At 33.7% G+C, this 72,089-nt stretch overlaps 1 long non-coding RNA gene across 2 annotated transcripts; it reads left to right on the plus strand.

The window, feature by feature from the left end:
* Positions 1–70,003: 70,003 nt before the first annotated feature.
* Positions 70,004–71,618, plus strand: LOC141724257 (uncharacterized). 2 transcript variants are annotated; one of them, XR_012576566.1, is made up of 3 exons: positions 70,004–70,128; positions 70,242–70,290; positions 71,183–71,618. It is a non-coding gene; the product is annotated as an uncharacterized LOC141724257 (long non-coding RNA). The 2 variants fall into 2 exon arrangements; XR_012576567.1 differs by having other exon boundaries at positions 71,264–71,618.
* The last annotated feature ends 471 nt before the right edge of the window (positions 71,619–72,089 follow it).

Genomic DNA, 72,089 nt, shown 5'->3' on the forward strand with positions numbered 1-72,089 from the left:
GCATTTACTTCAACAGAACTTGCAGAATCTTCTGTATCAGCATCTTGTGATAAAATAACTGTATGTGAAGCAATAGAAGATTTGTAACAACCCAAATCCGGGGTCAAGATTTGGTGTCACTAAACAATCATTACATAAAATAAAGAAGTAAATAAATAACCCCTTGAATCCGGATCGAAAAAGTCAAAACACGGAAAATGTCCGGAATTACCAGATTAGGTTAGGAAGGAGTTTTCGGAAGAGTTTCGGGTTGTAAAAACGTAAAAACGATTGAAGTCGGACGATTCCCGGCTTTATAAAATAATTTTTATAATTAATCAGAAAATAAATAATAATTCATAAATCATTATAAAATCATCTAACATTTCAAAAATTACCAGAAAAATACCTTAATTATCTATATTTTATTCTGGACATATTAAAATTAACATACTCACATTTTATTACATACAAACATCCAAATATTATTATCAAATACCAGATAATTCACCAAAAATTCATATAATATTCACATAATAATCATATATTGATATAAATAATTATACGATATTTCCCGGATGTTACAAGATTCATCTGCATGAACATCAGTATCTAGCAGTGGAGTTGCTGGTGGAGTTTGCTGAGGAATGGTTGGAGCTTCCAAGTACAGAACCTCAGGCACATTCAAGTTGTGAATACCTATTTCTGCACTTGTACCTAGATTATCAGCATGTACTTGATCAATGATAGGAGACACATGAGGTGTAGGCATGTGTTCTTGAGTATTCTCTGGCTCTTGAATATGAGATTTGTGAGCTTCAGTAAAGTCTGGTTCAGTAGTGGGAAGAGATTCAATCACAATTGGGTCTTTTGAGATCAGAGATTCCTGACCTCCTTCCTCAGCTGCTGTTTCCATTCCTTCTTCAGAGATTGATGATTCTACAGCCCTCCTTGCTCTTTGCTTTTTAAGTCTCTTAGCTGATGGAGAGACTCTGGGAGATTGATCATCAGAGTTTAGCTTTCTAAGCCTTTTTAGGGGCCTAGAACTCCAAGTTTCTTGAGCTTTCTGAGAAATGACCTTCTCAGCTACTTCAGCAACAGGTTCTGATGGTTGAACTTGTACCTCATCAGACTCATCTCTTAAAATCATCTTCCTTCTTTTCTGTTGTGACTGGTGTACCGTCTTAGTCCTCTTTGCTCTAGAAGGAGAAGGCTTCACTTGATTATGTGCTGATGGCTGGTTGGCATGTTCTGATGTGAGTGTTTGTGGAGTGACAGTAGTAGGTGCTGATGGCTGTTGTGTGTTGGTGGGTTGGACATCAGGATATATCAATGAATAGGTATCAGAATCAGCATTTACCAGAGCTTGCTTTACTGATAAAGGAATTCTAAGGGGTCTCAAAACTTCCTTCTTGTTGTCAGCAGTTAAGAGATCAGTAAAAGCCCTCTTAGCTAACCTAAAAGGTTCTAATCGTTCACTTGCTGGTTGTGGTTCATCTGATGTACAGTAACTATAAATTAACTGACAGAACCTTGCAAAGTAAACTACATTCCTGTCCTCTTTCATTCTATCTCCTATAAAACATAACACAGCTTTGCATAATCAAAATGAGACTGTTTTAGGAGTGCATAACCCAATTTGTTGTGTCAGAATAGGAATGGCATCAAAATTTGAGCACTTGTTGGCAAACATCTTCGTGATGCAATCGAAGAAGAAGCTCCATTCCCTTCGAATATATGGGCGTTTAAGTTGACCCATCTTAGCCAAACTCTTTTCATACCCTAGATTAGCCATCATTTGCTGTAGCAGGGGCTCCTCCACAGCAGAACTGAATTGACAGTTTTTAGGTAGGTGTAGAGCTTTTCAAACTATTGCCGGAGTAACAACATACTCAACATCCTTTGCTGTAAACACGATGCTCGGAGTCCCATGCTTACCACCATCATCATAAAGTCATGTACGCCAGAACGTCAGAACTTGAGTTCCAGATAAACTGGATGGCTGTGTCCAAGCGAACCCAATTTCACTATGAGATAAGAAATCCTGAATAAAATGAAGTTCCGAAGGAGCTTCACTCTTAGTGAGAATGGCAGCATAGTTGTTTGGGATGAACTTTTCTCCATTAAAGATTATATCCTTGGGTGCCATTGAAAATGAGTGAGAATTTAGAGTGCCTGAAAGGTGTTTGCTAAAATGTCTGTATAGAAAACCGTCAGAGAATATGAGAAAATAAGAAAAAGAGAGAGAGTATAGAAAGAAATATAAGTAAAAGATTTTAAAATCTTTTATCTCTTTTACTTATACGCTTCACTTGACAGTAGTTATTGAGAAGTGGATCAGACTTTACACCTGTCAGCCATGCAGTAGTTAAGACAGTAGTTAATGGGCACCGGAAATAAGTAATGATTACTATGCACTTGTAGTTTTTCAAAAAAAACTGTTCCCACTAAACAAGTAATTATGACTGTCTTTATCTCACTTAAACCAATATTCTGATAAAATATAACCGTTCAAGTATTGACCAAAAAAATAAATCAAGGAAATAAATACTGCCACGTAAGCATCAGAACTTGACTATTATCAGAATTTAAAGGTCATCAGAATATGGCTTTTGTACTCAAAAAGTGAATATTTATTTCTGTAATTCTTCACACAAATACTGATATGGTTTCTGCAGAACTTCCATCAGAACTTGTCAGAATTTATGCAACTGACACTTAAACTGTTCATCTAAAACAACATTGATCACCACAGTAATTTTCATCATTCATATGGAGTGTAAGTGTGTGCTTTAAGCTAAATATCAGACAAAGAGTAAAGTCTGATTCACTTCAGTACATCTTAGAAATAAGGCATAACTAAGAACTTTGCTCAAAATCTGTCATTAGTCTGAAGTCTACTATAGAATGAGTTCATGCATGAGTCCACCTCAACTGTATTGTGCTCATTTTATGCATCTTTTGATATTCTTTTTCGCAGGAGCTCCTCAGTGTAAGTGAGTCACAACTGCTTATCAGAATTTATGCTATTATCAGAGTATTTCTCCAGTAATCAGAGAATGTGAAAAGTCACCAAGAAAATTTAATTTGCTTTTCTAATGCATATTACTTAATACCAGCAATGCACTTGGGTCTTCCCTTCCACATACATTTTTTTCTAGATCTCAAAGGAGTTCCCGATATTTATTTATTTTCTTTACTTTTTCTTTTAATAAGTGAGGCTTATCACCACTTAGTACATCCATAAGATTTACCAACATCAGAACTTAACAGATAAGAAGCACTATTCTAGTTTTTGACTTAGTAATAATATACACAAAGTAAACCTAACCAAACTCAATATCATAATTTGCTTGTGCTAAAAGATTTCCACATAAACAATTACTTCAAACATGGGATCTTTAGTATATTAGAGACTACTACTTCAGCATCTAGCACAGTTATCCTCATAGGATTGTATAGTCACAGAAAATTCATATCACTATCAGAGTTTAGAAATTCACATCAGACAACAATCAGCACTTAGGTAAATTTCAATTTAAGCACAGATTACATAAAGATAGTAATATCTGTTAATACTGACCATAAAGTCTGATGTATCAGAACATAAACTAAACAGATTTAGAGAAAGAACCTGAAACCATTCCAAGTTCATTTACCAATCTTGTAAAAGTAGCTTCACACAGTGGTTTTGTGAAGATATCTGCTAGTTGTTGATCTGTTGGAACAAAATGCAATTCCACTGTACCTTCCATCACATATTCCCTTATGAAGTGGTACCTAATGCTGATGTGCTTTGTCATTGAGTGCTGAACTGGATTACCTGTCATAGCAATAACACTTTGATTATCACAGTAAATAGGGATTTTAGAAAATTCTAACCCATAATCTAGTAACTGATTCTTCATCTAAAAAATTTGTGCACAACAGCTTCATGCAACAATGTACTCTGCCTCTGCAGTTGATGTGGAAATTGACTTTTGTGTCTTGCTAAACCAAGAAACTAATCTGCCTCCAAGAAATTGGCAGCTTCCACTTGTGCTTTTCCTGTCAATTTTGTACCCTGCAAAATCTGCATCTGAGTAACCTATTAGCTTAAAGTCTGATTCCCTAGGATATCACAATCCTAGATCAGTTGTACCCTTGAGGTACTTGAAAATTCTTTTCACAACTGTTAAGTGAGGTTCTCTTGGATCTGCTTGAAATCTTGCACAAAGACAGGTAGCATACATAATATCAGGTCTACTTGCAGTTAGATAGAGTAGTGAGCCAATCATACCTCTGTAATCAGTAATATCTACTGATGTACCAGTATCCTTATCTAATTTTGTTGCAGTGGCCATAGGAGTGGATGCACTTGAACAGTCTTGCATTCCAAATTTCTTCAACAAATTTCTGGTGTATTTAGATTGACAAATAAATGTTCCTTCTTCATTCTGCTTGACTTGAAGGCCCAGAAAATAGCTAAGTTCTCCCATCATACTCATTTGATATCTTGACTGCATTAGCTTGGCAAAACTTTTACAAAGTCTGTCATTTGTAGAACCAAAAATGATATCATCAACATATATCTCCACCAAAAGTAAGTCCTTTCCATGGTTGAGATAGAATAAGGTTTTGTCAATAGTCCCTCTGTTAAATCCACTTTCCAGAAGAAACTGAGCTAATGTCTCATACCATGCTCTTGGAGCTTGCTTAAGGCCATAAAGTGCTTTATCAAGTCTGTAGACATGATTAGGAAATTTTGAATCTATAAAGCCTGGAGGTTGTTCAACATATACTTCTTCATCCATTCTCCATTAAGAAAAGCACTTTTTACATCCATTTTATAGACTATAAACTTTTTGTGAGCATCATAAGCTAGAAATATCCTTATGGCTTCCAATCTAGCAACTGGTGCAAATGTTTCATCATAATCAATTCCCTCCTGTTGAGAATATCCTTTTGCAACCAGCCTTGCTTAATTTTTTGTAATTATGCCATCACTATCAGTTTTATTTCTGAACACCCACTTTGTACCAACAACAGATCTATTCTTTGGTCTTGGCACTAGGGTCCAGACATTATTTCTTTCAAATTCATTTAACTCTTCCTACATTGCTTGCACCCAATCAACATCTTGAAGAGCTTCTTCCACTTTCTTTGGTTCAGCCTGAGAAAGAAAAGAATGATAGAGACATTCATTTAATGTTGCTGTTCTAGTTCTAATACCTGCTTCAGGATCTCCAATAATCAAATCAGGTGTATGTGCTTTAGTCCACTTCCTTGCAGATGGAAAGTGATCTCTAGAACTGGATGCTCCCCCATGATCCATGCTGTCTCCATCAATATTTTCTGATACTCCCCCTGAAATTATGCTCTTTGAGTTGGATCCTTCAGAATTTGAGTTTCCAGAATTATCAGAACTTGGCGCATTAGAACTTGATGAATTAGAATTTGAGTTTCCAGAATTATCAAAACTTGGCCCATCAGAACTTGATGAATCAGAACTTGAGGAGCCTGTTATAGGTTCTGATGCTTCTTGAGATGTGGTTGGATCTTCAATATGCTACCCCTGCACAGGTGCATTTTCCTTTAGCGTAGTCACCACAGTTTCAATAACATCAGAGTTTAACCCATCAGAGTTTGTAGCATCTGGATTTAGACTATCAGAATTTACAGAATCAGAATTTAACACTTCATTCTCAAACTCAGCTGATCATGATCATTGAAATCTTCAAGTCCAGTGATCTTTTTATCATCAAAAGAGACATTGATAGATTCCATGACAACCCTTGTTCTTAAATTGTAGACTCTAAAGGCTTTTGTGGAAAGTGGATATCCAACAAAAATTCCTTTATCAGCTTTTAGATCAAATTTGGATAGCTATTCAGGATGAGTCTTAAAAACAAAACACTTGCATCCAAATACATGAAAGTCCTTCATATTTGACTTCTTTTTCTTCACCATCTCATATGGTGTCTTTCCATGCTTGTTGATAAGTGTTGCATTCTGAGTAAAACAAGCAGTCTGCAAAGCTTCAGCCCAAAAGTAGGTTGGTAACTTTGCTTCATCAAGCATAGTTCTTGCAGCTTCAATAAGAGTTCTATTCTTTCTTTCAACAACTCCATTTTGTTGTGGAGTTCCAGGAGCAGAGAAAACCTGCTTTATTCCCTGGTCTTTGCAGAACTCTTCCATAATCATATTCTTGAACTCAGTGCCATTATCACTTCTTATGATTTTCACAGAGTCTTTGACCAATTTATCCAGTTGTTTGACATGGTCAATCAAGATAGATGCAGTTTCACTTTTTGTGTGCAAGAAATACACACATGTGTATCTGGTAAACTCATCTACTATGACCATAGCATATTTCTTCTTTGCAATAGACCTGACATTCACTGGACCAAATAGATCAACATGTAGTAGGTGATAAGGCTCAAGAATTGAAGATTCAGTCTTGCTCTTGAATGAAGATTTTCTTTGTTTTGCCTTTTGACATGAATCACAAAGCCCATCAGGAGCAAATACTGATTTTGGCAGTCCTCTCACAAGATCTTTCTTGACTAGTTCATTTATATTGTTAAAATTTAAATGAGAGAGTTTCTTGTGCCAATTCCAGCTTTCTTCAATTGATGCTCTGCTAAACAGACAGATTGCAGAACCATCAGAACTTGTTGAAAGCCTGGCTTCATAAATATTACCATGCCTGTATACCTTTAGAACAACTTTGCATGTAGATTTGCTTACAACTTCACAGTGTTCTTCAAAGAAATCCACATGATAACCTCTGTCACAGATTTGACTAACACTCAGCAGATTGTGTTTAAGTCCTAAGACTAGAGCTACTTTTTCAATGATGACATTCCCAAGATTGATATTGCCATATCCCAGAGTTTTTCCCATGTTGTCATCTCTATAAGACACTCCTGGGCCAGCCTTCTCCACAAAGTCTGATAGCAGGGCTTTATTTCCAGTCATATGTCCTGAACATCCACTGTCCAAAACTAGGATGTTTTTCCTGTTGCCCTGCAATCACAAAGACCACTAATGATTAATTTTAAGGACCCAGACTTGCTTGGATCCTTTGGCCTTATTAAGTTCGTTAGCTTTTGCAGCAGATTTAACTTCAGAGTTTATGCTAACATTTTTCATATCAGATTTTACAGTATCAAACTTTGCATCAGAACTTACACTGGAAGGAATTCTAACTTTCTTTAAAGAAGGTTTTATTTGATAATAATCATAGTACAGACTATGATATTCCTTAAAAGTTTTAATTGAATGCCATAAACTACCACAATGAAAACAAGGATTTTGTGGTTTAAACCTAACAGACTGACTCTTAACTCCTGATTTAGGAGGTAAAGAGTTTATATTCTTATTCTTCCTGCAAAAAGAAGCAAGATGGTTAGAGTTTCCATAGTTATACCATTTCTTTCTAGGAGCATTAGGAACAGGCTTATAATTATTGCTTTTATTCACACCTTCCTTTCCATTCCTATTTTTCCAAGGTGGCTTGACCTTGTTTACATTTTTAATCTCTTTCAGCTTATACTTAAGCTGCTTCTTTGTCATTAAGCCTATGTTAACTTCAGCTGGTTTATCCTGTTTTAACTTATCAGAAGTTGGCTCTGCCTTAACTTCTGTCTCAATATCTTTCATCTTTTCAAAATCAGACTTTACAGTTTTAGCTACAAACTTAACATGATTTACCTTTGGCTTATTAGTCTGTTTAACAATAATTGGCTTAATTTGTTCAGTTCCTGTTTCACTTTTATCATCTCCATAACCTAAGCCCTCTTTCCAGTTTCCACTACTTAGTAAATTCTAAGTTGTTCTTCCAGAGTTAGTCCAAGTCCTGATAATCTCTCTTTCCTTTTCTAACTCAGTTTTTAGAGATCGATTCAATTTTAACACTTCATCTCTAACATAAAAAGCATCATCTCTTTCTTTCTGAGTTTGATGGAACATAACTAACTCCTTTTCTAAATAGTCATTCCTTTTCTTAAAAGCCAGATTTTCAGAAGTTAACCTATTACATGTTAAAGTTTGATCTTTATAGCTAATGAATATGGTTTTAAGATAAGATCTCAACTCAGTAATATTATCAGTATGAAAAGCATAAGTTGTTTGAGGTACCTTTAACTCAGCAGCATCACAACTGCTATCAGCATTTGCCATCAAGGCATAGTTCACCTCATCTTCAGAATCTGAAGTGTCTGTCCAGTTTTTCTTCTTTGTGACAAGTGCCTTGCCTTTGTCACCTTTTCCTTTCTTGTAATCAGGATATATGTGGCCATTCTCACCACAATTGTAGCATTTAACATTTGAGTAATCTCCTCTGTCAGACTTTCCTGCTTTGCCTTCAGATTTTCTGAATCCCTTCTTATCAGAACTTCCACCTTTCCTGGAAAACTTCTTTCCCCTTATGAATTTCCTGTAGGCCATCTTTGTGATACCCTTCACCATAAGAGCACACAATTTCATCATCTCTTCATCAGCATCCATCTCAGATAGACTTTCAGTTTCTGGATCCTCATCATTATCAGAACTTGATGACTCAGTATCAGACTTTATGATGAGAGCCTTTCCTTTGCCTTTCTTTGAGACAACCACTTTGGGGGATTCCTCCTCAGCCTTAAGAGCAACTGTTTTTGACTTTCTCCCATGCCTCTTGCTTCTTTGTTCCATCTCAAGTTCATGAGTTTTAAGCATACCATAAATTTCATCAAGAGTAGTTTCATCAAGAACATGGTTGTCTCTTATAGAAGTTGTTTTCAAATCCCAACTTTCAGGAAGAGCTAAAAGGAATTTAAGATTAGAATCTTCAAGATCATATTCCTTATCCACCAATGACAGATTATTCAAGAGTTTGACAAATCTGTCATATAAACAAGTTAATGACTCATCAGGTTTTGAGTCAAAGTGTTCATACTCTTGAGTGAGTATAGTCCTCCTGTTCTTATTAATTGCATCAGTTCCCTGGCATCTTGTCTCCAAGACATCCCATATCTCCTTTGCAGTCTTGCAGTTAATTACCTTGTTTGACATGACATTATCAATGGCACTATGCAGCAAATGCCTTACCTTTGAATCCTTGGCAATAGATGAGATATCGTTAGCTCTATTCTCACTTTTCTCCTTTGGTACAGTCTTTGCTGTCTGATCTGCAACTACAACAGAGAGCTTGGTTGGCTTATGTGGCCCTTCATTAATTTTGTCAAGGTATTCTGGATCCGTAGCTTCCAGAAACATAGCCATCCTTACTTTCCATATGGGATACTCAGAAGGTCTCAGTATGGGAACCCTAATAGTCTCATATCGACTATGGATTTGAGTCGTTGGAGTTTCTTCAGTTTTGGTGGGCTTGGTTGGAGTTTGTTCTTCTTCAGACATGATTGTTTTGGATCTTTACTGTATATGTGTTAATAGATTGGCTCTGATACCACTTGTTAGGTCACACACACTGTAGAAGTGGGTTGAATACAGTGTATACTACAATCAAATCGGATTAAGAACACATGTATGAAACACAGAATAATCTTATTAATAAAATAGTATTGCAATGGAACCGTTCTCTCTCAGTGATGAACAAATATCACGAGAGCTGCTAGGGTTATAATGAATAATATTCTCGATAATGATAACACATTTAGTGTAAACCCTAGCTGTGTTTATATACCACACAGTTACAAGATAATCTTCTAATTGATATCAAATATAAGTCTGTATCCTAAAATATATCAATTAGTTATCTTTTCCTCCAAGTCTTCTATTCTTTATAGAATTCTTCTCCATGCATATCTCTTCTTGTTTTAGTCTTGATCTTCTTTACTTTCAATCAGCCGCCTTCCTTATCTGAAAGTCTTCTTAAGTCCTGATATTATCTCCTGATGAATATCTTCTGATATCTTAAGTTCTGATAACTTAAGTTTTGATATCTTAAGTTCTGACTTCAGTATAAGTACTGATTTCCAGTTAAGTCCTGATTTGTCCTGTTAGTCAAGATCTGAAAACTAAACACAAATCATTATTAGACATGACATCACAAATATATCTAACATGAGCATTTGGACTTAACTACCTTCTCCCACTTTTTGGCATCATCAGGTAGTAGGAGAGAGAAAAGAAGTTCTACTGAAGATTGAATCTCATCCAATTGAGCTTTTTGAGAAGCTTGATTCTGCAGGACCTCAGTAATTTGGGCTTGTTGCTTCTCCTGAACCTTCTCAATTGCTTCAACTTTCTCTGAAATAGGTCTGATAAACCTCTTTTTATCAAGCTTGGTCTCCATATCTAGCTTTTCAGCTTTTTCAAGAAGTTTGTCAACCTTTTCATGAGTTGTAGAGTGTTGACCTTGAAGAGACTTGACACTTAGAGCTGTGACTTTGAGTTGTGTCTTGAAATTAGAATGAAATCAGATTCATTCCACTTCTTGGTCCACTCCACTCCTCTGTGAGTATCTTCCCAAGGAATAGGAGCATCCTGTTCAACAAAATTTTGGATTAATGCCTCCTTTCCAAGAATTGGAGCATTTACTGGAGCTGACTCCCCAGAACTTGCAGAAAATCCATCATCTTCTGACAACACAAGAGTGTGTGTAGCAGAAGGAGAGTCTGTACCAGCTTTATCTAAATTCTGAGCATCAGAATTTATCTCTAGAATATGAGTTGTTGGTATCTCAGCATGTAAGATAGGAGAATGGACAGTAGATGGCTGAGCTGCTGTTGGAGCTTCCAGATACAGAACAGTAGGAATATTCAGATTGTGAATATCTATTTCAGAAATTATGTCTTGTTCTTCAACATTATCTGTAGCTCTGATTGGAGAGACATGAGGTGAGATCACTGTATCTGTAACAGTTTCTTTTGGTTCTGGAAGCGCTTCAATGATAATTGGTTCTTTTTATATCAGAGATTCCTGATCCCCTTCCTCAGCTTCTTCAGTATCCTCTGATAGAGGTTGAGCCATGTGCCTTCCTGCCCTCTATTTTTTAGATCTCCTAGATGGTGTAGGAGTTGCCTGAATAGCATCAGAACTTACAGTTCTTTTCCTCTTCAAATTATCAGAACCCTTAGCTTCAGTATTTATCTGATGGGTTGACCCTTCAGCTTCTTTTTCTTTCTAAAAAACCACATTTTTAGCTTCCACAGGCACAGGTTCTGATGCATGACCCTGTGCTTCTTCATCATCTGATTCATCCCTTAGAATCATCCTTCTTCTCCTTGGTGGAGATTTAGGAACATATTTTGCTCTTTTAGGCCTTGAGGATGAAGGTCTGATGGTAGATGCCGATGGTTGTTGTTGTGAGGATTGTGCTAGTTGGAAGTATGTTCTGATTCTAGGTTGAATTGGTTAAGGTTGAGAAGTGGTTGGTTGTGTAGGTGCTGATGGAGGTTGGGTTGGTTGTACATCAAGATATTGAGCATCATAGGTGGCTGGATCAGAATTTACTAAGACTTGTTTGCCAGATATGGGAATTTGGAGGGGTCTTAGTACAGTCTTCTTATTATCAGTAGATAATAAGTCAGTAAAAGCTCTTTTAGCAAGTTTAAAAGGTTCAATCAACTCACTTGCTAGTTGGGGTGCATCAGAGTAACAGAAACTATATAAAAGCTGACATAATCTAGCAAAATAAACTGTATTTCTATCTTCTGTCATCCTATCACCTATGAAACCTAGTACAACACTAGCATAATCAAAATGAGATTAACTAATTAGAGCATACCCAATTTGCTGACTTAGGATAGGGATTGCATCAAAATTGGAGCACTTGTTTGCAAAAGCCTTGGTGATGCAGTCAAAGAAGAAACTCCACTCCCTCCTGATGTGGGGTCTCTTTAATTGCCCCAGCTTGGACAATGATTTTTCATAACCCAGATTAGCCATCATCTGTTGAAGAGTTAGTTCCTCAACTGTTGAAAAAGTGCAGTCTTTTGGCAGATGTAGAGCTTGGCAAACTGTAGACACAGTCACCACATGTTCATCATCTCCTGTTGTGAAAATAATATTAGGGGACCCATCTCTGCCACCATCATCATAAACCCCACTCCTCCAAAACTCCAGTATCTGAGTCCCTAAGACTGGTTGAGGTTGGGTCAATGTATACCCAATCTCGCTGTTAGCAAGGAAGTCCTGAACAAAGTGAAGATCTGATGGGGCTTCATCCTTGCTAAAAATAGCTAATAAGTAGTTGTTAGGAACAAACTTAGCTCCATTGAAAACAATGTCTTTTGGTGCCATTTTTGTGAAAAATCAAGTGAGAATAGTGTGCACACAAAGTGTTTGATAAAATGCCTGTGAGAAAATAGAGCTTCAGAGAATATTAGTGTGTGAGAGAAAATAAGAGAGATGAGAGAATGAGAATAGGAGGTAAAATATTAAAAAATATTTTAACTTTCTTATTTATACAGCCCATGTGACAACAACTATATTTGTGAAGCATGGCAGACAATTTACACCTGGCAACATGTGAATAGTCAGTAAATAGTTAAAATAGTAGTTAGTGGACACGAGAAATAAGCAGTAATTATTATGCACACATGCAGTTTTTCAAGACAAACACGTTTCCCACTAAATAAATGATTATGACTATTTTTATCTCACTTAAATATATTCTGATAAAATATGACCATTCAGTATTACCACAAATAAGTCAAGTAAATAAATAATGCCACGTAAGCATCAGAGTTTCCATCAGGATTTGCATCAGAACTTGACTATTATCAGGACTTAACAGTCATCAGAATATGGCTTTTGTACTCAAAAAATGAATGTTTGTTTCTATGATTCTTCATACAAATACTAACTTGTTTCTTCAGAGTTTAATCATCAGAACTTCCATCAAAACTTGTCCTCAGAATTTATGCAAATGACACTTAACAGTTTGTCTGAAATAACTTAATCACCACAGTTATTTTCATCATTCACATGGAGTGAGAGTGTGTGCATTAGCAAAATATCAGATAAAGATTAAAGTCTGATAAACTTCAGTACATCTTAGAAATAAGGCATAACTAAGAAAAGTGCTTAAAATCTGTCATTAATTATGAAGTCTACTATAGAACAAATTTATGCAAGAGTCCACCTCAACTGTTTGTGCTCATTTTATGCATCTTTTGAAATTCCTTTTTACATTGGCTTCTCAGTATAAGTGAGTTATAACTGCTATCAGAATTTATGCTATTATCAGAGTATTTCTCCAGTAATTAGAGAATGTGAAAAGTCACCAAAAAAAATTTATTTGTTTTTCTAATGCATATTACTTAATACCAGCAATGCACTTGGGTCTTCCCTTCCACATATTTACTCCAGATCTCAAAGGAGTACCTGACTTCAATTTTCTTTTCTTTTCTTTAGATAAGTGAGGCTTATCAAGCATGTGGTTCATCCTTAAGATTTACTGACATCAGAATTTGACAGATGAGAAGTAAGAATCTAGTTTGTGACTTAGTAATAAGATACACAAAGTAAATTTGACTAAGCTCAAAATCAGAATTTGCTTGTGTTAATGAATTTCCACATAAACAACTAATTCAAACATGGGATTTCTAGTATGTTAAAGACAATTACCTTTGGCTTAGCAGTCTGTTTAACAATAATTGGCTCAATTTTCACAGTTGCTTTCTCATTTTTATCATCTCCATAACCTAAGCCCTCTTTCCAGTTTCCACTACTTAGTCTATCCTGAGTTGTTCTGCCAGAGTTAGTCCAAGTTCTGATGATCTCTCTTTCCTTTTCTAAATCAGTTTTTAGAGATTCATTCAATTTTAACACTTCATCTCTAACATACAAAGCATCATCTCTTTCTTTCTTAGTTTGATGAAGAAAAACTAACTCCTTTTCTAAATAGTCATTTCTATTTTTAAAAGCAAGATTTTCAGATGTTAATCTTTCACATGTTAAAGTCTGATCTCTATAACTAATGAACATGGTTTTAAGATAAGATCTCAACTCACTAATATCATCAGTATGAAAAGCATAAGTTGCTTGAGGTACCTTCAATTCAGCAGTTTCAGTACTGCTATCAGTATTTGACATCAAGGCATAGTTCACCTTGTTAGGTCACACACACACTATAGAGGCGGGTGAATACAGTGTATAGCACAATGAAATTGAATTTTAATAACTCAAGTAACAGAAAACAAACTTTATTTAAAACAATAAACTCTGTTACAGTATGGAACTGTTCTCTCTCAGTGATGAACAAATATCACGAGAGCTGCTAGGGTTACAATGAATAATCTTCTCGATTGTGATAACACTTATAGTGTAAACCCTATGTCTGTGTTTATATACTACACAGTTACAAGATAATCGCTAATTGATATGGAATATAATTCTGCTTCCTAAAATATATCAATCAGATATCTTTTCTTCCAAGTATTCTATTCTTCATAGAATTCCTTCTTCATGCATATCTCTTCTTATGTTTGTCTTGATCTTCTCTTCCTGTAAATCAGATGCCTTCCTTATCTGAACGTCCTTTAGTACTTAAGTTCTGATATCCATCTTCTGATAATTATCTCCTAATAATATAAGTACTGATATCCTTAAGTCCTGACTTCCAGTAAGTACTGATTTATCCTGTTTAAGTAAGATCTGAAAACTAAACATAAATCACATTAGCCATGACATTATCAAATATATCTAACAATCTCCCACAACTTGTAAATTAGCATAATATACAAGTTTAACAGATATTTGATGATGTCAAAAACATTAAGTACAAATGCATGATAATTTGACTAGATAACTATAACTTACAGTCCTTAAAGCTTTACCAATCTTTAACTTCTGATAACAACTTCAGTCTGTATTCATATCAGAATTTAAGTAGTTGTAGATCTTGACTTGGCTTCATCTTCTGATCTCTCTGATGTCAGGAGTTGTTCTGAGATAGTTCTTCCACAAACATCTCTCAGCATATCTGAGTTTATCAATCATCCTCCTTTTAACATCTTTAAGTTCTGCAGAATCTTCACCAATTTGAAAGATTGCAGCCCTGAGATCATTAATTCTAGCTTTCCTTATGTCCTGATCCAGTCTGATCAAATATGCCTTGTCAGACTCAAGATTGAATTCAACAGCCCTGTAACCCAGAAATGTAGTTATAATCTTGGCAGTGTTAGGCTTCATCTCAACAATATCACCCTTGTGATCTCTGTACTTTGGAAGATATGTGATGTCAGACTTAACAGAATAAAGCCTTTTCTATTTCTGAATTTGACTCTTCAAAAAGTTTGCAGCACTTTCTGTTATTTTGTCATTCACCTGAAGTAAGAATAATACATGTTCCAATTCTTCAAAATACTTCAGTGGAATGGCATTTTCCCTTATATGATAAACCCTTCCATCTGTCATGAAGTACAACAAGATGTGTTCTTTCAAGTAGGTATAGTAAACCATTTATACAGATTCTAGTTGATTCAATCTCTCAGGAGTTGCTCCAATACCTGGTTCACTTAAGGAAGTTGGATCATTGGTTGTGTTCTGTACTCTTCTTTCATCAGCACTTCCCAATCCAGTTTTATCTCTTGCTTCCTTTCCAGTAACCACTCTTGCTTCAAAACCACTTGCAGCAGTCTTCAAAGGTTGAGTCTATTTGGCTTTGGTGAATCCTGGTAGGTGTATCTTTGAAGGTTTAACATGAGCAATGTCAGAGGTTTCCTTTGATTTATCTTCTGATATCAAGTTAACTTGAGCTATGTCAGAGGTTACTTGCTTCTTTGAGATATCAGAACTAACTATCTCTTGAATCTGAACAACTTGAGCCATGTCAGAGGTTGTCTTAGAAACTTTTCTTGAAGTCAGAGCAAGATCAGCATCTTCATCAGTAATTTCTTCATTCACAGGAGGCACATAAACCTTGATAGGTTCACCAACTTTCTCTTTGCCCTTAGACCTTGGATCTATCTGCAATTGTGATTTAGCTTTGGTTGCTTCAGGATTTGTCCTTTCTTTTACCACAATGCCTTTGAGTTTTGGAAGATTCTTTTTACTAGAAGCTTCAGATTTAGATTTGACTTTTTCTGATTTAGGTCTAGCTTCTTCTTCCATCAGACTTTCCAAGTCCATTCCTGGATTTTCCTTAAGAAATAACTGTCTTGACATTTCTTCATCAAGATCCAAAAGTTCATCAGAACTTATCCTTTTACCAGTAGCAGAAGTAATTCTTTTTCCAGCATCAGAACTTGTCCTGTGACTTGTGATTTCAGCTTTTCTTGATGAGAAACCTCTACCTTGACTATGACCTCCACCCATTCCAAAGTTTCCCTGGTCATCTTTTTCATCATCCTTCCCCTTCAGTGTCTTATCAGTTTTGCATTTGGACTTAATTACTTTCTCCCCCTTTTTGGCATCAGCAGGTAAGAGAAGAGAGACAAGCAATTCCATTGAGGCTTGGATTTCATCAAGTTGAGATTGCTGAGAAGCTTGATTTTTCAAAATATCATCAATCTGAGATTGTTGTTTCTCTTGGGTCTTCTCAATATAAGCAACTCTGTCAAAGGTAGGTTGGAAGAATTTTTTCTTTTCAATTTTCTGAACTTGTTCTTGCTTGATTAATTCTTCCTGAATTTTATGTAACTCTGCATGAGTAGTTGAATGGAGACCTTGCAGATGTTTAGTACTCAATGCAGTGACTCGAAGCTGTGTTTTAAAATCATCATTAATAAACATCTCATCAGCTTTTGTCATGCTAAGCAAGAGTCTTTGCAGATGGAACACAGGTAACTGAGTTCCATTCCTTAGTCCACTCCTGTCCTATAGGAGTTTCACTCCAAGGCACTGGTGCTTCTCTTGTAACAAACTTCTTAATTAGTTCAGACTTAAGAACAGTTTGTTGAGGTGCATGTCCTGAAGGACCTGCTTCATCAGCATCTGCATTTGGTGCAGCATCACCAGTATCATCAGCATTAGCAGCATCAGAACTTACAGAATCATCATCTTCTGATAAAACAACAGTATGAGAAGCAATTGAGGCTTCAGTATCATCCTCTAAGTGCTGATCTGGTTCCAAGTTCTGATCAACAGCCATATCCTGATGCTCACCTGTATTCTGATCATCAACATCTAGATGGAGAGAATGTGTAGTAGACAATTCTGGAGTTTTAGTAGCATCAGGAAAAGGTGTAATAAATGGATTAATTGCTGTTGGAGCTTCTAAGTAAAGTACCTCAGGCACAACCAGGTTCTGAATATCAATTTCAGCACTTGTGCCTGGATCAACAGGAGATACAGTCTTATGTACAGGAGACACATATGGTGTGTTTGCCTTTTCAGTAGCAGCTTCCTGAGTTGGAGTTAATGGAGAAGCAGTGGCTTCAGCAAATTCTGGTTCTTTTGAGATCAGAGATTCCTGATCTCCTTCCTTAGCTGTTGCTTCCTCATCATCTGAAACTGGCCTTTTAGCTCTCTGTTTCTTGTATCTCTTTGAAGGTGGGGATTCCTTGGGAGGTTCAGCCGAAGTCATTCTTCTAAGCCTTTTGAGAAGCTTAGATCCCCCAATTCCAGAATCCTTCTGAGAAGGAACTTTCTCAGCTTCTTTGACAATAGGTTCTGATGAAGAAACCTGTTCCTCACTATCAGACTCATCTCTCAGAACAATCCTCCTTCTCTTCTGAGGTGTTTGAGGAACAGTCTTTGTCCTCTTGGGCTTGGAAGATGGAGGCTTTACAGTAGGTGCTGAGGATGAAGGTTGAGCTGTCTGTGAAGGTGTGAGATATATTTTGAGATAAGTTCTGAGAGAGGGTTGAGGAATTGATGTATGAGTGGTATGTTCTGATGGTTGCTGTGGTGTTTGGGATGTGGTGGTAGGTTGTACATCAGGATAAACAGATCTATAGGTTTCAGGATCAGCATTTACCAAGATCTGTTTTACAGACTAAGGAATCTGTAAAGGTCCAACCACCGTTTTCTTAAGGTCAGCATTTACCAATCATTAAAGGCTCATTTTGCAAGTTTAAAAGGTGGATATAAGTCAGTAGTAGGTTGGGGTTTATCAGCACAACATAAATTATATATAAGCTGACAGAATCTAGCAAAGTAGACAACATTCCTATCCTCTGTCATCCTATCCCCAATAAAACCTATCACAGCACTTGTAAAATCAAAATGAGTTTGGTTAATGATAGCATACCTGATGTGCTGACTCATTATTGGAATATCATCAAAGTTGGAACACTTATTCCCGAAGGCTTTAGTGATGCAGTCGAAGAAAAAGCTCCATTCCTTTCTGATATGTGCCCGTTTCAACTGTCCAAGCTTAGCCAAACTCCTTTCATACCCCAAATTGTCCATTAACTCTTGTAGAGCTGATTCCTCCGGTGTTGAAAAAATACAGCCTTCTAGTAAATGTAAGGCCTTGCGAATTGTACCAGGAGTTACCACATGTTCGATATCATCCACTTCAAAAACAATACTGGGAGTACCAGTTGCACCACCATTATCAAAATGCCCAGTCCGCCAAAACATCAGAACTTGTTGGATTGAAAAGACTGAAGGCTGGGTCAATGCATACCCAATTTCACTGTGTGCAAGAAGATCTTGCACAAAATGCAACTCAGACGGAGCTTCATCATTATTGAGAATTGCAGCATAGTTATTTGGAATGAACTTAGCTCCATTAATGATCAAATCCTTAGGTGCCATGAGAAAAATCGAAAATTAAAAGTGCCTGTTAGGTGTTTGATAAAATGTTTGTATGAAAAACCAACGTCAGGAGATGAGAGAGAGTAAAAGCAAAGAAAGAGAGATAAAGTGTAAAAGTAAATAAAAGATTATATAATCTTCTCTCTCTCTTACTTATACTTGGTAAAAAAAATATAACTGTTGGACACCTGTTAGACATGCAGCCATAATGAATAGTTAATGGGCACGGGAAAACAGTAATCATTACTTACCACTTGCAGTTTTTCAAGGAAAAACCGTTCCACTTACCCAGTAATTCCATTAATTGAGGTAAGTCAGTTTTAAATCAAAATTTAAACTGTTCCCACTTATTCAATTATTTTCACTGCAAAACCAATATTCTGAAAAAAAATTCGAGTGTGAGAATGACCAAAATAAATCAAGTTAACAAGTACTGATATTTTAAAATTAGAACTTAATTTAAAATAAAAAGGAAATGGTCATCAGAATATGGATATATCAGGATTTATCAGTGCATTTAAATTTCAAACATCTCAGAGACAAAAATGTGCCAAAATTAGAAATTCCATTAATATATTAAGAGAATACATTCATGAAATTTAAATTACATCAGAGCATTACAAGATTGTCCTAAGCTTCTAAACCTAACATCAACAGCCTTAGTCCTATGTCAAGAAGCAGGGCAAATCTGACGATGAAGAAAAATAGGAAGAAGAAAATAAGTTATTTCTTCTTCCTACTCTCTACAAAAAGAATAGCGAGTCTGATGATTCGCTCTTTCTGGCGGAGAGCTTCCAGCGTTTCCTCCTCCAATCGCTCCAAATGGCGATGGTAGTCCATGTAAAAGAATAGGAGGTTTGTGAGAACCTCCTGGGGAACCGAGTCCCAAATCTCATCAGGAATGATAGTCACGTGCCATTCCTGCTGCCATGCCTCACAACTCAGCTCTATGTTGAAGGTTTCATAGTTCAAAAACATATTGTAGTTGACCATGTTTGTGTTGGTATGAAGAAAATGAAGGTGAGTATGTGAGAAAAGAAATGATGTGGAGACTAATTTGAGGTGTTAGTTTATATAGGCATGAGAATGCAAGGAGACGCAAGGGAATTTAATGCTGACAGGTAGAATCTACCTCGTCTCCCTAGACTGGGAAGAAGAAAAACAGTCACTGGAAGTGTAAAACAAGGTTTAATGCGCACAAGAAACAAGTAAAAATTACTGTGCATGTACGTGTACCACTATCCCTAATTATACTGACTGTCAATATTCCGCCCCAACATATTCTGATTTAAAATGAGACTGTTTTTAGATTTTATCCACAAATAAGTCAAGTAAAGGATCAGAATTTAATATCAGAACTTAGACTTATATAAGAACTTAACAGTTATCAGAACATGATTTCTTAACTCGAAAAATGAATGCCTATCTTTGTAATTCTTTACACAAATTCTGATATCGATTCTTCAGAACTTAATCATCAGAACGGTCAACAGAACTTGTCCTCAGAATTTATGCACTCTGACACATAAACTGTTCATCTAAAATAACATAGATCACCACAGTAATTTTCATCATTCATATAGAGTGTTAGTGTGTGCATTAAGCTAAATATCAGACAAAGAGTAAAGTCTGATTCACTTCAGTACATCTTAGAAATAAGGCATAACTAAAACTTTACTGAAAATCTGTCATTATTCTGAGGCCTACTATTGAATGAGTTCATGCTTGAGTCCACCTCAATTATTTTGTGCTAATTTTGTGCATCTTTTTAAATTCCATTTTACAGTGGCTTCTCAGTGTAAGTGAGTCACGACTGCTTATCAAAATTTATGCTATTATCAGAGTATTTCTCCAGTAATCATAGAGTGTGAAAAGTCACCAAGAAAAATATTTATTTGCTTTTCTAATGCATATTACTTAATACCAGCAATGCACTTGGGTCGTCCCTTCCATATTTTTACTCTAGATCTCAAAGGAGTACCTGATTTTAATTCCTTGTTTCTTTTCCTTTTTCTTTTGATAAGTGAGGTTTATCAGCACTTAGTACATTCAACAGATTTACTAGCATCAGAACTTAACATATGAGAAGCATTATTCTAGTTTGTGACTTAGTAATAAGATAGACAAAGTAAACTCAACTAAGCTCAATATCAGAATTAGCTTGTGTCATTAGATTTCCACCGAAATAATTACTTCTAACATGGGATCTCTAGTGTATTGAAGACTACTAGGTCAGTATCTAGCACAGGTATCCTCATAGGATTGAATTGTTACATAAATAGTCATATCACTATCAGAGTTTAGAAAGTCACATCAGACAACAGTCAGTACTTAAGCAGTTTTCAATTAAGCACATAATACACAAAGAGAGTAATTTCTGTAAATACTGATCAAAAAGTCTGATGCATCAGAACAAAACTAAGCAGATTTAGAGAAAGAACCTGAAACCATTCCAAGTTCATTTACCAATCTTGTAAAAGTAGCTTCACACAGTGGTTTTGTGAAGATATCTTCTAGTTGTTGATCTGTTGGAACAAAGTGCAATTCCACTGTACCTTCATCCGCATGTTCCCTTATGAAGTGGTACCTAATGCTGATGTGCTTTGTCATTAAGTGTTGAACTGGATTACCTGTCATAGCAATAGCACTTTGATTATCACAGTAAATAGGGATTTTAAAATATGTTAACCCATAATCCAGTAACTGATTCTTCATCCAAACAATCTGTGCACAACAGCTTCCTGCAGCAATGTACTCTGCTTCTGCAGTTGATGTGGAAATTGACTTTTGTTTCTTGTTAAACCAAGAAACCAATCTGCCTCCAAGAAATTGGCAGCTTCCACTTGTGCTTTTCCTGTCAATTTTTCAACCTGCAAAATTTGCATCTGAGTAACCTATTAGTTTAAAATATGATTCTCTGGGATACCACAATCCCAGATCAGCTGTTCCCTTAAGATATTTGAAAATTCTTTTCACAGCTGTTAAGTGAGGTTCTCTTGGATCTGCCTGAAATCTTGCACAAAGACAGGTAGCATACATGATATCAGGTCTACTTGCAGTTAGATAGAGTAGAGAGCCAATCATACCTCTATAATCAGTAATATCTACTGATTTACCAGTATCCTTATCTAGTTTTGTTGCAGTGGCCATGGGAGTGGATGTACTTGAAAAATCTTGCATACCAAATTTCTTCAGCAAATTTCTGGTGTACTTAGTTTGACGAATAAAAGTGCCTTCTACATTCTGCTTGAATTGAAGGCCCAGAAAATAGCTAAGTTCCCCCATCATACTCATTTGATATCTTGACTGCATCAGTTTGGCAAACTTCTTGCAAACTCTGTCATTTGTAGAACCAAAAATGATATCATCAACATAAATCTGGACCAGAAGTAAGTCCTTTCCATGGTTGAGATAGAACAATGTTTTGTCTATTGTTCCTCTGTTAAATTCACTTTCCAGAAGAAACTGAGCTAAAGTCTCATACCATGCTCTTGGAGCTTGCTTAAGTCCATAAAGTGCTTTATCAAGCCTGTAGACATAATCTGGATATCTGGAATCTACAAAGCCTGGAGGTTGTTCAATATATACTTCTTCCTCCAATTCTCCATTGAGAAAAGCACTTTTCACATCCATTTGAAAGACAATAAACTTTTTGTGAGCAACATAAGCCAAAAATATCCTTATGGCTTCCAATCTAGCAACTGGTGCAAATGTTTCATCATAATCAATTCCCTCCTGTTGAGAATATCCTTTTGCAACCAGCCTTGCCTTATTCCTTGTAATTATGCCATCACTATCAGTTTTGTTTCTGAATACCCACTTTATACCAACAACAGATCTGGTCTTTGGTCTTGGCACTAGGGTCCAGACTTTATTTCTTTCAAATTCATTTAACTCTTCCTGCATTGCTTGCACCCAATCAGCATCTTAAAGAGCTTCTTCCACTTTCTTTGGCTCAGTCTGAGAAAGAAAAGAATTGTAAAGACATTCACTTGAAGTAGCTGTTCTAGTTCTGACACCTGCATCAGGATTTCCAATTATCAAATCAGGTGTATGTGATTTAGTCCACTTCCTTGCAGATGGAAGGTTCTCTCTAGAACTGGATGCTCCCCCATGATCCATGCTGTCTTCATTAACATTTTCTGATGCTCCCCCTGAAACTATGCTCTCTGAGTTGGATTTTTCAGAATTTAGATTTTCAGAACTATCAGAACTTGGCTTATCAGAACTTGACGAATCAGAACTTGAAGAGCCAAATGTATGTTCTGATGCTTCTTGAGATGTGGTTATATCTTGAGTATGCTCCCCCTGCATAGGTGCATCTTCCTTTGGCATAGTCACCACAGTTTTAATAACATCAGAGTTTAATCCATCAGAGTTTGCAGTATCAGAATTTAGATTGTCAGGATTTTCAGTATCAGAATTTAAGTCTTTATTTTCAAATCTTAGCTGCTCATGATCAAAAAAATCTTCAAGTCCAGTAATCTTCTTATCATCAAAAGAGACATTGATAGACTCCGTGACCACTCTTGTTCTCAAGTTATAGACTCTGAAGGCTTTTGTGGAAACTGGATATCCAACAAAAATTCCTTCGTCAGCTTTTAAATCAAATTTGGATATCTGTTCAGGATGAGTCTTAAGAACAAAACACTTGCATCCAAATACGTGAAAATACTTCAGATTTGGCTTCTTTTTCTTCACCATCTCATATGGTGTCTTTCCATGCTTGTTAATTAGTGTTGCATTCTGAGTAAAACAAGCAGTCTGCACAGCTTCATCCCAGAAATAGGTTGGAAGCTTTGCTTCATCAAGCATTGTACGTGCAGCTTCAATGAGAGTTCTGTTCTTTCTTTCAACAACTCCATTTTGCTGTGGAGTTCCAGGAGCAGAAAATTCCTGCTTGATTCCATGGTTTTTGCAGAACTCTTCCATTATCAAATTCTTGAACTCAGTACCATTATCACTTCTTATTATTTTCACAGAATCTTTGACCAATTTATCCAGTTGCCTGACATGATCAATCAAGATAGATGCCGTTTCACTTTTTGTGTGCAAGAAATACACCCATGTGTATCTGGTAAACTCATCCACTATGACCATAGCATATTTCTTCTTTGCAATAGACATGACATTTACTGGACCAAATAGATCAACATGCAGTAGGTGATAAGGCTCAAGAATTGATGATTCAGTCTTGCTCTTGAATGAAGAGTTCCTTTGTTTAGCCTTCTGACAAGAATCACAAAGGCCATCAGGAGCAAATACTGACTTTGGCAGTCCTCTCACAAGATCTTTCATGACTAGTTCATTTATATTGTTGAAATTTAAATGAGAGAGTTTCTTGTGCCAATTCCAGCTTTCTTCAATTGATGCTCTACTCATCAGACAGATTGCAGAACCATCAGTACTTGTTGAAAGATTGGCTTCATAAATGTTACCACGCCTGTATCCTTGCAGAACAACTTTACCTGTAGATTTACTTACAACTTCACAGTGTTCTTCAAAGAAATCCACATGATAACCTCTATCACAGATTTGACTGACACTCAACAGATTATGTTTAAGTCCTGAGACCAGAGCTACTTCCTTAATGATGACATTCCCAAGATTGATGTTGCCATATCCCAATGTTTATCCAATGTTGCCATCTCCATAAGAAACACTTGGGCCAGCTTTCTCCATAAAGTCTGATAGCAGGGCTTTATTTCCAGTCATATGTCCTGAACATCCACTGTCCAGAACTAGGATGTTTTTCTTGTTGCCCTGCAATCACAAAGACCACTAATGATTAGTTTTAAGGACCCAGACATGCTTGGATCCTTTGGCCTTATTAAGTTTGTTAATATTTACAGCGGATTTAGCATCAGAGTTTATGCTAACATTTTTCTTATCAGAATTTACACTATCAGACTTTGAATCAGAACTTACACTAGAAGGAACAATGGTAACTTTCTTTAAAGAAGGTTTTATTTGATAATAATCATAGTACAAACTATGATATTCCTTACAAGTATAAATGGAATGCCATAAACTACCACAATGAAAACAAGGATTTTATGGCTTATATCTAACATACTGACTCTTAACTCCTGACTTTAAGGGTAAGGAGTTTATATTCTTATTCTTCCTACAAAAAGAAGCCAGATGGTTAGAACTTCCACAGTTATGACATGTTTTTCTAGGAGCATCAGGAACAGACTTATAATCATTGCTTTTATTCACACCTTCCTTTCCATTCCTATTTCTCCTAAGTGATTTTACCTTGTTTGCATTCTTAACATCTTTCAGCTTATGCTTAAGCTGCTTCTTTGTCATTAAGCCTACGTTTACTTCAGTTATCTTTTTCTGTTTTAGTTTGTCAGAAGTTAATTCCTTTTTAACTTCTGATTTCTCAGTATCAGACTTTACAGCTACAAACTTAACAGGTTTTAACTTTGGCTTTTGTTTAACAGCTATAGGCTTAATATCTACAGTTCCTTTATCATTTTTATCATCTCCATAACCTAAGCCCTCTTTCCAGTTTTCACTACTTAACAGATTCTGAGTTGTTCTGCCAGAGTTAGTCCAAGTCCTGATAATCTCTCTTTCCTTTTCTAACTCAGCTTTTAGAGATTCATTCATTTTAAGTACTTCATCCCTAACATAGAAAGCATCATCTCTATCTTTCTGAGTTTGATGGAACATGACTAACTCCTTTTCTAAATAATCATTCCTCTTTTTACAAGCAAGATTTTCAGAAGTTAATCTTTCACATGTTAAAGTTTGATCTCTATAACTAATAAACATGGTTTTAAGATATCTTCTCAAATCATTAATATCATCAGTATGAAAGGCATAAGTAGTTTGAGGTACCTTTAATTCAGCAGCTTCAGAACTGCTTTCAGCACTTACCTTATCAGCATTTGCCATCAAGGCATAATTCTCCTCACTTTCAGAATCTGAGGTGTCTGTCCAGCTTTTGTTCTTTGTGACAAGAGCCTTGCCTTTGTCACTCTTCACTTTCTTGTAATCAAGAGATATGTGGCCTTTCTCACCACAGTTGTAGCATTTTACATTTGCATAATCTCCTCTATCAGACTTTCCTCCTTTCCCTTCAGATTTTCTGAAATTTTCTTATCAAAACTTGTACCTCTCCTGGAAAACATCTTTCCCTTCCTGAACTTCCTGTATGCAATCTTCGTGATTCCTTTCACCATAAGAGCACACAGCTTCATCATCTCTTCATCAGCATCCGTCTCAGGCAAGCTTTCAGATTCTGAGTCATCATCATTATCAGAACTTGATGACTCAGTATCAGACTTTGTGAAGAGAGATTTACCCTTGCCTTTCCTTGAGGTAGCTGCCTTGGGGGATTCTTCTTCAGCCTTAAGAGCAACTGTCCTTGACTTTTCTCCTTTCCTCTTGCTTCTTTGTTCCATCTCAAGTTCATGAGTTTTGAGCATCCCATAAATTTCATCAAGAGTCGTTTCATCAAGATTATAGTTGTCTCTTATTGTTGTTGCCTTCAAATCCCAGCTTTCAGGAAGAGCCAACATGAATTTAAGATTTGAATCTTCAAGATCATACTCCTTATCAACCAGTGACAAATCATTCAAGAGTTAGACAAATCTATCATATAAATCAGTCAATGACTCATTAGCCTTTGAGTCAAAGTGTTCATACTCTTGAGTGAGTATTGTCTTCCTGTTCTTCTTAATTGTATCAGTTCCCCGATATCTTGTTTCCAAGGCATCCCATATCTCATTTGCAGTCTTGCAGTTTATTACCCTGTTTGACATTACATTATCAATGGCACTATGCAGTAAGTGTCGTACCTTAGCATCCTTAGCAATTGATGCGATATCTTCAGCAGTGTAGTCACTCTTTTCCTTTGGTACTGACTTTGCTGCTTCACCTGCAACTGCAACAGCGAGCTTAGTTGGTTTGTGAGGCCCTTCCTTGATTCTATCAAGATATTCTGGATCTGTAGCTTCCGGAAACATGGTCATCCTCACCTTCCATATGGGATATTCAGATGGCTTCAGAATGGGAACTCTAATAGACTCATATAGGCTATGTATTTGTGTCTTTGGAGGTTCTTCAGTTTTGGTGGGCTTAGTTGGAGTTTCTACTTCCGACATGATTGTTTTTGGATCTTAAAACTGTTTGTGTGTTAACAGATAGGCTCTGATACCACTTGTTAGGTCACACACACACACTATAGTGGGGGTGAATACAGTGTATAGCACAACCAAATCGAACTTTAATAACTCAAGTAACAGAAAACAAACTTTATTCAAAATAATAAACTCTGTTACAGTATGGAACTGTTCTCTCTCAGTGATGAACAAATATCACGAGAGCTGCTAGGGTTACAATGAATAATCTTCTCGATTGTGATAACACTTATAGTGTAAACCCTATGTCTGTGTTTATATACTACACAGTTACAAGATAATCGCTAATTGATAGGGAATATAATTCTGCTTCCTAAAATATATCAATCAGATATCTTTTCTTCCAAGTATTCTATTCTTCATAGAATTCCTTCTTCATGCATATCTCTTCTTATGTGTATCTTGATCTTCTCTTCCTGTAAATCAGCTGCCTTCCTTATCTGAACGTCCTTTAGTACTTAAGTTTTGATATCCATCTTCTGATAATTATCTCCTGATAATATAAGTACTGATATCCTTAAGTCCTAACTTCCAGTAAGTACTGATTTATCCTGTTTAAGTAAGATCTGAAAACTAAACATAAATTACATTAGCCATGACATTATCAAATATATCTAACACACCTCATCTTCAGAATCTGAAGTGTCTGTCCAGCTTTTCTTCTTTATGACAAATGCCTTGCCTTTGTCACTTTTTCCTTTCTTGCAGTCAGGAGATATGTGGCCTCTTTCACCACAATTGTAGCATTTGACATTTGAGTTGTCTCCTCTATCAGACTTTCCTCCTTTGCCTTCAGACTTTCCCAACCCTTTCTTATCAGAACTTCCACCTTTCCTGGAAAACTTCTTGCCCTTTCTGAATTTCCTGTAGGCTATCTTTGTGATACCCTTCACCATAAGAGCACACAGTTGCATCATCTCTACATCAGCATTCATTTCAGGTAAACTTTCAGTTTCTGAATCATCATCATCAGAATATGATGACTCTGAATCAGACTTTATGATGAGAGCCTTTCCTTTGCCCCTCTTTGAGGCAACCACTTTAGGAGATTCCTCCTCAACTTTAAGAGCAACTGTCCTTGACTTTATTCCATGCCTCTTGCTCCTTTGATCCATCTCAAGTTCATAAGTCTTGAGCATACCATAAATTTCATTAAGAATAGTTTTAGTAAGATCATAGTTTTCTCTTATGGCAGTAGACTTCAAATCCCAATTTTCAGGAAGAGCTAAAAGGAATTTTAGATTTGAATCTTCAAGATCATATTCCTTGTCCACTAGTGACAGATCATTTAAGAGTTTAATAAATCTGTCATATAAGTCAATTAATGACTCATCAGCTTTTGAGTCAAAGTCCTGATACTCTTGAGTGAGTATAGTCCTCCTATTTTTTTGATTGCATCAGTTCCCTGGCATCTTGTCTCCAAAGCATCCCATATCTCCTTTGAAATCTTGCATCTAATTACCCTGTTTGACATGACATTATCAATGACACTATGCAGCAAATGCCTTACCCTTGCATCCTTGGCAATAGATGAGATGTCTTCAGCTGTGTAATCACCTTTCTCCTTTGGTATAGACTTTGCTGGTTGATCAGCAACTGCAACAGAGAGCTTGGTAGGCTTATATGGTCCTTCATTAATTCTTTCAAGGTATTCTGGATCTGTAGCTTCCAGAAACATATCCATCTTCACTTTCCATATGGGATACTCAGAAGGTCTCAGTATGGGAACCTTAATAGTCTCATATCGAGTGTGAGTTTGAGTGTTTTGAGTTTCTTGAGTTTTAGTGGGCTTAGTTGGGGTTTGTGTTTCTTCTGACATGATTGTTTGGATCTTTAATGTATGTGTGTTAACAGATAAGCTCTGATCAACACTGTAGAAGGGGGTTGAATACAGTGTTTATACAATCAAATCGATTTCAACACAAGTATGTAGCAAAGATCAAGTATATTCAATAAAATCTGTTACAATATGAACTGTTGTTCTCTCTCAGTGATGAACAAATATCACTAAGAGCTGCTAGGTTACAATGAATATTGTTTCTCGATAATGGTAACACTTATAGTGTAAACCATAAGTCTGTGTTTATATAGTACACAATTACAAGATATATTCTAATTGATATGGAATATAGTTATGTCTCCTAAAATATATCAATCAGATATCTTCTACAAGTCTTCTAATCCTCTAACTCTTTCCATGCTTATCTTCTATTGTTTTAGTCCAGATCTTCTCTTGTAAATCAGCCGCATTCCTTATCTTAAAGTCTTCCCGCACTTAAGTACTGATATGTATCTTCTAACACCTTAAGTTATGATATTAAGCTCTGACTTCAGTAAGTTCTGATTTCAGTAAGTCCTGATATGTCCTGTTGTTAAGTTCTGAAAACTAAACACAAATCATATTAGACATGACATCTCAAATATATCTAACATGGGGCGATTTTGTCAAAAACGGGTTCATTGAACTTGTAAGATTGTGGGTTTTAAGTGAGACCGATGTGACTCCCTCACTACCTGGAAATCAAACCATTGACGAGTATTGATTTGAAGTACTTTATTCAAGGAAAAATTGGGAATCTCTTTATGATGGGATCATGATCGTTTTAATACTAACAAAACCCTAATGTTTATATTAAGTTGTTTAGATGCCTTCCAATATGTCCAACGCGTTAACCCCTAAATCGATAATGAGTGGGTTCGCCAGAGCGAAGTACTCCCATCTATTGTGGGGCGGTGTGTTGAAGTATATGATACTTCTTAGACCTTTGGGTTTGAATTAACTAAGTTACCACAATAGGATTGTGAACTTAGAAGGCATAGAGTTTGGTGAGATTTATTGGATAAATACGAATAAATGTTGTTCCACTAAACTATCCAAGAGTTATATAGTTGGTATAATTGACAAATGTTGTCTATCTAAATAATCTTATTTTGGGAGAAAAGCCAAAGCTGACCTAAGATATGATGAAATATAGATCTTGGCTCACTAGAAAGTATATAGAAGATATTATTTCCGAATTAATAGTTAGGGCTATTAATTTGATAAAAATAGTGGGAGATATCTATATATTATAAATTGCTGGATAACCCTTTCCTAAGGTTTGGTATCCATATTTTGGCTCGGATATAATTTTTAACTTTAATTTGACCCAGTGGACTATCCATTTTTAGGTTTAGTATCCATATTAGGTTTATAAAAGATCCATATATTTATTATGACCCATTTTAATTATAGAAACTTTGCAATACAATTATAAATATGAATTGTGTTATTTATGGTAAGTTTTTAATACAAATATGAAGTAAATTTTAAATTTTGACGGATCTATTTATAGAAATAATCTCATAAAATATATAAAATAAAAATAACTTATGTAACGAAAGTAATTCTTAAATAAATTTATCATAATGTGTAGATGCAATACACTTATTATATATATAACTTAATCTTTCAGAATTATATTATTCAGTTTTAATTATAAATTTATTATTTATTTTATTAAATAATTTTTGAAATACCCGTGTGCAAAGCACGGGCTATAAACTAGTATATTTTGAATATATATGAATAATCACTTGAACATAATATAATAATCATATGTAGAGTAATTTATCTTATGCATTTTTAAACATTGTAGATATCAAATGGCAAACAATTTAAACAACTTCTCTGTGCGATTAGTCATTGAGAAGGACAAGCTGACAGGAACAAACTTCCTTGACAGGCAGAGGAACTTGAGGATTGTCCTCAAACAAGAGCGCAAGCTCTATATAATTGATATTCCTCGCCCTACGCCTCTCTCTGAAGGAGCATCTCATGCTCAACATACTATTTATCGGAAACATGTCGATAATGATACAGATGTTCAATATCTCATGTTAGCGACCATGAGTGCTGAAATTCAGAAACAACATGAGAATATGGATCCTTATGATATAATTGAGCACCTTACACGTATGTTTGAAGGACATGCTCATCAGGAGAGGTTTGATACTTTCAAGTTGTTGAACGCATGTAAGCAGGGAGAACGTGATCCGGTTGGACCGCATGTTCTAAGGATGAAAGGGTATATTGAGTACCTTGCCAAATTGGGTGCCCCGATTGCTATGGAGCATCCGATTAATCTGATTTTGCAATCTTTAAATAGCATCTATTCTCAATTTGTGATGAATTACAATATGAATGAGATAGATAAGAACCCCACCGAATTGTTGGCAATGTTGAAAACTGCTGAGATCAACATTCAGAAGGCGTCCCCTGTTCCCATGTTGATGGTGAATAAGGGGAAGGCCAAAGGAAAGGGTAAATGGAAAGGCAAGAGGAAGATGGGATCTAAATCTAATGCCAATCTAAAACCTATCCGACCAAGGCCTTGAAGCCTAAAGGTGGTGTTCCAAAGGTTGGTGATTGTCACTATTGCAAGAAACCAGGTCATTGAAAGAGGAACTGTCATGCTTAGTTGGAGGATCTGAAGAAGAAGAAGAAGAAGAAGGCTGCTATTGCCGCTTCTGATTTAGGTATTAATGTTATAGAAGTGAATTTGTCTACTTCTACATCTTGGGTATTAGATACGGGATGTGGTTCTCACATTTGCATAAATGTGCAGGAACTGGAGGGAAGTAGGACACGGGCGAAGGGAGAAGTCGACCTATGAGTTGGCAATGGAGCAAATGCTGCTTCTTTAATTATAGGGACTTATCATTAATCGTTGCCCACAAAGCTTGTTTTAGAATTATATAATTGTTTTTACATGCTTGCGATTTGTAGAAACATTATTTCAGTTTCTTATTTGGATAAGAAAGGTTCTTCATTTTTGATTCTGAACAACAGTTGTTCCTTTTCATTTAATAATGTTACATATAGGGTTGCATGTTTGTTTAATGGTTTATATGTTCTTGATTTAGATACTCTTGTCTATAACACAAATAATGATAATAAATGTATTAAGACGATAGACTCAAATCAAACATACCTATGACATTGTCGTAGGTCACATAAATGAGAAACGTATTTCCAAATTACATCAAGATGGTTACTTGGATAAGTTTGATTTTGAATCTTACAAAGAATTGAAATCTTGTCTCATTGGCAAAATGTCTAAAGCTCCTTTTACCGGACAAGGTGAAAGGGCCACCGAACGTTTAGGACTTATACATAGTGATGTATGTGGTCCAATATGTACAATGGCAAGAGGTGGCTTTTACTACTTTAGTATGTTTACTGATGATTTCAATAGATATGGATATCTGTACCTTTTGAAGAACAAATTCAATTCTTTTAAAAAGTTCAAAGAATACAAGGCCGAAGTAGAAAAGCAAATAGGGGAAGTCTACGATCAGATCGTGTAGGAGAATACTTAAGCCTCAAGTTTAAAGATTTCTTGCAGGAGTGTGGTATCGTATCACGGCTTACTCCTCCTGGAACACCTCAATAGAATAGTTTCTAAGAGGAAAAATTGTACCTTATTGGATACAATGTGATCGATGATGAATCTATTAGATCTACCAATAAGTTTCTGGGGTTACGCTCTGGAAATGGCTGCATATACACTAAACCGAGATTCAACTAAATCGGGTCAAAAGACTCCATATGAGATATGGACTGAAAAATGTCATAGCATGTCGTTTATGAAAGTATGGGGATGCGAAGCATTTGTAAAATGCTTGGTCTCTGAAAAGCTAGGACGAAAATCAGATAAATGTTATTTTGTGGGATATCCTGAAGAAACCAAAGCATATAGTTTCTATAATCCTACTGAGAATAAAGAGTTTGTTGCTCGAACCGTTGTATTTCTGGAAAGAGGGTTACTTTCCAAGAAAAATAGTGTGAGGACTATAGATCTCGATAAACATCAAGATGTACAAAATGACATTGAACTAGAGTCGGAAAGTGGGCAAGATGTACATCAAGATGTTCCTGCTCCGGAAATGCAGGTTTTTCATAGATCTAGTAGGGCTCGTCATGAGTCAGAGAGATATTATGGATTTTTCTTGACTCAAGATGATGATGTGATGCTCATAAACAATGATGAGCCTCATACTTACCAAAAAGCTATGAACAGTCTAGACTCCGAGAGATAATTAGAGGCCATAAAATCCGAGATGGAATCTATGTATCAAAATAAAGTATGGACTTTAGTTGATCCACCTGAAGGGGTAAAACCTATAGGGTGCAAGTGGGTTTTCAAAAAGAAAACTGATATGAATGGTATAGTATAGACCTATAAGGCGCGACTAGTGGCAAAAGACTTCAAAAAAATTCATGGAATGGACTATGATGAGACTTTTTCACTCATTGCTATGGTCTAATCCATTAGGATTTTGCTAGCAATAGCTGTTTACTATGACTATGAGATTTGGCAATTGGATGTCAAAGCCGCTTTCTTAAATGGGATCCTTAAAGATGATGTATACATGATATAATCCGAGGGTTTTTTCAATCCAAAGTTTGTTAAAATGATATGTAAGTTACTTCGATCTATTTATGGATTAAAGCAAACGTTAAGGAGATGGAATCATCATTTTGATAAAACAGTTAAAGAGTTTGGCTTTATTCAAAACAAAGATGAACAATGTGTTTATAAGAAGTTTAGGGGGAGCCATGTGGCATTCCTAGTACTAGAGATAGATCAAGGAGATTAATCGGCCTAAGTCAGAGTACATGTATTGACAAAGCATCATTTTGGGATGTAAGAGGCAAAAAAAGGATATGTCCCAATGTCTCATAGGATAGTGATCTCAAAAGATAACTGCCCTAAATGATTAGATGATAAAGGAAGTATGAGCAAAGTTCCATTTGCTTCAACAATTGGATCTATAAAGTATGCGATGATATGTACTCGTCCTGATATTTCGTATGCCTTAAGCATGACAAGCAGATACCATTCTAATCCTGGTGAGGGTCACTGGACAGCTGTTGTAACACCCCCAAATCCGGGGTCAAGGGATTTGGTCGTCACCATGAAACCTCAATCCAAATTAACCTGTTAAATCAATAACAAAAAGCCAGCGGAAGATATTAGCATCTATGACCCCAAACTAATTCAAGATCTTTTAAGGTTACAGTTCTAGAAACAAGATATCCAAATTTCCACAAATAAATTTTCACTTTCTTTTGAAACTCTTTTCAATAATTCCAAACCTTAAACTTAACCCGCTAGTATAACTTCGAAAAGAAGTATATTAGGCCCAAATACAATACACAACTATAATATAATATAATATAAATAACTTTACACAATAAAACTTACACTAGTCCGCAAATCCTGGACCAACCACTTTCAAAAAGCTTCTTCGTTTCTTCCTCGAATTACGCGGCTAACAGCGTAAGTTAATCCTCACTGGAGGTTAAATTTGAAAACAGGCAAGTATGAGCAAAAGAAATGCTCAGCAAGATCACTATAGCAAATATAGGGTCATTTTGATATAAAACCAACATCTGCATCAGAGAAGAACATTTAACAATCATAATTGCTGAATCAAAAAATTTAGTTAAAGAATCCCAGAATTGATTCCTCCTCAGTATTCAAAATCCTTTTGATATTTTTGAGCGAAATGCTTCAGCAATACTTTGAATCTTGACGAGGATAAAACTCGTAAAACCGTGTTTACAGAAATATGATAAACCACATTAACAAGAAGCAATGATTATGGAATGAATCATGAACTTTATTCAAAACCGAACTCTTGATACTAATACTCATGTTGTTGTCATATCAAATTAGATATCAATATCAACTTTGATACTCACAACATCCCATACTGAAGTCAACATTAATCATCTATACTAATATCACCTTTGATATTTAACAACAACCTAAATATCCATATCAAGCAGAAACTGAATCAAAACCGTATTTCACCATTTATTCAAAACCAAAACACTTGATAAATCATTTATTCTATGATTATCAAAAGCAATATAATAATTTAGATTGAGATCATTCACCGACGGACGTACCATCACATGCTGATCAGCCCGTGTGATAGCACAAGGTCATGATTCATAGAAACATGTCCCCAAAACATGAGTACTCAAATAAAAAGGAAATATATCTTCCCGTGGCACAAATTATGTCATAATATTTCATATGACACTTAGAAATATCCCTCCTCTGGACCGGCCGCCCCGGTCACTTACGTATTGATCCAATCTTAAAACCTTTTATTGAAGAGGGGTCATAATAATTGACACCCAAAATAATTTTATTCCCCCATTTAGTTGGGTAGGAATATTCGCAACCAACTCATTTTTATGAAAGTCCAAAATATTTATAAATCCAGTAATTTGATAAGTAAAATCACTTAGCTATTCTGAACATTGAGTAGCAGAAGAGTACTTGCATAAACAGAATCATTTAATTCAGCGATAGTAAAACATTTATCTATTCCGAACTGAGAATAGGGAGAACAATACTTGCATAAGAAGATTTTAAATAAATATCACGTGAACAATAAGTGATGATAGGGATACTTGCCTTTGAGTTTTTAGCAGTTAGTCACACTCGCAAAGACGCAATCCTTCGACGTCTCATGGCATCACCGTCTTTCCTTTTGACAATTCACTGATGTGCTACTCCTACGATTGCTAGAAGCCAGATATCCAATACCATTCCATTTCACTCTTTATCCAACTTCTTGTCCAGATCAACTCGAATGATCCGCATCTATAATTAAAAGATATAACTTTAATCATCTAAACGATGATTACTCAGAGAACTGCGTGTCAAAATCCTATCGTCTACCCATACGATAGCCCACACATATAAGGAAAATAGTCAAACACAGGACTCTTGACCCACTTAAGCATAAAATTCACATAGGACGTAATCATATAATTCATATCACATATGACTCAGTTCGTCAAAAGGTTCGACTCGGTACGTTTAAAACTAAAATCGTGTTAAAAATATGATTTTTTTAGTCACTACGCGACTCAGAATCGATTTACAAAACAAGTGACCTTTCGAAACAAAAGGTTTTGGGTTTCGAAAGTATTTTTAATAAAAGCGGAATATTTTTCTGAGACTAGAGGCGTTCATTTCGTATTAAACGGACGACCGGTCTATTTAATTTGAATTTTTGAACATTTTTCGGAATTAAAACGGGTCTCCAAATTATTTTATAATTAAATAACAGGGTTGGAACACACGAATCTGAATTTAAAATAATTATTAGTAATTACCGAGCCTTGAAAATAATTTTAAAATAATATTTTAAAGCTCAAAATTATTTTTCAGGATTTGTTTTAGATCCAAATAAATAATTAAATCTAATTAAATAATTAATTAAAATTAATTAATAACTAATCAAATTAATTAATCAATTAATATTTAAATTAATTGACTAATTAAATAATTAATTATCAACTCAAATTAATTAACTAGATACTTAAGATATATTTTTAAATAAAAATAATAATTTTCAAAAAATAAATAATGAATTTTGGAATTTAAAATAAATAAAAACAATTTCTGAAATTAAATTAAAACAGAAAATACAATTTTTGAAAATATTTAAAACAGAAATCCTGTTTTTGTAAGTTTTTAAAACTAAAATACGAGTTTTGCAAATAAGGGAGACTTCCAGGGGCTAAACTACAATTTGACACCCCTGGTCATCTTCCCCGACCTTCCCGCCGGCCGGACTCCATGGTCGCCGCCATGGAGCTTTTCCGGCAGCCGAAAAACCTCGAGAACTGAACCAAATTCAGGGGGATTGTTCCCCTAGATCCCAACAACACATATCTGTATACAAATCGAGCAAATGATCAACGATCAATTCGGAAATATAGCCGGAAAGTTACGCCGCCGTCGAGTTACAAACTCCGGGGAGACCCTTCTCAGAATCCTCTGTTCAATTTGTTTATACCATTTATTTGTTTTTAAACGATCTACAACATCATGTAACCAATTTTGACTAATAACCCTTGAATCAGAATTATCCAAATTCCAATTGAAATTATTCAAGAACATAAACCCTAATTTTAATTTTCCAGAATCAAACATCAATTTCTATATGTTGTTGGACTCCAAATTCATCATATAATATACCAAAATGACCAGGAAGAAATTATCTACAGGATTCTGGCATCAAATCACATCAACAACATCAAGAAAAAAATGCATATTTTAATTATCAAATAATTCGAATTAAAATAATTAAATAAGAAAATCACCTTGATTTCTGCACTAAAATGGTTGATTGATTCAGAAAGTATTTTTCAAGAGCTTCGATTTGATATATGGCACGCTTGAATCGGAGTTCGATAACGCCTTCGTTTGTGCATTTAATTTTTAAGAACGTAAATTTTTTAGGGTTTTTCTCTGTATTTTCTAGATTTTACTGACTGATTATGATTAAACGAATAAAATGAAATCAGAAAAGGGCTATTTATATTTATGGAATATTGGTTCATGTTGGATCGATAAATTAGTTGCTTAGTCGCTAAGTAACTGCAAAATGATCCAAAAATAGATTACTTAGCTGCTAAGTAACTATAAAAACGATACAATTTGATACCTGTATCGGATAATTATCCAAACCGGGCTTCTTATAAAACACCATATAAGAAAATAATGTAAAAATTTCCCGTCTCTCGAGAATACGGATTTTATTAATCTACCGAAATGATTATCTTATCGAAAATTTTAGGCTGGGACGCGCACGGGTCAAACCGTAATCCGGATCGAAAAAGTTAAAACACGGAAAATGTCCAGAATTACCGGATTAGGTTAGGAAGGAGTTTTCGGAAGAGTTTCGGGTTGTAAAAATGTAAAAAAAACAGTTGAAGTTGGACGATTCCCGGCTTTATAAAATAGTTTATAATTACTCAGAAAATAATTTATTAAATCTATAAATTCTTTATAAAATCATATAACAACCTATAAATTACCAAAAAAATATCAAGATTATCTATACTTTATTCTGGACATATAAAAATTAAAAAACTCAAATTTTATCCCATATAAACATCCAAACATCAATTCCAATTACCAGATAATTCACCAAAAATTCACATAATAATCACATAATGATTATTTATTAATAAAAATAACTGCACGATATTTCCCGAATATTACAAAAAAAATTCAATTTACCGATATCAATAAGATCGGCTTTCAAATAAATTTTGAAAATAATACATTTAAGTAAATATTTTTAGAAATTAACAAGGATCGATATAACACTTACCAATTAACACATTACCAGTTAATGACACCGACTCATCAAACAGGAATAAAATATTCACCATTTTATTCCTTCTAAATCATAAAAGCACATATATATATATTCAAATAATAATTATAATAATTCTAAAAGTACGGGATATTACAATCTACCCCCTTATAAGGATTCCGTCCTTAGAATCAGCAGAAGAAAGCAGTAAAGGTCTTGTTACCAACTTTTCAATCTTGCATATGTAACGTTTTCTCAAAAATTCCAGTAACACAAAAATTCCTTATGCCACACAGTTATCATGTGAGCTTCACTCCATATTATTGTTCCTTCCACATACCTTTTGACCAATTCTTCAACAGATACACTTTTACTGATTGCGAGAAAGAAGAATAGAAACAAAGATAGAGAGAAAGAAAGAGAGAGAGAGAGAGAGATAAATAGAGAGAGAAATAAAGAGACTTCGGTATACGCCACTGATATTACAACCGCATCGCAGTCCACGGTTGCACTTGGTAATCCCATCACATAGCCTTAGTTTGACTCGACCAGGATAACTCAGCTTAACTTGATTGGCATACCTTCGAATATTTCAGATAATAACATCATGGAATTCCAAAAAGAAATGAATCCCATATCATAACAGGACCAAAATCTGAATTTGTAAAAAAGTATTGTTGAAATAAATGAATAACTGAGAGATTAATATGATCAAATGAACTTGGTATTGCGTGCCCAAATTAAGATACTACTAAAGGTTGTTAACCTTCTTGTAGTCACAACACACACAAGTGATGGCGTCCCATCCAACTCTTATCACACAGACAGGTATACCTTGTGTCCCCTATAGATAGGGTTGTTCATCTCAGTTAAAATGAAAGAGTATTAAAGGAATTCAAACTCAAATGAATAAAACTGAAAAGATTTCCAAGCTGATATTTCTGAAGGAAATGAAATATAGAGAACAAAATTCTGGCATAAAATGATTAAACGGGTGTTAGGGAATATATCCTCTAACTGATACCTCTTTTTAAGAGATGTCAAAAGAACTTATAGAAAGAGAAGGTATTGCTAAGGTCTTAATATTTATCTTCTATTTGAACTCTTCTTTTGACTCGTTACCCAATTCTAGAAACTTCTTCATGTTCCAAGGATATCGATAATCTCCATCATCATCGAATCGTAGTCTCGGAAGACTCCATAATAGAAGTTTGCAGCTGCTACGAGTTCTATCCAGCTCAGCGCAACCAACTCAACCAAATACGCCTTATCTTAACTTAATCATTGGTACTATATCCGGTAGTCCAACAGGAACTCGATATGAGCTCAAACGTCCTCACATAGCTATACACACTCCTACAAACTCTCGTTTCTAGTTACTATAACCTCATCTCTGATACCAACCTGTGACGCCCCCAAATCCGGGGTCAAGGGATTTGGTCGTCACTATGAAACCTCAATCCAAATTAACCTGTTAAATCAATACATAAATGCCAGCGGAAGATATTTAGCATCTATGACCCCAAACTAATCCAAGATCTTTTAAGGTTACAGTTCTAGAAACAAGATATCCAAATTTCCATAAATAAATTTTCACTTTCTTTTGAAACTCTTTTCAATAATTCCAAACCTTAAAACTTAACCCGCTAGTATAACTTTGAAAAAAATATACTAGGCCCAAATACAATACACAAATATAATATAATATAATATAAACAACTTTACATAATAAAACTTACACTAGTCCGCAAACGCTGGACCAACCACCTCCAAAAAGCTTCTTCATTGCTTCCTCGAATTACGCGGCTAACAGCGTAAGTTAACCCTCACTGGAGGTTAAATTTGAAAACAGGCAAGTATGAGCGAATGAAATGCTCAGCAAGATAATTATAGCAAATATAGGGTCATTTTGATATAAAACCAACATCTGCATCAGAGAAGAACATTTAACAATCATAATTGCTGAATCAAAAAATTTAGTTAAGGAATCCCAGAATTGATTCCTCCTCAGTATTCAAAATCTTGTTGATATTTTTGAGCGAAATGCTTCAGCAATACTTTGAATTTTGACGAGGATAAAACTCGTAAAACCGTGTTTATAGAAATATGGTAAACCATATTAACAAGAAGCAATGATTGTAGAATGAATCATGAACTTTATTCAAAACCGAACTGTTGATACTAATACTTATGTTATTGTCATATCAAATTAGATATCAATATGAACTTTGATGCTCACAACATCCCATACTGAACTCAACATTAATCATCTATAACAACAACCTAAATATCCACATCAAGCAGAAACTGAATCAAAACCGCATTTCACCTTTTATTCAAAACCAAAAAACTTGATAAATCATTTATTCTATGATTATCAAAAGTAATATAATAATTTAGATTGGGATCATTCACCGATGGACGTACTATCACATACTGATCAGCCTGTGTGATAACACAAGGTCATGATTCATAGAAACATGTCCCCAAAACACGAGTACTCAAATAAAAAGGCAATATATCTCTCTGGCACAAATTGTGTCATAATATTTCATATGACACTTAGAAATAGCCCTTCGCTGGACCGTCCGCCCCGGTCACTTATGCATTGATCTAATCTTAGAACCTTTTATTAAAGAGGGGTCATAACAATTGACACCCAAAATAATTTTATTCCCTCATTTACTTGGGTAGGAATATTCGTAACCAAATCATTTTTCTCAAAGTCCAAAATATTTATAAATCCAGTAATTTGATAAGTAAAATCACTTAGCTATTATGAACATAGGATAGCAGAAGAGTACTTGCATAAACAGAATCATTTAATTCAGCGATATGTAAAACATTTATCTATTCCGAACTGAGAATAGGGAAATCAATCTTTGCATATGAAGATTTAAAATAAATATCACTTGAATAATAAGTGATGATAGAGATACTTGCCTTTGAGTTTTTAGCAGTTAGTCACACTTACAAAGACGCAATCCTTCATTCTGACGTCTCATGGCATCACCGTCTTTCCTTTTGACAATTGACTGATGTGCTACTCCTGCGATTGCTAAAAGCCAGATATCCAATACCATTCCATTTCACTCTTTATCCAACATCTTGTCCTGATCAACTCGAATGATCCGCATCTATAATTAAAAGATATAACTTTAATCGTCTAAACGATGATTACTCGGAGAACTGCGCGTCAAAATCCTATCGTCTACCCATACGACAGCCCACACATAAGGAAAACAGTCAAACATAGGACTCTTGCCCCATGTACCCACGAAATTCATATATCACGTAATCATATAATCCATGTATCACATAATTCATATCACATATGACTCAGTTCGTCATAAGGTTCGACTCGGTACGTTTAAAACTAAAATCGGGTCAAAAATATGATTTTTAGTCACTACACGACTCATAATCGATTTACAAAATAAGCGACCTTTCGAAATAAAAGGTTTTGGGTCTCGAAAGTATTTTAATGAAAGCGGAATATTTTTTTTGAGTCTAGAGGCGTTCATTTCGTAATAAACGGACGAACGGTCTATTTAATTTGAATTTTTGAACATTTTTCGGAATTAAAACGGGTCTCTGAATCGCTTTATAATTAAATAACAGGGTTTGAACACACGAATCTGACTTTAAAATAATTAATAGTAATTACCGAGCCTTGAAAATAATATTTTAAAGCTCGAAACTATTTTTCAGGATTCTTTTAAATCCAAATAAATAATTAAATCTAATTAAATAATTAATTAAAATTAAATAATAACTAATCAAATTAATTAATCATTTAATATTTAAAATAAATAAAAAAGAAAATCAACTTGATTTCTGCACTATAATGTTTGATTGATTCAGAAAGTACTTTTTGAGAGCTTCGATTTGATTGACTGGCACGCTCGAATCGGAGTTCGATAACGCCTTCATTTGTGTGTTTGATTTTCAAGAACATAACGTTTTTAGGGCTTTTCTCTGTATTTTCTAGATTTTACTGACTGATTATGATTAAACGAATAAAATGAAACAAGAAAAGGGCTATTTATTTTTATGGAATATTGGTTCGTGTTGGATCGATAAATTAGTTGCTTAGTCGTTAAGTCACAGGTTCGAATCGCAGGGGAGGAGAATTTATGATTATGCCTCCTGAGTCAGAGCCTGTCGCTTAAATGCGGTTTACCTTGGTTCACGTGGTTTCCAGGCTATTGCGTGAGCCCGTAGGGTTTACCCAGTGCGCACCCGGAGGGTAGCGGCTGCGGGTTACCTACGATAAAAAAAAGTAACTATAAAAATGATACAATTTGATACCCGTATCGGATAATTATCCAAACCAGGCTTCTTATAAAATACCATATGAGAAAATAATGTAAAAATATCTCGTCTCTCAAGAATACGGGTTTTATTGATCTACCGAAATGATTATCGTATCGAAAATTTTGCGCCGGGATGCGCACGGGTCAAACCGTAATCCGGATCGAAAAAGTTAAAACACGGAAAATGTCCGGAATAACCAGATTAGGTTAGGAAGGAGTTTTCGGAAGAGTTTCGGGTTGTAAAAATGTAAAAAACAGTTGAAGTTGAACGATTCCGGGTTTTATAAAATAGTTTATAATTACTCTAGAAAATAATTTATTAAATCTAAAAATTCTTTATAAAATCATATAACAATCTATAAATTACCAGAAAAATATTAAGATTATCTATACTTTATTCTGGACATATAAAAATAAAATACTCAAATTTTATTCCATACAAACATCCAAACATCAATTCCTATTACTAGATAATTCACCAAAAATTCATATAATGATTATTTATTAATAAAAATAATTGCACGATATTTCCCGGATATTACAAAATAATTTCAATTTACCGACATCAATAAGATCGGCTTTCAAATAACTTTTGAAAATAATACATTTAAGTAAATATTTTCAGAAATTAACAAGGATCGATATAACACTTAACAATTAGCACATTACCAGTTAATAACACCAACTCGTCAAACAGGAATAAAATATCCACCATCTTATTTCTTCTAAATTATAAAAGCACATATACATATTCAAATAATAATTATAATAATTCTAAAAATACGGGATATTACAGTTGTCATGTAAAAACCCAAATTTTTTACATCGGTAAAAGACCCTTATAAATAATATGCTTGCGGGTTAATAAAAACTTTTGCGACCACAATATATACAAATATTTAGTTTAAGTTTCCGAGTTCATATTGTAGTTATACGTACTAAACGAGTGTATGTAAAAGTCGTTAGTTTTCGAAGAAAACCAATAATTCAAATGACATTATTTTACGAGCCATTGAGGAATGAGAGAATTATACGACGACCAAGAAAATTATGAGAATTAGAATTTCATAACTTATAACCAAGTACGAGTACTGGAAATGGTAATGATTTACGATAAGCGGAATTATTCGACGTAACATTTAAGGGAATTGATTTAAACGTACGTGAACGAATGTGAGATAATGTAGGATGGCAAGGTACCAAGTGATAACCTAGGCAAATTAAGTATTTATAAATTTCTCCAATAAGTAATAACTTAGGAAGCTAGTTACAAAAATAAGTAAATAACAAATTTCAATAAACATGAATTCAAGGAGCTTATCATGCAATCTTTGACAAATGAGACACCTAGCTAAGCCCAGACTTAGAAAATAGGATGCATCTTGTCCTGCACACTTTCTATATTCACAAGAAACATATTTTCCACCACACTTCCAAGAAGCAAGCCAAGAAATTCTCTCTCTATCTCTCTCTCTCTCTATCTCTCTTTCTCTCTCTCTTAAAACACAATGCTGATTTTCAAGAACACCAAGGAAAGAAAAATTCAAATCTCATGTTCTACTCATTCAAAAATCACCAACTTTTAAATAAATTCCTCATATCATGTACAAGTTATGTTCAAAATTTCATGGCCATTGGATTAGTATAGCATATTCAAATCCTTGCTCAAAATTGGTGATGAATAGTAACTCCGAAAATCTCTTTTTGTTTTCTTGATTTTCATGGCATGATTTAGGATCTTTAAACACAACTAAGCCCTCCAAAGGTTCACCATAAAGAAGATAACCTCAGAAGCTACCAAGAAAGGTATAAACCTTCATCCAAACTTTGTTTAGGCTTTAACTTTCAAGAAAAGTAAGGATCTTGGATGTAAGTATGGTTTTGATGATTGATTTGATATTTTCTTGATGTTTAGTTAGTTAGTTATTAAGGTTGATGTTGTGGCATCAAGAACATAATTTTCTTGAGCGGGGTAATTGTTAAAATTATGGTATGATGATTGATGGTAGTTTGTTAATGATTTAGAGTGAAAACGAAACCCGTGTCGCGAGCTTAACGTCGATAAAATGAGCGAAACATAACCATAAGTTTTCTGCAGAAATACAGAATATATAAACTGTGATTACTTGAAAAGTAAGACCTTAAAATGATAGATCTTGTTTTAAGTATCATTTAGGCACTTGAATCGCTTGATTTCGATTTACAGTTCAAAAGTAAAGTCCGTTTTAGTGAAAATGATTTACGCGTCAAAAACTGCTAGGAATTATGAACTTTGGAAATATAAATGATCAACTTAATACTATTCAAAAATCATAAAATTTTTTACAGAGAGTAAAAAATATTGTTTATTAACTTCCATAAAAATTTCAAGTCAAAATATTGATTTTTCAATTTTATAAAAATGTCGGAGCCAAGGTCGTGCGGTGTAAAAACACAAACCACTGCTAGAAAACTGGTGCTTCGGGGTAACCCCTGTTACCAGAAAACCATTTTCAAATAATTTGTTCTAAATTTTGTCTATATCATGCACGTGAAAATGGTGCATCAATTGAGTTAACGGTTTGAGAGAAATCAACGTTTTAGTGAAAGCGGTATGAATAGTAAAACTCCGTAGTTGACCGGACTTTTAGAATTCTTTTCACCTATTTAGATTCATTTTATCAAAATTAAACTTTTATGATAATTATTAAAAGCACTCAAGAATCTCCTCGAGGTGGTTTTGTATTAAAATATTAATGTATCGATTTATTAAAAATGTTATAGTGCGAGTCGCATAATAGTAACATTCGGTAAAGTCAACTCTAGAATACCACTTTGACCGTCCGTTTCGACCAAGGATTGATACTTATTTCGAGTCGGTCGAATATTGAAAATTATGAAGTATTGTACTTATTAGAAATATAAGTTGGTGATGAGATTAGGAATACTGATTAAGATTATGATATTTGTTGATTAGAAAACACGGAATGAGAGTAAGTCGGGAAACGTATCTTGGACTTCAGGCAAGTTTTCAAACCCTATCTTCTTAGAACTGTTGTGTTGTGATTGCTTTTAAACACTGCGGTATATGCATGATGAATGTTTTACGATGTTTTACAAATTGTTATATATTGAATCATAAGATGTGATGATTTTAGTACAGTAAAAATACCGGATTTGAAATAAATATTTAGACCGAGAGTCGGTCGGTGTAAGTTTATAAAAACCCAGAAGTATTCCGGAGGTGTTTATATTTGAGAAATGTTAACGCTAGAGAGTAGCGTGGCATATATATTGTAGACCGAGAGTTAGTCGATATGTATTATTTAAAAATCCGGAAGTATTCCGGAGATATTTTGGACAAGTAAAGTCCGTATTTATTTTATTCCAAGGGACTCGATGTCCACTTGTGAAGTATTAAATACCTCGAATTTATTTAAAACGATTTCCAAAGATCGTATTCCCTCAACTATATTTAATCACTCGAACAATGAATATTATTTCAGATATTCATTTTAAATAAGAGAAGTATACTCCAACAATTATTTATTTCAAACTCGATTACTTATATCTATTAAAGATTACTTTAATTATTTTAACATAAATTAGTTGAGGAATATTAATTCAAATATTCTTTTAAAATATAATTATTCATGGTTTAATTATTTAATAATTATTAAAAATTTATTAAATGATTTAATATGATTTAAAATTTATAAAACCTATTTTAAAATATTTTTTGAAGATTCGAAAAATCATTCTAATTATTTCGGATAGTCGAAAATATTATCTCGACGTATTTTAAATATTTTGAATATAGTTTCAAAAGAAACTCCCCCTTATTATTTATCTGTTGACAACGGTCAACTCACATTATCTTAGTACTTCCTCCAAAAATTCTCGAAAGTACATATATATATACATATATAAGATAAGTTGTGTCTATCAACAAGCAAAACGCTTGGGGAACTTCGATATAGTTGATGTTCCAAGTATATGATAGGATTCTTAAAAGGACAAGGGAGGGGTAGAGATCCAGTACTTCGTGGACTGGGGAGACTGTCATTATAATTTCCGTATGAGAAGGTACCATGTGTACTGAAGGACATACGAAGTATGCAAAACATACCCAGGAGAAAGGGGAAGCATATAAAGCACGAATGCGGCTAGGGTGACAACCGGGAGTAAGGAAGTCCTCCTTCTATATGTAGAGAACAATAAATATTTACCGTTATAGACTGATCATCATATCTCGGGGGCTCCGGTGAATGTCCTATTCTTCCAATTGGAATTAAGATGCAATACCGTAACCCAAGCCTAGGTGATGGGTTTACCATTAAGGTATTTACAGACTAATAAGTCAGTCAAAGAATTATTTTGAAAAGAGGTGTGTATCACCAAGAAAACTACTCTGAATAAATACATATGCTTATACAGATTAATGTAATTTCTTTAACAGTCTTTCTATACTGTTGATTATTATGGCTGAGCATTATTGCTCACTCTTGTTTTCTTTTAAATGTCACAACATAACAGATTACCAGTATGCCGACGTGGGACTTAGTCACTTGAAATTGGGAGGGAGAATCCCTAACAGCCTTGTCTGAGGTGGACCAGAGTATTCAAATAGGTGTAAGATGTTGGTAGTAATTATTGTAACTTCATGTAGAGGTTACGAATATTTTTTTAAGATACTGTAAAGTACATTTAAGTTATAATAAAAGAAGATTACATTGTGTACATCATTTCTAAGACTATAACTTTTGTGTGTGTGTGTGTATGTGTGAGATTGGGGGTCTGTGAGATAGAGTTATTGGATTATTGAGTTAATACAAGTTACACATGATTGAAGGATTGCGTGACGACCCAGATTCCTGACCCCGGATTTGGGGGCGTTACATGTCAAGAATATTCTTAAGTACTTAAAGAGGACTAAAGATTCATTCTTGGTGTATGGAGGAGATGAGAAATTAGTTATAAAGGGTTACACTGATGCTAGCTTCCAGACAGACAGAGATGATTCTGTATCTCAGTCAGGTTTTGTATTTTGCCTAAATGGAGATGCTGTAAGCTGAAAGAGCTCAAAGTAAGAGATGGTAGCTGATTCAACAGTGAAAGCTGAGTATATTACAATCAGTAAAGCAGCCTAAGAGGCTGTTTGGATATGGAAATTCATAACGGGACTTGGTGTGGTTCCATCGATCACAGATCCAGTTGATCTTTACTGTGATAATAATGGAGCCATCGCGCAGGCTAAAGAACCAAGGTCCCATTCCCGGGAAAAGCATATACTTAGGAGATATCACCTTCGTTGAGAGATTAACGAAAGAGGATATATATATATATATATATATATATATATATAAAGTGCATACTGATGAAAATGTTGCAGACCCACTGACTAAGACTTTATCGCAACAAAAGCATGATGGTCATACTAGTTCCCTGGGTATTAGATACATGGGTGTCTGGCTCTAGTGCAAGTGGGAGATTGTTAGTGTGTGTGCCCTGGAGACAACACTATTATGTTTATGTTATGAGATATTTAGATTATTAATTATGATTTTATGGATTATTATTTAGAAATTTATTATATCTTTATATTCTGCGATAAAAGGTTAGATTAATAAATGTCCTTGGAATATGATATGTAAATCTACATCTCTAAGTACGTGACTTAGAAATGAGATTATGAGAATAGTATTGATATTCCTAAAGGTCCCTAGTGAAGTATTATTGCTAAGGGACGATAATAATACATTGAGACTAGTGTGTTTGTTGACTGATGATCACATCTCATTGATTATAGGTATGGTGATACTAAGGTCAAACCACAGGCACATGTATTAGATACATGGTGTTGGATTGACTTATTGTCAGATACTACATGTTTACAGTATCATAAGTTAATTTCACATTGATAATGATGTATTGGTCCTTAGACCTGAAGTCATTATATTTTTATACGAGAATTAATACACATTGATTCTATTAAAAGTTATCCTTGACTGGGTAATAATAAAAATAGACATTGAGTATATTATGAATCATATGAGAAATATGAATGATCTAAATGGGATTTAACCTTCCTATTTTAGGAGTGATATTATTGGCCTCCTTTTAATCATTAAGGAGTGATATCATAAGTTAATCATTGAGGAGCTAGAGAGAATGGAGATAATATCAAATGAACTCAAAGCTCAAGGATTATGCATGGTTTCTAAGAATGGTATATTTCTACTCATCAGAGCCCACAGATTGTCACGGTACAGAGTTGAACATCTTGGCAGTTACTCATTGAAAGAATGGCTAAAGCTGGTGGAAACATTAAGAGGAATTGAGATAATTGAAGAACTTGAGTTTCTTATAAGGTTGAAGGACTTAATTAGATCTCATCCATGTTATGAAAACTTTAGCTAATTCTGTAATTTAAATTCTCATTATAACAGCTAGGTGACAACAATGTATAAAAGGATATACTTTTTATATCTTTCTTTTCTTATTTTACCTTAGGATTAGTCTTTCTATCAGGTCTGAATTTGTGACAAGCAATTTTCTCACAAATTGGGGAAGATTATTGTGCAAGACATGCCTCAATATAACAAGACTAAGTCATATTAACAATCATAAAAATCAGTTCACTTCTAATAGTTTTTGTAGTATATAAATGTATTATTTGAGTCTGTAAAAATGATTAAAAGATCAGACTAAAATATTTTTCTATAAACAACCATCAAGCTAAGAAATAAAGCTCTGAAAGAAGATCAAGCATGATCATGTCTTAGAGTGAAGATACAGTAGCTTGAAGAAAAATAATGTTGTAGATTGAAAAATGTTCTAAGTCATATGTCGAGAAGTCACAGATCAAGTAATATCGAGGAGTCATGTCGAGAACTATTAAAGCCTTTCGAGAAGTCAGATCGAGAACTGTTCAAGCATGTAGAGAAGTTAAATAGAGATGGAAGCTACAGAGAAGTCTCTACAAGCCACATAGATCTCAGTCGTGAAGTCTTTTCATACCACGATGTGGAGATGATTACAAGTCTTTTCATATCGCGACGTGAAGATATCGACAAGTCTTTTTATATCACGATGTTAAGATATCGACAAGTCTTTTTATATGCGATGCAGAGATATCGACAAGTTTTTTATATTGCGATGTGGAGATATCGACAAGACTTTTGTACTTAGAAGATCTCGATAACAGATGTATTTATAGAACGCATCTGTCATGAAGATTACAAATTACCAGTCAACAAACCATTTTATCATTAAAATGAAAAGTTTACAAATGCAACTTGAAGAGTGCAAAGATCAAGGGTCAGATGAACTGGACAAAGGAGTGTAGCAGCTTTGAATTATTGTCTGCAGATCTATAGCGCTTAAAATAGAAATAGACAAAAGAGTTTTAAAAATTATGTTAGTCTATTTTAGTGCTATTCATGTAAACTATGCACGATGTTCTATAAAGCATATCACATGTCCTTTGTCTACATTTAACAACACAGTCTAGATCTCTTGTAATTCTTAAAAGCAAAGTTCTTAATATTCAAGAACTTAAATTTATAATACAACCCAGTTGATTTTGGATAAAATCAAGTGAGTTTTGATAATTGTTTTGTTTTTCTTTTTTTTTACAGTTAATTAATTATCACTACAAACATACTTAAGTTTATGAGTTTAACCAAACCCAAAACACTTAACTTGATATACTGATTATAACTTGAAAAAGTTTTTAAGAAAATTCAAGAAACACACATTCACCCTATGTGCATTTCATACCTACAAAAACATTAAAAGTATTTTTGTTGTCGTCTAGTCATCCGTATTTTGATCATCCTCTATAATTAAAAATGTATTTAACATAAAATACTTTCATTAACAGATTACCAATATATTGATTTTGTTAGTAGTCGGTTCGGACATCTGTATTTTAGTTTTTCTTTAAATTTATAATTATATTTAATATAAAACACTATGATTAATAGATTAATATTCACAATATACTTAAATAAATACAAATATAATTAAATATGTATAATGGTCTCATGCAAAAAAAATATGTTATTCACCCGAACACAAAAAATTATACAATTGAACTGATCTAAAAGAGAATTAAAATCAAAAGAGAATCCATTAGTAGATAAAATAGCCCCGGGATAAAGAAAATATTGAAAACAATATACAATATTCATATGAGTTTAAACAAACTTTTATAATTTATGCGGGCTAAAAAACTATATTTAGTTGGATTTGCTGCATCGGGCTAAAATAAAATAATATATACTATTGATACAATTAAAAAAATTAAACTATTGAATCGTGCTAAAATAAAATTATAATTGAATGATAATTTATTAGCCGATATAATGACATGATGGAAAAATAAAATAACTAAAAACTTGTATCCGACCAAATATAGAAAAATTTGATATACGTTTGGATTTATATAATTACAGGTTTTCTTTCATTTTTATAGTATCCATACTATTTTAATAAAATAAAAATAGAGTTGATTCCTTAATCGCTATAATAGCGTTGCACTAAAATAAAATAATATATACTATTCATCCGGGTTAAAATAAATATACAATCATATTATGATAAATAAAAATTAATATAAAAAATATTTAGACCAACTAAAATAAAATATTATATGTACCTTTTCCGGGTTAACATAAAATTTAACCATTAATACATAAATCTTTACCATTGATATGGGCTTAAACAAATTCAACTGAATATAATTAGTTGGATTTGATCGGTTTAACAAATTAAAGATAATTCGTATATTGTTGATCTGAGTTAAAATTTACATTTTAATTAAAATATGATTATATTTTATTAACGTACCTTTAAAATTTAAAGATCAATAAAATTATATATTTCAATCACTAGATTATTTTTTAACATTAAAATATCATTAACTTATAAACGTGTATATTTATAATAATCAAATCATATTATTAAAAATATCATATTATAAACAATAAGTATAAGTTCATCCGAGAGTATGATAAAATATTTCGATGATATGAACCTATACTTTTATAAAACTCCTTTCCCCTTTCGGAGATGCGAGTTATGAGATATGAGACAAATATAGAGCACTAACCGTGAATGAGCCGAGTTCGAGCAGATGTTCTGGATCCTATAATTAAACCATCCGGCTCGACTACTTTCTTAAAATTAACGAGTCGGGTTTAAGTAATTAATTAGGGCATATAATATTATTTTAATTTTAAAATCTTAATAAATTAAAATTTTAGAACACGAGATTCGCTATAAATGGCCCTTTAAAGGGTTTCATGTTACAATAATATTGACAAAAAATTAGAAATTTTACTTGGCTCATTTTGTAAACTAACATTAAAGTAATGAACAATTTTAAATTTAATGATAAGAGGACGAAAGGTGGAAAAATGAAGCACACAGGCTCTTTAACTTCCGAATGACCAAGTTTTAGTGATCTTTTTACACCTAACCATATTAATGTAAAAAAATGCATTAAGTTGGAGTTGAACCCATGACCTCATGGAGTGAATGACTTAGTGTCACATCTACAACCAGTGTACCAACACAATATTTGATACATTTCTCAAAATCATTAACTACATTTATAAATAGCTCACCTATTATATTAACTTTAAAATACTCTGCTTTCGATAATTTAATATATATATATATATATTATCTAAACAATATGGATATATTATGATTAAAATTCAAATTATATGGAGAATAATTTACACGAATATCATAATTATTAATTATTATCCATATTTTGTTTTACATAAATTACATATACATTAGATCGACTATTTTAATTGATATTCATTAAACATATTACTAGGCTAGAAAAGAATTCTTAAAATAAAATCATAAGTAATTTATATATCATATTTATAATTTAGATCCATTATCAAAGTTGATAATCAAAAGCAAAAACTTTCATATCCTAAAATTCAAACAAAATAATCTGAGTAGATGGAATACCGTGAATTTTAAGAGTAGATTGTCGTATATACTATCACATATATCGGCATTGTATCCACCATCCCAATTATCAATATGATCACAATGCTTTAAAAGTTATCTGATATGAGAAATTTAGTGAAATATTATCATATATGAATGAGATATGGTATGAGTGAGGAATGATAAGCAACTTTAAAGTAATCAAAGTTGAAAGAGATACGGTCAAAAGAAATATAATGTACATATATGAAGATGAGCGAATTTAAAATATAATAAGGAGGCAGTATGTAGACCAAAAGTGACCGAAATGAGGAGGTAGGAGACCTTTGAAAAAAGTTGGAGTAAATATAAGATCGAAAGATCGATAAAAGTGATATAGATCAATTAAAAATATCTTAGTTAAGATTTAAAGTAGTTAAAAATGTGAGACATATGAAAAATATTGTGCTTTTACTTTCAGCATGAACACATAAAAAAAACTTCTTTTGACCTACTAAAAAGTTATATGGAATTGTCATGAAAAGGTTTCATTATGAAAATTATAATTTTAACTTTTGTACTCAACTAGGCATAAAATTGTTATTTTACAAATCTAACTTAAAAGCAAACATTTAGACTAAATTAAATTTTAATCAACTAAATACAAATATACAATGATTCAAAAATATTATAATGATCTAATAATTTTTTCATATATTGTAGAGGTGTAAGTGAAATTACACAATAAAATTTATGAATAATTTTATGTAGACTTGATAGATGAGATGTCACTTAATCAACAATGCTCGTACAATAATTTTTATAAGATATTTTATTACCCTGTAATGATAATATCAACAACTTCTTATAATATATATATGGGGATTATAAAAATTTACAATCTTTTATATATAAGTATTAAAAACTACTCGATAGTTATTTTAGAGTTACCAATATATATTACTTACTGAATAATCCATATTTTAAGATCGAGAAATATCGATTAACTGCTACCAACGACTGAGCTGAGACACTTGAAGTGGACTGTTACGAAAAATGAACCGATTTTATCATCACATTTGAAGAAATAAAAAATGAAATTCAATGTGACCCGTGCTTTGCACGGGTTATCATGCTAGCTATACATAAACAACTAGCATAATAATCTGTGTCAGGGTCATTTTCTAGAGTTTTTTTATGCATTATGCAATTATAATATTCTTATTCTTAGTTGTTTTCTTATTTGTAAATATTGTAAAATGTCTAACGTATATCAAATACAAGTTGATTATTCATCAATGTGTATTATTTTCATACAAGACATTACCAAATTACACAACATTTCTAATATAGCTCATTAAGCAATTTATATATATTCTTATTTTTGTTGTATAATTTATATTTAATGAATGAATATAAACATGGTAGTTAGTGTATGTTTTAAAAAAATGATTAAACTTAATCCGTAGAATGTCATTAGTATGTTTACAATGAAAAACCTAAAAATTAACTTATATGTTGAATACCGAGTTGACCAAAAATTTTGAATTTTATTTAAATAAACAATATGTTTTGGTCTATATTATTACCGAGTTCACTACTAACTTACAATTAACTTGCTCAATTTAAAAAGATAAAAAATGCATAACTGAATTCAGAATGACTTGCAATCATAATATACAATAATGTAAAATTTACACTATTGTTAATATAAAAGTTGATTTTAATGAAAAATGTTAGTTTTTGAAATTTAACGTATGTATGTATGTATGAAAAAATGTTAGTTTTTTATTTACACTAATGTTAACAAAATAAGATTAAGTTATCTTGTGTTTATCAGCATGTAAATTATTGTATTTTACATTTCTAGTAAATTAAGATGGTTTCAATTATTATATGCTAAATATCTGATTTATGTACATGTATAGTCATTATAACATCAAGTGAGGCGATTGATTACTTAAATAACATGAATTTATAATTATTTAAAAATTAAAATTATGTAATAAATAAATTGCAATAATTTATATATGGTATCACATTATCATTGACAAATAATCCATATCTATTTTTTACGCAACTGAGTATCAATCATGGTTGTAACATAAAAATAAATTATACATTGTAAAGACTTATTATTGATATTCATGATTTCTTTTTCAAGAATTTGAAGGAAAAGTTGTAATTCTATCGTTATTTAAACCATTTTAAGTTTTTTTTTATTACAACTCTAATATTTATTCATATAATAATTTGATAACATTGTATACTATTCGATAAAGTTTTATAAATATCAGTTGAACTAATTAATTCGTTCAAATTATTGAACAATATATATTTTTTCTTTAAATATTATTAAATGCATTGAATCAAATGTTACAATACAGTATAGATATAACTTTTATTTGAATAATTCAAAATATTAAAATAATTTTAAAATATTTGTACATTATTATCTTGATCAATGAATACTGTTATCTAAAAGAATTATTTTTAAAAAGCTAGTTTTTAAGTGAAAATGAAAAATAAATTGATTTAATATATCATCGCAGTTTTAACAAATCTCTAACAAATCTCGTGGGATCTTATATCAAATTTCGAATATTTTTAAAATCGGGACAAATCCCAAAAACACTAATGCGCTACTAGTGAAGTTCGTAATTTTAATTCAAATAATCAATTGACTTGATCCTATAAAGACCTCAAACACATTAATTTATATTAACATGAGATATTAAAAAATTTCACATTATTGGTAAGATATTCTCGCCTAGTTTGTAATTTAAATTTACTAAACGTAGATGTTGCCCAGTAAAGATACAATTGTTTAAGGGGGTTGGATACAATTGTATAAATGTTTCGAACAAGTAATAAAATATAACAGCTTTTTATATTTCTAATAAAAACTGTTACAAAACTCTCTCAAGAAATACCGATGTTCTTGAGAGCTGCTATGTCGAATGATACTCGAGATCGATACACTATGTGATGACCTAAACTGTGTTTATATACTACACAGCTACAACTAAACAATTTAAGATATGCATTATCAAAAGCTTATTGAAACTGATACATATCTTCAACTGAATAGATAAAGTCCTATAACTCAGACGTAAAAGATATCGACTCCACAATACAAGGAACAGAACAAATACTGATGACACATCAAATACTGATGATATGTCAAATCCTGACGACACGTTAAATACTGATGACACCCGAACAGCCAGATCCTGAGCTTCTTCTGATCATTGAGAATTCAATATGTAACAATCTCCCCCAATTTATACCTAATATAATGAAGCACAAATTCCATTCTCAATGATGCCAAAACCAATCTACAAAATGTACAAGGAATAAAGCTTACTTCAGTATCTTCAGATAACTCACAGTTGTTTCCAGAAAGTTTTTCAATCTTTCTTCCTCCTTGTCTCGTAGGACTTTAAAAAGCTTTTTCTTCAACTCTCTCTTCTCTTCAGTGTCTTCTCCAAGATGATCGATGGGTGATCTCAACTTAGAAATTAATCTTTTGTTTATCTCAAGATCACCAATCAACATGAAACTTAAACTGACATCTTCATGATCGAGACTGAAGGATAACTGATGACTGTTGAGAAAAACTTTTAGCACTGCAGCTCCCTTTTTCATCTTCATTTCTTGACCAGTATAAGTTTTGTACTCAAGAACATAATCACCATTGTATTTATCATCTTTTGTCATGACTCTTCTTCTGATGACTTAAGGTATCATAGAAGACCAATTTCTGGTGACACTATTCTCAACTCTAAGAAGATAGTGAATGTATTTCAATTCTATCACAGTCTTCATTAAGAGTTGTTGCAATGTAAAACTCTTTACTTTACCATCCCTGAAAAAGTACAGAATCTCTTCTCTGACATTATTATCATTTATCTTTCTATAAACGATCTTCACAGCTTCAACTTTCTTAAGATGTGAATGAGAAATTTTTTCACCAAGATTCTCTGTCAGAGTATTTGTATCCAGCAGATCAAATCTTAAAATCTCCATATTAGAATGACCAATGCCTTCTCTGATTCGAGATTTGACAAGTTTCAATTTTTCATTGTATTCCACCCAAGAAGATTCCTTGATGGACTTATCAACATCTTCCTGTTCTGAAATAGAATCTCTTGACCCTGCTGACACAAATTCAAGATGCTTGAACCCTTTAGGATAATCAAATGTATAAATGTATTTCCATCTTCTATCCTTCTTGCTGAGAGGAGCATAACTTGTAGACAGATCATGAATCTTCCCTTTGCTTTATGCCATAGTTCTCTCTTTGATTTTAAAACTCTCTGCACATAATCTTTGCATGCTTGATCAGCTTTCCTTCTATCAACCTTTTCTTTTTCATCAACCTCTGAAATATGGGGAGTGACTACTATAGTAAGGGCTAACTCATTTAAGGCTTCGATCACTTTTTCATCAGAGTCAAAATCAGTTATCAGGTTCATAGCATCAGGATCTACTTTTACCTCAGGATTTGTGTCTACATCAGGAGTTACATTTTGATTTGCTGTACCAGCTTGATCAATGTCAGTGGCTGATCTTTTCTTCCTTTGTATAATCAACTCTTCTGGCTTCTGAACTTCTTCATCTTCTTCATGTCCTTGTACAGGAACATAACCTTCTCTGGATAGAACATTTAGAATAATAGAGTTAAATGCAGTCACTTGACTTAATTTAGAAGTTCTTCCTCTTCCTCCTCTTCCTCTAGCTCTTGTAAATCTCCCACCTCTTTTTCCTCTTCCTTTAGAATTATTAGCTTCAGCTTCAATTTGAGCCATTAACTCCTTTTGTTGTATAACTGCTTCTTTAGGTGTTAGATCAGGAAATTCTTCAGTTATATACCCAAGAGCACTCCTTGCATTCTTTTGCTCAAACCTCTTGTCTTTGTAGTACAAGACAATTTCTTCACCTATTTCCTTATGCCTGTAAGGAAAGAATAATCCCTTAGCATCTGCTAAATTAGATATTGTAATATCATCATCCTCAGGAGCACCAGCAGTAGTCTTGTGCTTAGCTTTATGAGCACCAGTAGACTTCCTTTGTCTTGAAGAACCAGTCTTCTTGGAATGTTGAGGTTCTTGAGAAGTAGAAGCAATTTGAACATCTGTGACTGGATTCTTATCATTTTTATCACCAGGATTTTTATTCTTATCACCATCATCATCAATTTCTTTATCCTTTGTCTGAATAGAATTTGGCATACATTTTGTAGCAACTATCTTCTCCCCCTTTTTGGCATCAGTATTTGAAAGAAGAGAAAATAGAGCATCCAGTTTGTCACCTATAGAAGAGACCTTATCTTCTAAGGAGGAAAGTCTAGAGGCCATGCTGTGTTGAGATTTAACAACTTGTATGATAGTATTTTTTACACTTTTGAATTTAGCTGAGGTAGGTGTGTGAAGCATAAATCCATCAATTTTCTCCTTGACAGCAGCATGAGACTTCTTCATATCATCAATGTCAGAGTGAATTCCTTTAAGAGAAATAGTGGAGGCCTTAAAATGCAACTTCAAATTAGGAGTTTGAATTTTATCATAGGCACGATGAATATGTTGCAGGCTAGATGAGATAAAAGTATTTGCAAGTTTCCATTTATAATCCCATTCTGTCTGTCAAAAATGCTCAGCATCAGTACTGTAATAAGAGGGATTTTCATTGAATTGCGACGAAGAACCAATATTGGACTTCTTAGATGCATCAATTGCAGTCTTAAGCTGAGCTGTGTCAGAATCATCTGCATCACTGTCATTATTAGAATCAGACAACCCGATCAGAAGAATTTGCAGAATCAGGTAGAATTGCCTTGCCTTTATCGAAATCCTTTGCAAGAGGTGCATGTGGCTGATGAGATCCTGAAATAGAAACATGGTAACACCTAAATCTCTCTGTTCTTTTCAAGTGATCTCATCACTTCTCACACAATATATTATTTTTAAGAGTAATATTGTCCTCACAGAAGAAACTTTATAAGTAAAAAAAACTTATAAGATTCGTGTCTTAAAGCTACCTCTCCTTATGCCAGTACAGGAGACTGCCACTCAAAAAAATTAATTTTTTTATGATATTTTTACACAGTCTCACAGAAAGGCTCAATCCCACATTTAGCAAAGAAATAAGAGATGGCTGAGAAGAGTAGTATGCTTGTCATATAAATAGAGGTAACCTCAAAGAAGAGACTATTTATAATCATACAAATATGAGAACATATGAGGAAGTTAGCAATACCTGAAGGTGAATCCTTAAGTGGAAGTGAGGATAGTGGAATAACAAACAACACATCAGGATGCTTCAGCAAACTAGCAATCAGTAGGTGATCATCAATAGTAACTAGTTCAGTTGAAGAATGAATCTCAACAGGAGCTGTTATAACATTAGGATTTGATCTGTCAGGAGAAGGTGAGAGACCAACATTAGTACTTTGAACTTATGGTTCTTGTGGAGTCTGAGAAATGTGAGCTGCTTCAGCAATGCTTGGTGAAGGTTCTTGTATGCTCTTCTCAAAAATAAGATCATTTATGATAACATCCACCTTTGACAATATCTCCTGATGAGTTTGCTTTTCCTGTAGTAGTTGAACAGAGTCAGTAAGAAGATCACTCTGAGCAATATTAACAATGATTTGTGCAGCCTCGTTGTCTGCATCTTCCCTTTGAGAAGATGGTTCTTGTGTGACTGGATCTGTTGCAGTTGCTAAATCCCTTTGAGACTTAGGTTCTTGTGTACTGACATCCTTGGCAAGAGGCTGAGTCTTTTTCTTCTTTCTGATGTATCCAACTACTTCTTCACTTTTTATTTTCAACTGGCTCTTTGCGGTTGTCTTGAGTTCAGCAGTTGCTTCTGTGACGCCCTCCAAACCCGGGGTCTAGATTTGGGGGTCACTTGCCACTAAACTATAATAAAATAATCACAGCGGAATAATATAATAAATATGACCCCTTTACCTGCACTGGATCGATCACATGTTATAGTATGGAACAGGCACTAATACAAACCAAGTGTTATTACAAACCATAAGTCTAATTAGTTTTACAAATTATTCAAATTTTATTACAAACCTCTAGACTTATTCAAGCGTCCCAAAACAGTCTATCTGGAAAACACACTGAACTACCTACAAGCACTTGACTTCTGATCAAACCTGGATCTCAAGCCTGTTCTGGCTTAGCTGAAAGATTAGATTGATAAACAAGTATGAGCGAAAGAAATGCTCAGCAAGTAATATAAAATATGCTTGAAATGATAAACCACATTCTGATAATAACTGAACAACAGGATAAAAATCAGTAATATTTGATCAATAATAAAAACTTCACAAGCTATCAACAATAAACAATAATTTATAGATTGGAATCTAACTCCGACGGACGTACTATCACATGCTGATCAGCCCGTGTGATAGCACAAGATCATGATTCATAGAAACATGTCCCCAAAATACGAGTACTCAAATAAAAAGGAAATATACCTGCCTGTGGCAAAAATGGTGTCATAATATTTCATATAACACATAGAAATAGCCCTCCGTTGGACCGTCCGTCCCGGTCACTTACGCATTCATCCAATCCATAAAACATTTTGATCAAAGGAGCCGAATCAAAGGACATCCTTAACCATATAACTCTCCATTTCTCATGGTCCAGAGTTATCTCAACAATCGATGGAGAAATAACCAGAACAATTAGTTATTCGCTAATCCCAATTCAATGTTCCACTGTATAGAGTGATTTATAGCGAAATATATAAAACGTTTAACTATTCTGAACTTAGAATAGTTTGAAAATTGAAAGAATATAATTCAAAGACAATATCAATTGAATGATAAATGAAGATATAATATTTGCATAATATGATTCAAACTAAACGTCACTTGAACAATAAGTGAAGTTAGGGGTACTTGCCTGGTATGCTCGATAACCTCTTACTATAACTCAGCTTATAACTGATGGCTACTATCTCCGTCTAACACTTGACTGCACTCCTTGCTACTCGATTCTATAAACAAAAGAACTATCTTAATTGACAGAACCAAACTCAATCGACGTAACTATACGTCTTGACATCTACCCGATCGTTTATAACTAGCATGGTATTTTAAAACTATAAACAGATAGCATTCATTTCACGTAGCACATAATCATGGCATTCGTATAACACGTAATCACATAATTCATGTAATACATAAGTCAGATCGTTAAAAGACACGTCTCAGTGCGTTCAGAATGAAAATCAGTTCAATATTAGCATTTATCGATCAAATACCGACTCAAACTGATACACAAATCAAATGACATTGCAATACAATAGAAATTAGGTCTCAAAAGTATTTTTATTGGAAGCGCAATATTTTTCTGAGTCTGAACGCGTTCTTTTCGTATTAAACGGATGAACGGTTTAATTATTATGAATAAAATAAGAAATAAATAGATTTAAATCAATTAATAATAATATTAATTGATTTTTGAATACCAAAATATAATTTTTAAAACCTTAAAAATAATTTTTAGGAATTATTTGAATTAATTATAAATAATTTACATTTATCTAACTATTTATAAATAAAATTAATTGATTAATTGATTTTTTAATCAATTAATTAATTTCATAAATAATTAACTAAAATAAATTATAAATAATTAAATCAAATTATATTTTTGAAAATAATTAAAGAAAATAATTTTTAGAATTTAAAATAATTAAATACATAATTTTTAGAATTTTAAAATAATTATTAAATAATTTTTGAAATTAAATAAATAATTTTCAAAAATAGAAAATGAATTTTTTTAAAATAAGTAAAACAGAAAATCCCACAAACAAGTTTTTAGGGCTGGGGTTTGGCGAACAAAATCAAAACCGGGTCAAGTGTATTGGATTTCCGGGTCGTGCAAGAACCCTAACCGGGTCGGGTCAAAACCCGCCGGAAACTGGGGTTGAACCCAGAATCCGGAAGGTTATGCCAGCTACACTAATTCGTTTCTGCACTTCAAGTATTAACCCAGCAACCACAACCCTCCGCCCAGTTCGATTCCCCGTCGATTATCAGTCAAAAACCGGCGAAACCAAGCTTTTTCTGGCGAATAACCGAGAACCCAGAAAACACAATCAAACTCTGCGATTTATATATCAAAATCGAGCTCTCAGTCATACAAATATATTCAAACAATTATATTCCATAAGAACACAGTCATGTCGCCGGAAAAATAAACACAACGACCGGCGCCGCCACTATTCCGGCGAGGTCAAAATTCAGTCCATAAATCATGAAATCACCATAAATATAATCGAATTTAAACGATCTAATTAGCTACAACATCAAAACATTCAAACCATTTACTGAAATCAAAACTCAATTTTGAGTTCATATCGACGGAAACAAAAATCGCAAAATACTCAACCTTACGTTGATATGCGGGTATTGAATCGAAGAGGAAGCTGAGGGCTGTGATTTAAGATCAATATCGGAAAGTATAGATTAGAAATCAACGATCAATCGATCTATTTTCTGCTGAACAAGCTCTAGAACCCTAAATCCCCAATTCTGATTTTCCTGAATTTTTTTTTGTTTTATTTTTAGTAATTTCTGAAATAAAATAAAATAAAATACAACAAATCTGCTATTTATATATACAGAAATTTAATACCCCAAAATCAAATAAGGGTGTTTTTATCCCTAAATTACAATAATTAGGGCCCCAAAATAATAATTACGGGGAATATTTTTAAACACTGTAAAATACAAAATTAATGTCAAAATTCTCCAAAAATTGCGAATAATTCAAAAATACAAAAATAAAATGTATTTGAAATACGAAAATTTTTATAAAAATAAAAACACTGATTTTGTGGGGTTTGTCGTCCCGGTGGGGTCCCGGTCCGTTGATTTTTGAAAAATGGAAACGATCCCTAAATTACCAGAAAATCCCGAAAACACGTAAAAAATACACTTAAACGCGCATAAAATCAAATAAAACAGGCATCTTGATAAAGACGCTGATAAATACGCGTCCCGATTGCAGATAAGTTCATATAATTGCAGTTTAAACATATTTTAATCAATCGAAAAAAAAATTATGGCCAGCACATACGCACACATAACAACTGTAACATCTTATATCATGGTAATAATCACTTTAAATTTATAAAACACACAATATTTATTTATTTAACATATAATATTCACATAATTTTCCCGGTTATTACAGCTTCAATTATTGAAAGCTTGTCGAGTATATCACTAGTATCAGTAGTTGGCTGCTTGGTTCTAGTAATGTCAACAGAGTCATCAGAATGTTGATCAATGAATTTCATGATTTTTGACAAAGAACCTATTGACATCTGATCATCTGAGTCAGAATCATTTTGTATGACCAGTCTTATTTTCCTGACTGGAAAACAGTCATCTTTCTTCTCACTCTCACTTAGTGAGGCTTGTTTAGCTTTCTGTCCAGATAACAGATTTCTTAAATAGCCTTTTCTTTGTTACAACTGATGTCTTTTGAGAGACAGCAGAGGAGGATAATTTAGAAGTTGGGTGTGTTTGCTGTTTGAAAGAAGAAATGCTTGGGTTAGAAATAAGATGGGTGGTTTCTTGATTCTCAGTATCAGGAATTGTGACAGAGGTGCCAGCATCAGGATTTGCAGGCACTTGTGTATGAGTAGGTCTATTTCTTTACAGAAATTGCCTGACCTCTCTAGGCAGAAAGGGAGGTCCTGAAAATTTATTCTTTTCAACCCTTTTAATATGATCAGTGATAGCTTTTTCTGAAATTTGAAAAACAGGAAGTAATTCATCATCATTAAAAATAGCATTAGGGCATAGAAAATTGAAAATCAATTGTAGAAATCTAGTATACCCTATCACTCCTGAAACATCTGCTCTCCTAGAAATTATGAATTGTAGTATTGTATTACCATAATCAAAATTACCAGAGTAAAGAAGAGAGTACCTAATTTTCAGAGAAGTGGATGGAAGAGCATCAAAATTTGTTTTCTTATTCAAGAAACACCTACTGATGCAATCAAAGAAAAAATTTCATTCTCTTTTCAGTTTAGTCCTTGCCAGTTTTCCAATGGTTGTGATTTCTCCATGATAACCTAAAGTCCTTAGCATATCAAACAACTGCTCAGTGGTATGAGTATCAGGAGCACCATCAAGGGCAGGTAATCTCAAGGCTTGAAGCAGAATATCAGCATCAACTTCATATCTTTGGCCCTTATACTCAAAGGAAAAACCAGTGTTTGTTGAATTAACCAAAGCTGTATTCCATACCTGCATGACAGCCCTGTATGACACCTTGATAGGATTCGTAAGAGCATACCCAATTGGACATTGAAGTAGAAAATCATGAATATCATGAAAAGATTATGGTAGCTGCTGATGTGTAAGCAGAGCTAAGTAATTATTAGTGCCAAATGTATTTCCATGTATGATTGTGGTTTGGCTGAAGAGTGGTGAAACTTCAGACGGTGTCATGATGTGTATAGCTTGTGAGAGAGAGTATAAGTGAGATGTGCACAATGAAACTATGTGTATGATGAATTGTGTCACATAATTTCTTCTGGTTATATAACTTTACTACTCTGGACTATGTATAACACATTCATATAAAGAAGGTAATTTAGTGAATTTGACTTCAGACAGGTAACAATTAATGAGTAATAGAATTTGACGGTAGAGTAAATTGCGGAAGTAAGGACAAAATACATACAGATATGTCAAGACACAACTGTAAAAATTTGTTTATCAGATAATCCATCATTAACCATTAATAAAGTGAGACACTTAATTGCAGTAATAAAACTACTCAGAAATTAATTATTACTAATAATCTGAATTAGAACATGCTGACCTATCGTCAGTATTTGAGACCTCTTTTCTGTCAGGATTTGACAAACTCAGGATATGTCGATTCGAATTCAATAGTTGTTTGTCAAAGCATCACAAATTATTAGCAAACCACAATCTTAATCAAAACAATCATCAAGATATAAATTTTAAGTGGATGATGTAAAGATTAACAGGCTTCAATTAGAACATTCACATGCATACATAGCGAAATAAGCATAAACTAAATATTGCAATCAAAAGAAATTTCATTAATATATCAGAAGAGTACATTTCATGAAATTTGTGGATTAAATGCAAAAGAAGTTACAAGATAGTTCTTGTCTAAGAAGATCCTCAACAGTCTTAGTCAAAGAACTAAGATTGTTAATGTTGATTAGTTCCTCCTACTATTTACAAATAGCACAGCAAGACGGATCCGTTCTTGCTAAAGAAGATCCTCTCGCCATGCTTCTTCCAAGCGATCAAGATGGAGATGATAATCCATCTCAAAGAACAGGAGATCTGTCTGAATCTCCTGTGGAACCGAGTTCCACACCTCATCGGGAATGGCAGTGATGTGCCATTCCTGCTGGTAGTCATCACAACTAAACTCGATGTTGAAGTTCTCAAAGTTCATGAACATGTTGAAAAGAACCATTTTTGTTTATGGAGAAAAATAATATGGGAAATTAGTGTGACGAAGGCAATTTGTGTATAGGCAAGGATGATTTGAGAATGATGGTTTAAATAACCAAGGGAATATCAAAGGACTAGAGGACTGATCAATTATTAAGTGTAGAGTTAACTTAATGATTTAACCAAAAGATGTCTTATAAAGGCACGTCTCCCTAGACTGATTTGTAATTATGACAATGAGATATTTATTCATACATGTACAATTAGCAAATAAATTTACTTAATTTATCATGCATATAATAAAATACATCAAATATTCCTGGCTTAATATCTAAAACAATATTTAGGACATATCAGGATTTGATCAATATACATCAGGATTTAATCAAATATGAATTGAAAATATTTTATTTGTCCCGACTAACCATACCAAGTTCATTTACAAGCTTTGTAAATGTTGCTTCAGGTAATGGCTTTGTGAAGATATCAGTCAGCTGCTGATCAGTAGGAACAAAATGAAGCTCTATGGTTCCTTCCATGACATGTTCTCTTATAAAATGATATCTGATACTTATATGTTTGGTAATAGAGTGTTGCACTGGATTTCCTGTCATGGAAATAGCACTTTGATTATCACAATAAATAGGAATTTTTGAAAATGATAATCCATAATCTTGAGCTGATTTCTCATCCATAACAACTGAGCACGGCAACTCCTATCTGCAATATATTCAGCCTCAGCAGTTGAAGTAGAAATAGATTTCTGCTTCTTGCTGAACCATGAGACTAATCTGCTTCCCAAAAACTGACAGCTTCCTGATATACTCTTCCTGTCTATTTTGCATCCAGCAAAATCAGCATCTGAATAACCACATAATGCAAAATTAGCTTCCCTTGCATACCAGAGTCCAAGTGAAACAGTACCTTTGAGGTATCTGAAAATTCTCTTTACTGCAATTAGATGTGGCTCCCTTGGATTTTCCTGAAATCTTGCACACAAACAAGTGGCAAACATAATATCTGGCCTACTAGCAGTTAGGTATAAAAGAGAACCAATCATACCTCTGTAGCTTGTGACATCAACTGTTGTACCTGCGTGAGGATCAAGTTTTGTAGCAGTTGCCATAGGAGTACTTGCAGTTGCACTTTCTTGCATATTAAACCTCTTTAGTAGATTCTTTGTATACTTGGACTGATTAATATAGATGCCATTATCATTCTATTTAATTTGCAAGCCTAGGAAATAGCTCATCTCTCCCATCATACTCATTTGATATCTTGATTGCATCAACTTTGAAAACTTATCATACATTGTTTGATTAGTTGATCCAAAAATGATATCATCCACATAAATTTGAACTAAAAGCAAATCTTTACCTTTATTCAGATAAAATTATCTATTATACCTCTTTTGAATCCACTTTGAAGTAGAAACTGAGCAAGGGTTTCATACCATGCTCTAGGTGCTTGCTTCAGTCCATAGAGTGATTTATCAAGTCTGTAAACATAGTCAGGTGTTTAGGATCCACAAATCCCGGTGGCTATTCAACATAGACTTCCTCTTCAAGTTCTCCATTGAGAAATGCACTCTTGACATCCATCTGGAAGACTTTAAACTTCTTGTGAGCAGCATATGCCAAGAATATTCTGATTGCTTTCAGCCTAGCAACAGGAGCAAATGTCTCATCATAGTCAATACCTTCCTGTTGGGAATAACTTTTAGCCACCAATCTTGCCTTGTTTTTTATGATTGTTCCATCAGAATTGGTCTTATTTCTAAAGACCCACTTTGTGCTTACAATTGATCTGTTCTTAGGTCTAGGCACCAGCTTCCACACTTCATTTCTTTCAAACTCATTCAATTCTTCTTGCATAGCCATGACCCAATCTGCATCCTTGAGTGCATCTTCTACTTTCTTTGGTTCTTTTTTGAAAGTAGATTGTGATACAAGCATTCATTTTGAGTTGCACTCCTTATATTTACACCATCATCAGGAATTCCAATGATCAAATCAGGAGTATGATCTTTAGTCCATTTTCTAGAACTGGGAAGTGTCCTTCTGGAGCTAGATGCTCCCCCTGAATTGTATGCCTCATCAAATGCATTTGAGGCTCCCCCTGAATCTATTGTGTTATCTCCTGATGAAATATTGGGACTTGACTCATGTTCATCTGATGTTAATCAGCATTGGATTCTGAGAGATAGATTGAGAAAAACCTTGAGATAATTCTTCAGTGTTAGTACCATCAGCTGACCCTTGTTGTTGCTCCCCTTCAACATGTGCAGGTTCATTAGTACAATGATTATCTTCAGAATCTAAAGGAGTGTCAGGATTTGGATCATCAGGATTTGACAGTTCATTAGAGTTTGATCTAGAATCCAATAATGCATTTTCATTTGCAAATATTAGACTTTTATGAGTGTCTTCTTCAAAACCAGGAATCTTCTTATCATCAAAAGATACATTTATGGAGACATGCAACTATAGTGTTTGTTCTCAGATTGAAAACTCTGTATGCTCTTGATGGTGAGTATCCAACAAAAATTCCTTCATCAGCTTTTGATTCAAACTTTCCTATCTGATCAGTATGAGTTCTCAAAACAAAGCACTTACATCCAAATACATGAAGATGTTTGAGACTGGGCTTCTTTTCTTTCAGCATCTGATAAGGAGTAACACCATATCTGTTTATCAGAGTGATATTCTGAGTGGAACATGTTGTGTTTACTGCTTCAACCCAAAAGTAAGTGGGTAGTTTTGCTTCTTCTAGCAGAGTTCTGCCAGCTTCAATCAAGGTTCTGTTCTTCCTCTCAACAACACCATTTTGTTGAGGTGTACCAGGAGCTGAGAATTGTTGTTCTATGCCTTTGTACTTGCAGAATTCCTCCATTTTTGAATTCTTGAATTCAGTGCCATTATCACTTCTCAGAATTTTCACTTTATGAGTGGATCCATTTTCAATTTGCCTTATGTGGTCCAGAAGAATTTCTGGAGTTTCATCCTTCCTGTCTAGAAAATAAACCCAAGTATATCTAGTGAAATCATCAACAATTACTAGTGTGTACCTTTTCTTGTTGATGGACATTACGTTCATTGGTCCAAAGAGGTCCAAGTGTAGCATGTGATATGGCTCAGAAATAGAGCATTTTGTTTTGCTTTTGAAAGATACTCTTCTTTCACTACTAGATAGTGTCTACGACATCACCCATTTAACATCAGTTAGAAATGTCACCGATGTTAAACGCAGTTTTAACATCGGTCGCTTGAAAACCGATGTTAAAGGTGTTATAAAACATCGGTATCTTAACCAAGCAATGTCTATAATCATTTTTTTAAAAAAAAATAAAAAGGCCCGCTTCTTTCTTTCCCCCGTTAATAAACCAAAAAATCCCCCCCCTTCATCAAAAATTTCATTCTCAGTTTTCCCCCTTAATCAAAATCGTTTCCCCCTCTCTCCCCCTCATTCTCTCTTCTCTCTCACTTTATCGTCTCTCTTCTCTCTCATCTATCACTGTCTCTCTTCTCACTCACTCTCTTTAACCTAAAATCCCTATTTTGTACAAACTTATTTTTATGAATTAAACCTATTTTGGGTGTTTCTTTGCTTTTCTGATCCTCTTCCTTTTAGTTGTTTTTGTCTCTTTTTTCTCATCTTTGCTCTGCTGACTTCCTAATCTATTTGGTTCTTTGTCCTCTTGATTCTCAAAATGCTTGGTTCTATGTTTACAATTTTGTTTGATTCATAACCTTATTATTCCTTTTTTTCAGTTTGCAGATAGTTGTTAGATTTGTGTGTGACGGTGGTAGGTATGAACTACAATCTAAATAACAAAGGTATGATTAATTTTATTTCAAAGTTTTGGGATGACTACATATCTGAGCATTTGAGAATTCTGTACATTATTTGTTGAGTTTATATATTTTTTGCATAGCAACTGTTTGACTAAAGGTCTGAGAGAGCTTTCAGAAAGAGATGATCGTGATAAATATCGATTCGAATTTAATGCTCTGGTAACTCATTATAAACACAACAAAAACATTTCTTTGTCTTTAATACAGTATATACATCATAAGTTTAGTCTCTATTTTTATAATGTTTTCAGTTGTGAGTTTTTGTTAGATAACTAAGCAAGATATGGATGATACTTGCTTTAAATATAGATATTATGAGGCTCAGTTTTAATTACTTCCAAAGCAAGATGGGGAGGGTCTTGGATGACTTGGTTTCCTTCCCAACTTTCTTTATATATGGTCTAGAATCCACTATAAAACCAAGCACATGTATCTTCTAATGCTTGGTAAAGACTTAACAGTTGCTCAAGGGTGCATTGCATCAGGCTCTTGCTCAATGCTCGGAGTATCTGGACACGGTACTGTTTTATGACTTCACTTGTATCTTCTAATGACTTACTTCTACTTTAGTGGAGATGGCAATTATTGACAAAATAGTCTACGTAGTAAGTTTACACATACTATATAAAATTAAATAATCTTTTGCATCATGTCTGCTGAGTATCCATTTGATTCTAGCTTCTCTTATGATATAATATAGTAGATAGTAAATCATGATATAAAGATGTACATCTGTGTACTGGATTGGATATCATAATAAAGTTATACTAAACAAATTTAATTATTTAATACTAATAATGACCAGTAAAAAAAATTATTGAGTGGTATGGCACTTCAAATTTTACATGCTTACAGTCCAGAGCCTACAATAGCCAATTGTGGCTAGGTTTCTAAGTAGCATGTTATTCTAGTACTTAAATTGCTCTATCAATTCGATGAGAAAATTGTTTCACGTCAAATTTTGACAGATGCTACGATGATTATTCTCAACTACAACGTGTAGCATGTTGTTTCATGTTACAAAATGTCAGGAACCATGCATTCTGGACTAACATTTGAAAACATAAACTTGGAATTGGTATGAAATTAAAAACCGTTTATAACTTCTGTTACAGCTATTTTTGATGAACTGTAAGGGCCTTGATCACATGTGTAGCTTTATATCCTAATAGTAGAGGATCTATCATTAATGCATTTATCAGGACTTATATACAGGGGTTCTACTAGTAGATGGATAAATCAAAGTATTGATTTAAAGACTTTCCTTGAATTTTTATGCATATTTTTTGTCTATAGTAAAACTTTTTCATCTCCGGACCACAGGCACTTCAAAAATGTTGGATTGCTCGATACTTGATCACCATTGCAGAGTACTGAGGGCTTCCCACGGAATCTTACATACCTGGTTAATGAGTTCCTATTTTTCCTCATGATTTAATTTATTATGAGGAGTTCACTAATAACACTGAATATTTTCAGGGATCTGACAAGGAAAGGAATACACTCGCAGATAGTGAAATTTATGTATGAAAGCGATTTAAGTTCCATTATGTCTGACATCTAGCTAATCCCTGTAATTGGTATGTTTTTTTTAATGTTAGGTCCAAGTTACTTAATTTTGTTACAATGTCTGGCGTCATTTAATTTTTCTAGTTGTAATTTCTTCTAATTTTTCTATGCCATCGGGGAACAGGAGGAACAAATTAAACCATTTTTGGTCGACGATGAACTGGGCTTACAAGGTATTGAGCAGTTTAAACTTCTTCCATTACTGCCTGTCCATGCGTTCACGACTTCATGTATTTTAAGCAGTCCAAAAGCATTTGATTTAAAAAAACCAACTAATCGGTTTTCTTATCTCTTGAGCCACTTTTACAGGAATAAAAAAAATTCTCATTGATATTGACAATAAGGATTAATACATAAGTACTTACCTGTAAAATACTTCTGGATATCTATATATCATCCTCTTAATATGAACAAATTCATAAAACTAATGTCAGATTAATCGGTATTTTTCTGTTTTCATTGTACCCTCTCGGTTAATTTGCGTTCAGTCATTTCTCAATCATTATTGTTTATTAGATTAAGTTTTGGAAATTGTTAGAAAGTATAAACCTCAGATGGATAATTCTGTTTAAAATATATTCTAATGAAAGATAAATAAATGGCTGTAGCACGCAAATATAAAAGGGACTATAAATGGATATTTGTCGAGCCGTTCACTGGCATATTTTATTACATAACTATAAATAATTTAACTTAAATATTGAAATACTTTATCGAGATGGAAGGCAAACAAAGAATCAGCACTGCTAGCATGTTTAAATGGCAAAACTAATTCTTTTAAGTTATATAGGCAACACTAATATTACAACTGTTGAACATTTAACTTTCTATTTTGCTATAATCTCAGAAATTTTGATTGATTTGGTGTTTGGCATCTAGGTTACTTTCACAGTTACGTTTCTTATCATGTTACCTGAAATCTATGTACAAATCACACGAAATGTATTTAAATGCCAAGATATTTGGCCATTTTCTGTTGTTCTTTCGGAGACTAGATCTACTTAACTAATATAAAGCAGAAAAGTGGTAACTTTCTACTTACTGACTACTTGCTGACTGGTACAGGTTGCCTTTTGCATTCACAACATAGCTTACCAAGGTAGATTTGCATTTGCTGATTTCTCACTACTAATTATTTGGATGAAGGCTGGAATACTTGAATCGGACACGAATATCATTGTTAGCCCATACTATGCTGAAGAGCTTACTTCCGACAGTGCCAAGGGAGTGGAATTGGAGAACATTCTCCGGAAAATAGGTATTAAGGGAATTGTGAATTGTATGGATGTGCAAGAGTGAAGTCCCTGTTATAGGCTTTATTGGGAGACTAGAAGAACAAAAGGGATATGATATTATTCTTGCAACAACTATCTATAGATTCATAGATGAGGAAGTACAGATAATAGCTTTATTGGGATGACTACATATCTGAGCATCTAAGAATTAGGTACATTAGTTGTTAAGTTTATGTATTTTTTGCATAGCAATTGTTTAACTGAAGGTCTGAGAGAGCATTTGTATTACAAGGATTCGCTGATGCGTTTTTAGTGAGTATTGTATAATATTTGTAATGATATGTTAAGTATAATCTTATATAAGTAAACAACTATGTGTTACTTCTTAATGTTGATTTAGTATCTTTTTGCTTTTGTTATAAAACTGATGTGAAGCAACTAAAAACACATCACCTGCTTAAACTAAAAATGATGTCTAAACTAACAAAACAAATCGAATTATAGGAATGAAAATGATGTCTAAAATGTTAAAATACATCGCTTTGTGCAAGTATTTTAACATCGCTTCCTCAAGTAAAACTAATGTTATAAGTTATGTTTAACGTCGGTTGAGTAAATAAACCGATGTAAAATACATAGTAAGACATCAGTTTTTTTAAGAATCTGATGTCTATCAGTTAAAAGTTCTTCCCTGTTATATGTTTATAATGCTTTTTAACCTCCAAAATACCATTTTT

The sequence above is a fragment of the Apium graveolens genome, chromosome 5 (assembly GCF_009905375.1).
Source record: "Apium graveolens cultivar Ventura chromosome 5, ASM990537v1, whole genome shotgun sequence".
NCBI lineage: Eukaryota > Viridiplantae > Streptophyta > Magnoliopsida > Apiales > Apiaceae > Apium > Apium graveolens.